Source organism: Leiobunum rupestre, chromosome 6, assembly GCF_980474605.1.
Source record: "Leiobunum rupestre chromosome 6, qqLeiRupe1.1.hap1, whole genome shotgun sequence".
Taxonomy (NCBI): Eukaryota; Metazoa; Arthropoda; class Arachnida; order Opiliones; family Sclerosomatidae; genus Leiobunum; species Leiobunum rupestre.
The window spans coordinates 35,466,503-35,524,833 of record NC_143389.1 but is presented as its reverse complement, the minus strand read 5'-3'; the positions used below and the strand labels follow the sequence as shown (position 1 = coordinate 35,524,833).

At 36.7% G+C, this 58,331-nt stretch overlaps 7 protein-coding genes and 1 long non-coding RNA gene across 14 annotated transcripts; 7 read left to right on the top strand and 1 right to left on the bottom strand.

The window, feature by feature from the left end:
- The first annotated feature begins 6,775 nt into the window (after positions 1–6,775).
- Gp93 (heat shock protein 90 Gp93) lies at positions 6,776–9,910 on the top strand. The gene is made up of 8 exons (XM_090176911.1): positions 6,776–6,978; positions 7,060–7,165; positions 7,234–7,375; positions 7,441–7,557; positions 7,630–7,797; positions 7,865–9,556; positions 9,624–9,683; positions 9,743–9,910. The coding sequence occupies exons 1-8, from the start codon at positions 6,936–6,938 to the stop codon at positions 9,764–9,766; spliced, it is 2,352 nt and encodes a 783-aa protein (XP_090033037.1). The 5' UTR covers positions 6,776–6,935; the 3' UTR covers positions 9,767–9,910.
- LOC149940760 (uncharacterized) lies at positions 9,902–11,474 on the bottom strand. The gene is made up of 5 exons (XM_090176920.1): positions 11,106–11,474; positions 10,934–11,042; positions 10,736–10,861; positions 10,488–10,671; positions 9,902–10,433 (listed from the first exon to the last, which is right to left on the bottom strand). The coding sequence occupies exons 1-5, from the start codon at positions 11,135–11,137 to the stop codon at positions 9,949–9,951; spliced, it is 936 nt and encodes a 311-aa protein (XP_090033046.1). The 5' UTR covers positions 11,138–11,474; the 3' UTR covers positions 9,902–9,948.
- Positions 11,149–12,208, top strand: mRpL53 (mitochondrial ribosomal protein L53). Its single transcript, XM_090176921.1, has 3 exons — positions 11,149–11,584; positions 11,728–11,840; positions 11,906–12,208. Exons 1-3 carry the CDS (start codon positions 11,463–11,465, stop codon positions 12,070–12,072), a joined length of 402 nt encoding a protein of 133 aa, XP_090033047.1. The 5' UTR covers positions 11,149–11,462; the 3' UTR covers positions 12,073–12,208.
- On the top strand, positions 12,114–12,780 carry LOC149940758 (uncharacterized). The gene has a single exon (XM_090176922.1). The coding sequence runs from the start codon at positions 12,114–12,116 to the stop codon at positions 12,306–12,308; it is 195 nt and encodes a 64-aa protein (XP_090033048.1). The 3' UTR covers positions 12,309–12,780.
- A 296-nt stretch (positions 12,781–13,076) lies between these two features.
- Doa (CDC like kinase darkener of apricot) lies at positions 13,077–25,107 on the top strand. 7 transcript variants are annotated; one of them, XM_090176914.1, is made up of 13 exons: positions 13,077–13,251; positions 14,289–14,464; positions 19,487–19,823; positions 21,892–21,985; positions 22,395–22,461; positions 23,298–23,411; positions 23,501–23,591; positions 23,661–23,736; positions 23,791–23,885; positions 23,960–24,086; positions 24,149–24,311; positions 24,374–24,461; positions 24,534–25,107. In XM_090176914.1, the coding sequence occupies exons 2-13, from the start codon at positions 14,298–14,300 to the stop codon at positions 24,756–24,758; spliced, it is 1,644 nt and encodes a 547-aa protein (XP_090033040.1). In that variant the 5' UTR covers positions 13,077–13,251; positions 14,289–14,297; the 3' UTR covers positions 24,759–25,107. The 7 variants fall into 7 exon arrangements, with proteins under 7 accessions (XP_090033040.1, XP_090033039.1, XP_090033038.1 ...); XM_090176913.1 differs by having other exon boundaries at positions 23,957–24,086; XM_090176912.1 differs by having other exon boundaries at positions 23,791–23,891; positions 23,957–24,086.
- Positions 25,108–25,482: 375 nt separating this feature from the next.
- LOC149940756 (sialin-like) lies at positions 25,483–30,421 on the top strand. Its single transcript, XM_090176919.1, has 10 exons — positions 25,483–25,693; positions 26,082–26,281; positions 26,445–26,678; positions 28,315–28,498; positions 28,575–28,622; positions 29,295–29,377; positions 29,444–29,726; positions 29,796–29,951; positions 30,021–30,106; positions 30,167–30,421. The coding sequence occupies exons 1-10, from the start codon at positions 25,687–25,689 to the stop codon at positions 30,338–30,340; spliced, it is 1,455 nt and encodes a 484-aa protein (XP_090033045.1). The 5' UTR covers positions 25,483–25,686; the 3' UTR covers positions 30,341–30,421.
- Positions 30,422–51,550: 21,129 nt separating this feature from the next.
- LOC149940755 (N6-Methyl-AMP deaminase-like) lies at positions 51,551–52,811 on the top strand. The gene has a single exon (XM_090178227.1). It carries the CDS (start codon positions 51,756–51,758, stop codon positions 52,809–52,811), a length of 1,056 nt encoding a protein of 351 aa, XP_090034353.1. The 5' UTR covers positions 51,551–51,755.
- Positions 52,812–54,340: 1,529 nt separating this feature from the next.
- LOC149940754 (uncharacterized) lies at positions 54,341–54,978 on the top strand. The gene is made up of 3 exons (XR_016481406.1): positions 54,341–54,590; positions 54,665–54,776; positions 54,845–54,978. It is a non-coding gene; the product is annotated as an uncharacterized LOC149940754 (long non-coding RNA).
- Positions 54,979–58,331: the final 3,353 nt, after the last annotated feature.

Here is a 58,331-nt window from a genome sequence, read left to right as displayed (position 1 = left end):
GTTTCCCCTTCCATAAAAACTTGTTGAGGTTAACGGTAATAGTGAGTGTAGGGAGCTGTTGGCTCGCGTGGCGTGAATGGCTTGCCACCATCCTCCTACGCATTGTAACCCGGCCACCTGAATTAAAGGCTTTAAAAGTCGCTTGATGACTTAGGCCTAAGGTTGTGCCTTGAGAAATTAGCCTAGCTGATTATTATTATTAAAAAATTTGGGAAAGCTTCGCCAGTTTGTTTTTCATTATTTTAATATATTTTAAAATGTTACACATTTCCTTTTCTCTCAACACTAATCTTGTCTAATGATGTTTCGCCAATTGCTCGATTTCAAAATGACGTTTTTGAGCGTGACAGTACTTTTACATTGTGAGGTATAGCAGGATTATTTACCCACTTTTATATCCTAACATGACGGCGTATTTTATCGCTCAAAATTAATTTTAAGATCCCCTAATAAATCACTAGGTTTCTAAATACTGAAATATCACACACCAATTCTATTCTTTGGCAGCACTGCCCGCCGACAGCGAAGGCTTATGGAAAATTAAAAATAACGTTTACTTTGGCCAAATCATGATAAATTATTGAAAACGTACATAAAATTGGCGATTAAAAACATTCCCTTCGTTTCTGAAGGTTGTTATTTTCGAATTTGAGATTTAAAACGCGTCTTTTCACTCGTATTTATCGGTATAAAACTAACCTCGCAGTAATTTTGCCGACGAAGATAATATAGGGTATGACCAGAAGTATATAAATGAAACAAGAAGTGTACTACTTAGAATTTTCGTGCGCCATGTAATTTCGTTTGCCTTCCCCCTTTCGCGCGGATGGAAATAGTTCGGTAACGCGGCTACAAAGATCACGTGACTTCTTCTGCCAATTTACTAGGTACATAAGAAAAGTAGTGGCGATGAGCCAAAAACAATTCCTCGGACGAAAGGCGATTGGTCGATGGATGTTTTTTTAGCAGACCCCGGAATTTAGAAAAGTCGTAGTAGGCCTTGGAGATATGTTAGAACTTGTAAAAAGGTATTTATTTGTCAAGATATTAAAATAATAGTAATATTTGTATGTATATTATTAGGGAAATATGGTTGACCAACCCAAATTAGACCCAACATTTCCTGTAGACTTACGTGAGTAAATTATGATGATGAATTTTTTCCAACTGATGTCGATGATCTTCATCGTGGTTTAATAAATAAGTTAGATTGGTTTTTTGGAAGTAACAGAAGTTGTGCTGGATTGTTTTTACGTGGCATTTTAAATCGTCGAGTCTTAATGGCAGAATTAATTATGACGCAATTTTCATGATAACTAACAACTAGTTTCAACCGGTTATAAACTACCACGGTACCACCAAGGCTTAGAGATTAGTTCTAATTAAATAGCAGGTTAAATTCAATTCAAAATAAAACACCGTGACAATAAAAACCTTTAAAATATAAATCGTGATTAAAATTAAGTAACACGACTTTTAAAATTATTACAATTTTTTTAAAAACCGGGTGACGCCATTATACGTGTTTACTGACCTCGGAACACTACTTTTTCTAACCTCTATTCTCATTGGTGACATCTATTTTTACCGTCGTCTGCCTAACGTCTGCTTCCAAAATTTCATGGAATGCACGGGGAAGGCTAATAATTAAGCTAAGTAGTACACTTCTTGTTTATATATACTTCTGGTATGACCAAAGGCGATATAAGACCCAAAAGTGTGTCAGCCTTACCTTTGCGCCTTTTGAAATATTTACTGACCGCTAGTCTCACCATCGACTACAAAGCCAACCAGATGGCTAGTATTGGAGGTGTTCTCTTTGGTCTATGGGCTAATTTGTCTTAGCTCGATTTTCTCTAAAACGCCACACTTGGTGGCGTGCGGACTGACAAAAATTTCAAATTTTGATCCGAAGTATTTAGTACCACACCTATGTCTATTGGGTTACTTATGTTTTTACTTATAAAAACCTAATTATTCGTAAATAAAGTAAGGAATGGACATTTATCCTAACGAACCCAAATTTTAAATTATCAGAGATTAATATTTAATAACAATTAAAAAAAGATAATTTGTCGAATTTTGCGTTCTTAGATCTAGGTTACGCGGAGGTTAAGTCAAAAGTAGGCGTACAGGGGTGTATTAACGAGACCAACACGCGAAAGTTTGGTTGAACCGTTGAACACTCGTAACTGGCCGGGCCCAAAGGGTCCCTAAAATGTGAAGGAGCTCGTACATTTTGACTTTGATCCAGGTAAGTTTCGTCAAAGGATCATTTCGCGTCCGCCTTTCATTAATATTGGTGGTTCGCTCTATAATGCTCTTCTACCTCTTCAGAAATTAGCTCATTATATCTACGCGAGCACCGCCCATGCCGCCCTACCCCAAACTTACTTTTCTTCTTTGTAGGCGATTTCGGGTGATTTGTTGGAGGTCATCTCTCTTCATCTATCATCAACTTGGGAATATAGACTCTATCTCGACCCGAGTTTGTCCAAAGCGCTGTTTCGCGTGTTCCCAGCTGCCCCTACTTCGTTGATTTCGTGTTCCAAACTATAATATCTTTGGCCCGTTACTTAGAGTCGATTTTATTTTATAATTTAAGATGCTTTGGAGTACCGTATTATCGGTGTCTCCGCTGCTTTTTTCTAGACATTGTACTTTTTTTTACAAAGGTTTATTACTTTAGATGAAGTAAAGTCATTTGTGAGTAATAGTTTTGTAGTAGGGTCGAGAATTCAGGGTACTCTTAGGACATTAGCGGATCTAGGAACGGGGCCGTAACCAGGGGGGGGCGGTCGGGCCGTGCCCACCCTGGACCGTATGGTTGTATGTACAATTTTTTATTTTTTTTTATTTGTTTCCATTGCGTGCCCACCCTGAAATCAAATCCTGGTTACGGTGCTGTCTAGGAAATAAGCCCTTCTAAAAAGTAGCATTGGCTTTCTTGTGTATGTTGTTGCTGCTGTGTCACGGGTGACGTATCGATGAAGTTTTACTACGAAAATCCCTGGACATAAGAGTAAATTCGACGAGGTACCCAGTTTGTAAACGTAAACTGAACTGAACTTCTACGTATTTCGTGACAAATACGCTACATCGGAAGCGATTGGAAACAAGGTGGAAGATGTTTTTCCTCTAAAGTAAATACAATATTAGTAATGCAACCCTTGGAATGTCTAAAGATCCATTGGCAACGTGCTGTGAAAGCGGCTCAAGAAACGGGCGGGGCTTAAACTACGTCGAATGTAAGACATCATGCTTTTTTCTAAATTCATTGGCTGGCTGCCGTCCGTATACAGAAAACAAAAAATGATAAATAACTGAAAAACTTTTTTTCTGAAAAATTTCTAATTTCTATGGAACATTCCTCGTGCAGGGGGACATTTACTAGTGTAAAATTGATTGACTTTGAACCATTTCTTCAAGGTCATTCAAAACCTATCTCGAGAACTGTTGGGTTCACGGATTTGGTTCCAATTAGAAAGTAAGTTGTTGCACGACATATTATTAGTTCAAATAACTTTGATTTGACCACATTTGGGCAATCAGAAGTCGAGAAATTGAAGGTTAATGAATTCAGTGTTTGATAATCAGATTAGTTTTAATGTGGCTAAATCAAATAAATACTGAATAGTTTACAATGGTTCAATTATGCCACCGTGGGCTACGATACATGCTTGAGCTCGTTTAACGACGAAGTTAATGGTGTTGTTTAACATTTCAATTGAAATGTCACGGAAGGCAATAATTATTCTTTATCGCAAAACATTTATTTATCGGTTTCTGATTTTTCAAATTTGGTCCAATCAGAGTTATTTGAACTAATAATATGGCGAGCAACAAATTTCTAATTGGAACCAAATCCGTAAACCCAACGGTTCTCGAGATAGGTTTTGAATGACCTTGAACACATGGTTCAAGGTCATTCAATTTTACACTTATAAATGTCCCCTTGTACGAGGAATGTTCCATAGAAATTTTAAATAAAAAAACCCGTTTTTCAGTTATTTATAATTTCTTGTTTTTTAGTGGACACCCTGTAAAGCCGGGTAGCGGAAAGAAAATGAACTCGGAAAATAGACTGAACAGAGAATGAAATTACGAAACCCCGATTAGTTCTCACACTGAATATCTCTAAAGAATTTGTTGTTCTTCGAGAAACTGCTCTAGTTCCGCGTAAAATAACGTATTTCGATGCTTGAAAAAGAGCAAAGGATGTAAATGAACTTCTATTCAAGACAAGGCTTAGTGTTGACTTGTATAAAAGCACACTAGCTTAGCAAATTGAGAGTGAAATCTCCCCTGTCAACCACGCCCGTTTCTATGAGAATCGTCCATAGACATTCCAAGTGTATAATACAATATATAGTTGCTTAGTAGGGGTAAGGAGCTGTTTACTCGCGTGGCATGAAGGACTTTCCACCAACCTAACACGGCTGACAACTCTCCGCGAACTGCTCCTCGTATTTGGAGGATGCCCGGAAAATCACCGACGGTCCACGTTTTCGACGGACTATTGAAAATGCTTTCAAAAGTGTAAATAACGCTTACTTTTGGAAAATAATTATGAATTATTGAAAAGGAAGATAAAAATTACAATTATTCGCCACCGAAAACTACGGATACGCCCTCTTTATGTGGCAGGCGAAAACAGTAACAGGTCGCGCATTAGCAGACGCTATTTACCATAGGAGGGACTTTTGAATTAAATTTGAAGAGGGTTACATTTTTGTGTCAACGTTATGGATAAATCCGAAGCTATTAAAGGTTAATACGCATTTTGATACATTTTTACACTTCTTTATTTTTTCATAATGCTATTATTTTAGTGAATTTGCCACTGGTAAGGTTATTGGATTATATTGGAGACAAGAGACACTGTTTAGATGAAGTGGAAAGACTATTTAAAGAACTCTCTAAAGGAGCGATAGAATTTTTTATTACTAAATATTCAGCTGACGAAACGATAGTAGAAGGTAGTTTATAACCCTTCAAAGGCAAGTAAACTCTGATTCTCAAGATGAAGATTGGAAAGTTAATGACACCTATTGCACTTGTAAAGCTGGGTAATTAATTTATGTACATTGCATATCATACATGTAGTATGCTTAAATATTTTACTTAATTTTAGCTGCATTTTAGATCATCTGGAACATGCAAGCACTCAGTAGCAGGATTATTATATAAACAAATTTGAATAGGTCAATATTGTAGAGACTGGTGTTTCATGCACATCCAAAACACGATCTTGGGGTAAATGCAATGAAAATGTTTTAAAGAATTATAAGCCAAAAAAGTTATGGACCTTGAGTTTGTGAAAACTGTTAAAAAAATTAAATTCAACACCGAAGTCTTAGATAATTCTACGACGAGGATTTTGTTAAGTTTGCCTTACAAACCGTTATGTGGAGATTTTTTCGATGTTACATCATCAGACACTGTTAAAACCACTTATCACCTCCAAGAAATTTTGTAGCGACACAAAACTCTTCTATGGAACCAGTTGCGGCTACGTCAATGGTTCCTAGTAAAATATCTAGTCATGCCCTAAATGAAGTTTCTACGCAAATAAATTTGAACGAAACTGAATTTTTTGTGGAATCGTTTTCCCAAACAACATCAAGCATAACAAATAAAAGTGCAGTTATTAAACAGTGCAATACTGAAAATGCTCGGGTCATTTCAGTAGAAAACGTTCTTGACTCTACATCTTTAGCTCCTAATCAGTCTAGTCATGCCATAACTGTAGACGATTTTAACTATTACAAAGAATAGAATAGACAAGCGGTGGCGAGATAAATTCGGCTCCGCAGCGCCACCTAGAGCCGTTTCGGTCGCGTATAAACACTGGCTTTCAGAAGTTAGTTTTTTTTTCGTATTTCAAACCTAAACGCGTGTACGCTCGAATTTCTCGCTATCAAACTTATAATAATAATAATCAGCTAGGCTAATACCCAGGTCACCACCTTAGGCCTAAGTCATCAAGCGACTTTTGAAGCCATTAATAGAGTGTTGTCGTCTGAAACCCTGCGACGTCACCATTGTAATTTGCCTATTGATAAAAAACGATAACTGTCATGGCGGCCACTATTAACACTACAGCTGTGACGTTACAAGTTTTCAAAATCGTATCAGACGACAACACTCTATTCAGGTGGCCGGGTTACAATGCGTAGGTGGGTGGTGGCAAGCCCTGCATGCCACGCGAGCCAACAGCTCCCTACACTAACTATTACCGTTAACCTCAACAAGTTTTTATGGAAGGGGAAACTGAAGAGCTCGGGGGAAAACCCCTTAAACCAGCGGGGAGAGAACTTGCAAACTCAACGCAGAAGGAGTTGTTCCGAGTTTTCACTAACCGACTATTTTGTCACCGGAAAGATTAGGAAGGGACGAGTTTCCTGTTCGGAAACTACCTATTTCGCAATCACCCCACGACAGAGTGACTATCATTAACCGAATTATTTCTGTTTCCATACTTATGTTTAATATGTTACTTATGGTATAACTTTTTAATATTTATTTTTTATTTATATTATAAATAAAACTCGACACCTTTTTTCCAAATTCAAATTTAGCGGTTTTTATTTAGACACATCTAGGGACAGAGGACGCCTTAGACGTATTTCAAAATCGACCAATCGTTTGAAGCCTCGTCCTTTGGCCAATATAATTTTTCATTGGATAAATAACGAATCGTGGCCTAGCGTGGTTGAAAGTGATTGGTACAAATATATTTATAAAGCTTGTGCTAGTATTAGAGAATTTTTTCAGATGCCATTCAACTCAAATAGCGTATCGGTAGATTTTCCTTTTTGACACTTCGGAAACGCCGGTTTCTTCTTGGATCAAATTATTTCCAATTTTTAATGTTATTTTAAGTTATACAAGTTGCTAAAAGGCAGCTAAATCTAGGCTTAATTTAATTCAAAATGAACAGATTATTTTTGTTACTAACTTTTCTTTTGTTAGCTGGTAAGTATCTAAATTATAAGCTAAGGCTAACGTTAAACGAGCAGAAGAGAAGAAAGGATATGATTTTTTAAACTTTGTCAGGTCTAACATGGGCTGCCGAAGATCCAACGCTAGAAGATTTTAAAGTTGAAAATGACATTTCAAGTAACAGGGATGGATCTAAAACTGATGACGAAGTTGTCAAACGGTAATATAGCCTTTGAGCATTGTTCCTGAACATGGTTATTTAAATATTTTTACAATTTATTAATTTAGGGAAGAAGAAGCTATAAAATTAGATGGCCTTAATGTAGCTCAAATTAAAGAAATGAGAGAAAAATCTGAGAAATTTCTCTTTCAAGCAGAGGTGAATCGAATGATGAAACTCATCATTAACTCCCTTTATCGCAACAAAGAGGTTATTATATTTAACCATTGTTCAATCAACTACCATATTGTTCTAAAATATTTAATTTTTGACAGATTTTCTTAAGGGAACTTATTTCAAATGCTTCCGATGCTTTAGACAAGATAAGAGTATTATCACTAACAGATAGCTCTATGTTAAAAGGCGTTGATGAATTATCCATAAGAATTAAAGTAAGAAATTACATTTATTATATAAGTGATAAATAAATTGATATACTGTAACAGAGTAAATTTTTCATTCAGGCTGACAAAGAAAATAGTATGCTACACATAACAGATACAGGTATTGGGATGACCAAGAAGGACCTAGTAAACAATCTAGGTACTATAGCCAAATCAGGAACATCAGAATTTTTACAGAAGATCACTCAATCTGACACTTCTGGTGAAATGTCCGACTTGATTGGACAGGTTAGTTAAGTTATTTCTAATCAATGACGTGGTGAAAAAAGTATTCTTATGATTATTTTTTTTCTAGTTTGGTGTTGGATTTTACTCTGCATTCTTAGTTGCTGATAAAGTAATTGTAACCAGTAAAAACAATGATGATGTTCAACATATTTGGGAGTCCGACTCTGCTTCTTTCTCGGTTGTTGAAGACCCAAGGGGTGACACGTTGCAAAGAGGAACAACCATTAGTTTGCAACTCAAAGAGGAGGCAAAGGATTTCTTGGAAGAAGATACACTGAGAAACCTGATCAAGAAATACAGTCAATTTATTAACTTTAACATTTATTTGTGGAGAAGCAAAACCGAAACTGTGGAAGAACCAATTGAAGAAGAGGAAGAGTCAAAATCTGAAGAAAAGAAAACTGAAGATGAAGCTGTGGATGATGAAGAAGTGAAGGTTGATGAAGAAAAAGAAGAGAAAAAGCCAAAAACCAAAAAAGTTGAGAAAACAACATGGGATTGGGAATTGATTAATGATTCAAAACCTATTTGGACCCGAAAACCAGCTGAGATAGATGATGCTGAATACAATGAATTCTATAAGTCAATAACCAAAGATAGTACTGATCCTATTGCTAAAACCCATTTTGTGGCTGAAGGAGAAGTCACTTTCAAATCCTTGCTTTTCGTCCCAAATGTCCAACCCACAGAATCCTTTAACCGATATGGAACCAAAGTGGATCATATCAAACTTTACGTCAGAAGAGTTTTCATTACAGATGACTTCCAGGACATGATGCCAAATTACTTAAGTTTCATCCGGGGTGTGGTTGATTCGGATGATTTGCCTTTGAATGTCTCGAGAGAAACTCTTCAACAACATAAACTTCTTAAAGTCATCAGGAAGAAATTAGTTCGCAAGACCCTGGATATGATCAAAAAGATTTCCAAAGATGATTATGAAAAGTTCTGGAAAGAATACAGTACCAACATGAAGCTGGGAATCATTGAAGATCCTGGAAACCGAACCCGTTTAGCCAAATTAGTCCGTTTCATTTCTTCACACGATCCGAAAGGAACTTCATCTTTGGCCGAGTATGTCGAAAGAATGAAGGAGAAGCAAGAACACATTTATTACGTTGCTGGTGCCAGTCTCGCGGAAGTTGAGAAATCTCCATTCGTTGAAAGACTGCTCAAGAAGGGCTATGAGATTCTGTATCTGACGGAACCAGTTGATGAATATTGCATTTCAGCCTTACCAGAGTTTGAGGGTAAAAAGTTCCAGAACATCGCTAAAGATGGATTAAAATTGGAAGAAGGAGACAAAGCTAAGGAGAGACAAGAATCGTTGAACAAGCATTTTGAGCCACTGAGCAAATGGTTGGAAAGTGATGTTTTGAAAGATAAAATTGGCAAAGTCACTGTTTCTCAGAGACTTCATTCTTCCCCCTGCGCTCTGGTTGCTAGCCAATTTGGTTGGACCGGTAATATGGAAAGGCTAGCCAAGAGCAACGCTCACAGCAAAACTTACGATACAACAAGGGATTATTATCTAAGTCAGAAGAAAACTTTAGAAATAAATCCACGTCATCCTTTAATAAAGGAGCTTTTGAAAAGAGTAGAAGCTGATAAAGGTGACGCAACTGCGACAGACATGGCCAATATTATGTTTGAAACAGCAACTTTGAGGTCAGGGTTTATGCTTTCCGAGACATCATCATTTGCTGAGAGAGTTGAAAATTTATTGAGGAAAACTCTAGGGGTTCCCGAAGATGCGCAGGTATTGTAACATGTCGCTTTGATTGGTCATATCCAAAGTGTTTCTTATTTACTCTTATGTGTTGCAGATTGAAGAAGAGGAAGAAATCGAAGATGAAGAGAAAGAGGAAAATATTCAGGCTGATGAGGTAATAATTGAAAATTTTGTGCCCTTTGCTACCAAAATAATTTAACATTTTTCATTTAGGATGGTGATCATGATGAACTTTGAATAAAAACTTGATTTACAACAAATTCATTATTTAAATAAACCGCCATGTCTACATAATCTTCCATTTTTTTGTCATTTACAAGAATGAAAATTTAGGAGTTTTTTTTTGTACATATCACAAATTATATAAAAAAATTCACAAAAGCTGTTTTTTTATTATAAGATTATATATTTTTACAAATTCAAAATTCTTGAGAATAGGTATACGATGAATTTTCCTTCTTGAGTTTGGACAACCTTCCTTTTTTAGGCATTTTATCTTCCATTATTAATTTTATTAACTCATCTCGAGAATGTTCTGTCTCATCCTCAAGCAACTTCTTAGATGAATCTTTAATTTTCTTCGTTTTTTTATCCGAAATTTTGGAACTCGAAAGATTACTTTCTTTACTATGGGATTTTGTTTTTTTGCTTTTTATCTTTGGTTCTTCGACTGTTTGTTTTTTCTCTTTTTTTAGTGATTTTAACTCCTCATGGGGAGGACTTATGGAAAGTTGTTCAACATACTGGGAAGTTAATTTCATTTTGTCTTCCAATTGTTTTTGTCTTTCGATAGCTCCTTTTCTTGAAGGTTTAATGCGGGAAATGACCCTTGACTTTGATTCTTTCTTTAATTTCTTTTTATATTTTAACACATGCTTTTCTCCGACTGTAACCACTGGGTCCTCTAAAAAGTTCTATAAATCAATTTCTATTGACTTGAATGTATTATTATAAGTACCTGATCCAAAGGACTGATATCTCTGTTTTAAGTCTGAAGGCATTTTGTGGCCTTTGTCATATTTATCAGGGAATGAAATGTTTGGTACATTTACTATTTTGTTGATTTCCATATGATGAGTAAAATTTTTGGATATAGGGACATATTTTTCCTTATCACCAACCAAGACACTCAAGTTCCCCAACTAAAATGTAAGTATACAATACATCAGTGACATTTTTGTTACTATCACCAGTGACATTGAGAACCTCTGAATTTGATTGTGCTTCTTTACAATTTAGAATAAATGTATTTTTGGCCTTTTCAGTTTCAATATGAAATTCCTCACTTCCATTAAGAGGAAATAACCGATCATTTAAAAGTGAAAAATCTATCTGTAACATTTTACAAATTGAAGATAATGAGATGTTACATAAAAATATTTTTAAAACATTTTCTTTACATACATCATAGGGTGCTCGAATCAATACAAGCTCCACATCATCGTCATCATATTGCAGAAAATCATCATTGCTTACGCACATTGATTCAAAGTCATCGGGGAACTTAAAAGTTCTATTATAAAAGGAATTTTCCGAATGTGAATTAATACATGAAAGTAGCATTACAAAATCTCACCCAGGTTTGACAGGAATTGGAGCTTCAGCCATATAAGTGTTTTTGATTGAAACAAAAATTATGTTCTTAACTTCCTGCAATGTATAAAGCCTTACGTAATAGATTACTTTAAAAAATAGGGCGAAATCTGACAACTTTTAAGAGTTTTGATGGGTTTCCATGATTCTGAAACTAAAACTAACTGGCGTAATCGCGGTAAAGATTGGGACACGTGCTGCGATTCCCGGAAAATTGCACTACAAGCTGCTGCTGCTGCAGTACTGCCGCAAGTGTAGCACCGTAAAAGGTTTGGTGTATGCCTCTTAAGTGGATTACGCACCGTCTGCCGTGCCGTGGAAATCAAAGTTGGCCGTAACCATGGCGTTTCGGCAACCATCAACGAAAGCTTTGTATACTTTACTTAAAAATTTACAGTTGCGACCGGTTAAGAAAATTACGTTTTCTTTCGATCCTTTTCATAGTAAAGTTAGTTCTTTACGGTAAGATTTTGGTATGAAAGTTTGAATCTGGTTATTTATGGAATTTAATAAGCAGCTTTAATTTTTTTAAATATTACTTTAAGCCTTGGTACGTTCTCTGTACAGGGAAATCAACATTGAAGGCGGTGTTTTTTTACTTCCAGAGAATTTCTTTTCCATGTAAATTCGCCCAGGATCCTTAAATCTAATCCAAAGTGCGTTATCAAATCATCCGTGGTTTGTAACCGTACTGAACCAGTAATAAATCTTGAATTGGGTAAATTGCGTTATCATTTAATCTAAAATAATCAGAAACTTGGTAAAGGATAAATATGTTTTCAGAAAATGGTTTGAAGTACTTATTTAAAACCGAAAACCTATCAGCCCTTGAAATTGTTGAAGAATTTGATAAAATTGTAACCCTTCATGACAAAATCCCTGAGCCTATAATTTTGGCAGTACAACAAAAGAAAGCTGTCAAATCAAGAGCAAAACCAGGAAAGAAATAGGATAGTATTTATTTAATTAGTTCTACAGAATAAAAATAACTATGAAGGATTCTTACAAACAATCTTTGCATACAAATATGCATTTGTATAACAAACTTTATGACCAAATACCAGCATTTTCTGATGTCTTTGATGAAGAAACATTTTTAATATTTGCTATATTTTTCATTGCTTTAACATGTTTTGTTACATTTACAATATCACGTTTTATAGTTCTAAAACCTGCAAATTTTTGAAATTTTAATAATGGTTCAAGATTTAAAGTTGACTTGTACTCTAATAACAATTCTGCAACAACTTTATTTGTTCCATACATTTATATAAAGCCCTGTGTATCAGTGTGGATACATGACTTAAGTTATGGCTCCACCTTGCACTATATTTGAATTAGTCTTAAATTTAATGTTGGGGCTTTATGCTAGCATTGTCCAGCTGGTGCGTATATTGTGTCAAAATGCACCTTTGGACATGTAGCATTGAGCCCTAAGTGAGTTTGTTAAATAAGCGCTAAATTACCAAATACACAACCATGGTTTGAAAAGATTCAGGTGCATTTAGGTCTGTTAAATTTAGAACGGAATGCAGTTTGTTTTTTTTATAATCATTCATTACAGCTTTTGAAAATGCTGGGGCTGTTATCTCGATGTATCAACTATGCCTTAAATACATAATGTGTAATAAAGTTCTTTATTGAATGTATAAAGTCTTGTTAAAATTCATCAGGAACATTTTATTCCCTTACATCTGCCTATATTTGAAAACTAGCAGCTTTTTTATATAAAAGTTTTGACTGTTTGTTCCTCTTTTGTCAAAGACAAAACTTTCCCCACGTTAAATTGAAGATTTGATCCTTGAAGGACCACCCAAAGACCTGAAATTCATAATGAACGCTAATCCTTAAATCCGTTTTCATCGCACCAATTCTTGCAGAAGGAGTTAATGGCAACACTGCATTTTATTTTCCAGTCGCCAACAGTAACTCGCCATTTTGAGTTTTCTCGATTTAGGAATCTTCTAGTTGCATTTACTTTGTTGATATATATATTTGTCTCTTAACCATCTTCGTGAAAGATTACTTGTATTTTTATAATTTGAGGAGGACAATTCTCTGAGGCTAAGAAATACATCTAAAAGACGGACATTATTTGGAGGTTCTTGGACGGAATTAGGCGTACGAACGTAAGTGCACAGAAGTAGGCTTAGTAAGTTCCGTGTTTCTTGGTTGCCGTGGCTGGCGGCCACTGAAGAACACGGATGCACTGTTATTGAACCTTATACCAAGGCCCAGGTTGACCAAAATCGCGTTTAAATTTTACCATTTCTGAAATTTTAAATCTTAAGAAAAATACTTAAATGATTAAATTATAAAATTTCACAAGCTACAATTAGATAAGCCTAAAAATGTTAAAAGTTAAGTAGCTTTAAGTTTATGTGTAACATAAAACATTTCTTTTTTTTTATTATACACTTCATTCACAACTAATGTTACAACATCCCTAACGAAGTGAAATTGTTTTGTACCTATTATTTTTTTGTTTATCAGTGGTTTAGACATATAATCTTAAAGTAAGCAAACTTTTCCTGTTTTAAATTTAATCTATTAACTACTAAACGAAACTCAAAGGGGGAGTTAGAAGTATATCACTTTTGTTATTGCTTTCGCAGATTCTGTTCTAATTTATTTTGAAGTCAATTTGTGAGTAAAAGCTATGATAATGTGATACAATAAAATATTCATCCCCATAAGAAAAACGTTGCTCCTAACTCCTTTAACCGTGAATTTATCTAAGAATTAAATTTTTAGTCATTTTTGGTAATTTTTTAATTTGTAAGAATTAGGTTGTTTTTTTTTAATGGCAAACAAATAGTAGGAGAAACATCACTCCTCCCCTATAAATGAAATATTTTAGGAATAAAAATTTCCAAGTACAATGTCACTTAGCTATGGGAAATTAAATTGAGGTAATTTCTCATCAGCATGTAAGGTTATTATAATTGCATAATTTAGTGACTACCTAGCACTCATTGTTAAAAAAAATATACAGAAGTTTATTTTCCTTTGCGTTCTCTTATTTTAAGGAAATATCAGGGAATTTGGTTTTCCATATGTTGTATTTTTCTTTCTTTTTTTCACTTCAGTAAAAGAACTGAGCTTAACATCGTGAAGAATATTACTTCTCCTGTTCAACTTGGACCACTTTATTTATTATTTTTAGATTACAAGTATGCCTCGTTCAAGAAGGAAACGTCAAACACGATCAAGATCATCCGAGTCCGTAACTTCAACTGACAGTCGTAGCAGTAGTTGCGATACACAAAAAAGAAAGAGAAGGAGAATCTCCGTGGATAGCCGTTCAGATTATCGACGATACGATTCCAGGCGTTCCAGAAGGTTAGCCATTCCTTATAATTTCATTAGTACACTAGTATTTGGGTAGTCTTTTTGCCACCATGACCTACAAAATTAGTACTTCTTTCCTAAACAATACAAAATACAGGGCATATTGCTTAAATTCCCTTGGTAAGTCAATTTCTTCAGTTGCTTTTAATAATTAGAAAATAAGGGCTTTAATTAGGGATGCTCTGATATGGGTGGGGTGGCTGAGTGGTTAGCACTTTAGCCTCGCAGCAAGAGGAGCCGGGTTCGATCCCAGCTAGTGGCACTGGGTGAAAATCCGGAACCACTCCTTCTGCGTAGAGTTTGTAAGTTCTCTCCCCACTGGTTAAAGGGGTTTTCCACCGAGATCTTCGGTTTCCCCTTCCCATAAAAACTTGGAGGTTAACGGTAATAGTTAGTGTAGGGAGCCAGCTCCCGTGGCATGAAGGGCTTGCCACCAACCTCCTACGCATTGTAACCCGGCCACCTGTTACTTGATCACGCACAAGCAACATTGCTTATGTGGTAGAAGGTGGTGCCTTGGGTATTAGCTCTATTTTAAAAAAAAAATATCGGTATCGGCCAATATCTGCTTAAGCGAAGCCGATATTGGCCGATACTGATATTAGAAAAATATACCGATATATCGGTGCAGCTCTAGCTATAATATTTTAACCCTAACTCCTAACTGACCCCCAACTTTTATAATTCACAACTATAACGTTGGTCCTTTACTTAAATACCTTTTTCGTGACAAAAATTTTAACTGCTATGAAATAGTTAAACCTAGGAGCAACAAACACAACACCCCACACAAGGAGAACGCAACCCGACAAAACTCGTGGATTTTCTTGCGTACTTTTTTCATTGGCTAGACGCTTTAGCGCCTGCTGCCGTCGGAAGGGGAAAATTCGGAAATTGTCTTCCCCTCCGCCGGTAAAACGTTCATCGTAAAGGCTCGTGACGCTCGTCCAATGAAATTCGTACACAACCCTTCGTTAGCGTATTTAAAGGCTAGCTGCGTTCTCCTTGTATTTGTTGCTCCTAGGTTAAACATTCCGGCTATTTTTAAGAATAGCACCTTTTGGTTTTTCTTTATTTTTTTTTGGTGTATTATTTGTCAAGGATTACAGTAATGCCAAAAGTTTTAACCGCAATTTATTATTTAGAAAGATATGATAAATATAAAATTGGTACTTACCACCAATATTTTCCTCGGAAAATATATATTATTTCGAGATTTTCTCGGGAAATACAACATATTTCGAGATATTTGTACGTGTTGGATGAGGTAGGACTGATGAAGAATTAGATTTAAATTCGCACCACAAAAGGCTATACTAGGTACTGTCCTCTAGGTCGCGTTATAGATGGCACAGCTTGATTAGCAAGAATGGGGCTCGAGCGAAGTGAGTGCGCGGCGCCTTAAGGCGCCAATACTTCGTTTACGAGTCCAGTTTTACTTTTAGTTTGGAACTTTTTTTCTTCATCAGCCCTACTTTACCCAAATGCAGTACCATTTAAAGGCCGATTTTTTCCCTTAATTTTTTCTTGTAAAAACATGTTTCCGCAACATAATTTTATTTATTTTTTAGATTCCTTGACCACTAATTATCCATTACAAAAATAATTAACAAAAAAGCAATGTGCTATTCTTAAAAATTCCCAAAATTCCTGTTACTGATTTAGCCTCATTGTTATGTTTTTATTTTACTCTTTCTAAGTTGGTAGATATATTGTAAAATAAGCGCGGTTAAATGTCTATAATCAAGTATCTTAGGCGTTGACTTTCGAAACTCTTTTCCGCCTTGGATAGGAACCAGCCCTTTTTACAGGACCAAACACGCGAGCCGACATTTACGCGTTGCACTTCGAGTAATGCCGAGGTATAGGCTAAATGCTGATCTATAAATCGCTCTTTTTGCTTCGGGAGAGTGCCTTACTGAATCCCGGTCGCGCTCTTAGGGCGTTTAAGAGTCTTGAAGGCGCGCCTTCTAAATTTATCGGAGAAAGAGGGCAGTGAGAACGTTTGGCCGGTTCAGGGGGGAGAGAGAGAGACACACACACCATGGAGTTGACTGGACTGCGGTCTTATTTTAAAAATCGCTCGTCGAAAGTGCACATATTTTACCGTCGTTTTTGCTTTAGCGCGTGTCGTAAGGGTCTATTCCAAAGTTTTTATTATTTTGCGAAAGTATAGATCGATTCTAAATAGATTTTTTCTGAGCTCTGTGAGCGATCTTTCCAAGTTTTAGGGAGTGGTTTTCTTCCAAACGTTTTTCTTTCGACCGTAGTTCGACACTCGATCCAACCCTCCGACCCCAGCCTCATTAATTTATCACGACGGTTTGATCCCTGCCATTATACCTCTAACTTGTTAGCAGTCGTGGATCGTGAAACAGTTAAAGGAAAAGGCAGGAAGTCGGTAAAAGCGCGCGATTCTCGATGATGATTACTCTATCCGCGAGTCAAAGTTTACGGGGCAAAAATTGCCACGGATGATCGTTGAATCGCTAAAGTTAAATGGATGACGGCTTCCGCCGCGGTCTAGGCTGTTGCTCGAGAAATAATTTGATCCACCCTAGTTGGTCGTTATTTGGGGGGAATCGCGTGAGGGGGCGCCGTATTCTATTCCCATCTTGGTTTGCGTTCGTGCACTCGTCCCGAGCATTTTGGGGGCCCCCTCTTTTAGGATGGAGGGCTCGCGTTGCCGGCGATAGGGGCAGCTGCTTCGACTGTTTAAGGTCCAAACGCCCCGCTATTAAAGTAAGGGGACTTGTCTGTCTATACTTATTGGTACGTTCTCTGAAAAAACCCGCCAGAAGAAAATGGTTTCTTCCAAAACAAACTCCGATCGCGGCCCAGCTGGCTTTTGCTCGGTCGCCGTTGGAACTTCGGAAGCCAATTTCATTTCGTTTGCGTGGCTCTTCGCGCCAAGTGTCGTTCACTTTGTCGCCAATGTCAAGTTTTTCAGATAACATTCGTAATCTCTATTTGATTTCGCGAAATTTTTAACTACTCTAGTAAAAAGGTCGGCGGTTAAAGTCTATCGTTATTTTTCGCTTAAAGAGCAAAATTCCGCGTTTTATTTTCTGAATTTTGTTTATACAGCGTCCGTGTCTAAGTTGTAACGTTACTCTTTTTTTTTGCTTAAGGAGTTTGCTTTCGAGCGCTACTGGTAAAAGAATACGGCGTATCGGAATAATAGTAATTCAAGGATTTTTGTCTCGAAACCCCTGCTTTTCCATTGTCAATTTTTTTTGTAGTTCAAGGACTAAAAATTGTCTTCTTTTTTTTTTTTGCTAACGGCTCCAATGATTTATATCAAAAGAAGATTGTATTTATTTTGGTCCTACCATGGTACCGCTACGGCGTCGAATTTTAGAGACATTTTATTAGGCGCCGTGAATTTAGATTCGGTAGAAGTCTTATAGGGCGATTCTTTTTTTCTCGGGGCCCTGTCTTCTTTCGAAGGATTTTCATGTATAAAGGCTAAAGGATGAGCGCCCGTTTGAAAACTTGGGTGTTGCCCTTTTAATTTCGTGGCCCGTTGTTTTAAGAATACTCCCATCTCATTGTCGTTAAAAATCTTTCGGAGAAGCGTCATGTTTGAACCTACGCTTAATATTTCGTTCGCCGTTTGTTCCGAGGGGAAGATATTTCCCAAAGACTGAACGTAATGAGACTTTGTTAAACCTTATTATCTTCGCGGTTTTCGTCAATAAAAATAGAGGAAGTCGGTAACGAACGGAATCTCAACATGTCGTTGTAAGTTGAGTAACGGAACTGTGTTGGGACAAAAACCGCGAGGTGGTATGGCGTTGTATGAAACAGGGGAATTCGGGACTCCGAACTGATACCGTTATCAAAAGTCGTCACTCTTATTTTTCTTCTGTTTTCCGTTTGAACGGCGGGATGTTGTTTAGTCGGGTACTTTTAAAAGCCCCCCGACCCCGAGCTATCCGGACTTTGTTTAGGCGCTAATTGTTGAAATTCGATTGCGATGTTATTGCACGCGTAAAGAGAGGTTTGGCTCCTAGTTAAGCGGTCAGGATGATCATGGGATTGGTTCTCTGCTGTTCTGGCGGCGAAAAATGGACCGGAAAAGGAAAACCTAGGTAAAGTTCACATTTTGCACTTTGGAAAAGCGGCTTTCCAGTTTGGTGGACAGTAGACCAAAATCAGCTAACGGACCTCGTGGAAACATTTCACTAGCTCGTAGACCGAAAATCTAAAGGGACTCTCTGTTCCAGATTTTTTGACCCGGTAGGCGTGACCTAAATCGGAAGGCTTGCTGCTGACCTGCTGTACTTTAATTCAACTTTAATTTATTTATTATTAAGAAAAATACAAGTTACGAAGCTAGAATAGCTTGTATATAACCCACAAGTGGAAAAGCAAGAAAAAAAAAGAAAAAAAATCGATTGTAGATACCCCTAGTTTGTTCAAAATGGACTAAAATCCACCCTCCATATTAATCCTTGAAATATTTAGCTATAGATGTTAGATAGGCCTTTCCATAAATTCGCTAAGGCTGCCCAACTTGTTCTTGCAGTCAAACCTATGGAAGAATTCATTAGCTATCTTTAGTGGGAGAGCTGGTGAACCATTGTAGAAGTTAGAAAAAAAACAGTAAACAAGAGGACCACGTTAATTTATCTTAAGGCCTATTGTTGGTCCATGCGTTGACGTGACTCAGAAACTGACTTCCAGGGGTCACTCGAAGCGTAGGTGGGAGCTCTGATAGGGAGATATTTAAACCCTCGGTCGCGGCCACTTTTTATTGCGTAGCACCAGTTGCTGTGATTTGTGTGCCTTTCGGTCCCCCTTTTCATCAATTTTTAATTTATCCCGTCAAATTTGACCGAGATATTTTTATTTTAAAACATGGCTAGGTTTTATCCTTATGGGTACTATCCGTCGTATTATCGTTATGGGTAAATATAATTTCTTCGACTGTAGGCGTTGAAGGTGTTCTTTGTATTTGTTCTTTAAGCTAGTTTGCATGTTATTAAGACATAATTACTTATTTTGCAGTGACTACTACAATAAAGATCCTGGCAGTGAAAAGAGCTACAGGGATTTCACTTTGGACAGAGATGAAAATCATTCTTCCAGCTCTCGTCATCATCATAGGCACCATCATTCCAGAGATTTGAGCAGACCTGGACGACAACGACATCGAGGAAGCGCCGTTCGTAGGAGGAAGATCTACGAAAGTCGTTCCACAGATCCCTCTGACAGTGCCGATTCCAGTTACCATTCACACAGCTCCAGCAGCTATCATCGTCGACACAGAGAGCCTCACCGTCATCATAGGCATCACAGGGAACACGGTAGAGGTCGCAAAAGGTCAAGAACCCCTAGCTCTCGGGTAAGTTATCAAAGTAAGGGGGTATTTTAAATGATAAGAAGCTTTCGAAACTATTCCAGTAGGTAGAATAGATGGTAAATATTTTTTTTTTTATGTTTTAAGAGTGGAATAAAAAAAGGCCTACTTAATTCATTAGCGCTCTTCGCAGTCTAGCCTATTACGGATAATCTGTAATAAGTTTGTAACGTATGGTTTTATGTTTAATGTCAATAGTTGATATGGATGAAAGGCACTTTTGAGTGTTTACACCGAAGAATAGGGCGCGTATGTGGGTTTGAGGGTGGCAGAATACCGCCAATTTTCTCTAGGCTGGTCTGAAAGGTATCCCATTTCTATTTTTAGAATATTCTCCTCCTTCACACACTCTTCCTCCTCTGTCTCTTAACATCTCCGAATCTTCGCAACTACTCTTCTCATTCCCCCTTAACTTTCTTTAGTTATCATTTTCATCCCCCAAAATGTTTTTTCTCGGATCTCTCTTAGTTTGTGGCATAGCTCCCAGAATCTTCCTAGAACGTGTGCCAATGAGCTTAAGGATTTGATTTTTGGCAGTTGCTCTATTAAGAACTTTTGGTGAGGCCAGTATTGCGGAATTAGGCTATTCCCTCCCCAAACTCAAATTTTTAAAGCCAGTGATATTATCGGTTGGTTAGCTTTCTCCGCTCTTTCGCTTTTCTAGTCTTTAAAGTTTATTCTCAATTTAACCTTGTTAAGTTATTGATCTTTTAAGAAATATATATCTATATTATATTATTTTAGTCTTAGTCGTAGAACTTTATTTTGAGGCAGTATGTTCTCTAAAATTTCAGTTAAATTTTAAATATTTCTGCCGGAAAATGAAGTATATCGTGTAAAATTCTCTTAACTGGTGTAAAAAATTAATTTTGATTCACTTAACTGGAAAGCGTTAGAGAATTGATCGCAGGCCTCAAGTTGGGTGATGCTGGAACGTAGTGAATCACCCGATGTTGCTGCTGATGACGTGATGTTACGTTCTTGTTCAAGTTTTTTACAACATTTTTCTAATCGCCTTAAAGTACAGGCTAGTGATGAAGTCCCCATTCACACTCGAACCAGCAGGCATAGTGTAAAGTTATTACTTTATTTTAATTAACAAACTTTGGATGAATCCCCCCAGAAAAGCTAGTCTCTAAATTAAAAATTCGGGCTTGTTTTCATTAACAGTTTGTATGCTGTTTGGGGCTCTTTTTAAACTCAACCTGTTTAAAAGTACGCCATTTTAAAAATTAGCACATTTCTAATTCAGTGTTATAATTAGTGTGATTTGAAGTTTAGTTTAGTGTGATTGTTTAGGTAATAGGGTTATTTTTGGGGTAAAAACCAACAATCCCTTACTTTATAACTAACAGAATTGGTAGAGGTCATATTATAGGATTTTAATAATCAAAGCTGTAGTAATATTTTGACTTATCTTCATGATTGACATCTATAGGTTTTGTTACATTTATTTCCAATTTATAGACCTTTACACTTGCTAATTTTTTTGACTAAATATTTTCTGTATCTTATCTTCAGACCTTCCCAGAGCCTTCAAATGATAAGCGAAAGTGCTTGTTCAAAGGTCTTTATTATGAAATGCTATAAAATAAATTGATTAGTTTTTAGGTTAGGCTAGGCTGCGAAGAATTAAGGCTTTGGTAATTTCTTTTCTGGTAATAAACATGTAGTTAATTTAATACATTGAGACGCTAATTGGTAACTAGCTTACCCCAGTATAAAAACCTTAATCTTTAGAGGGGAAATGTTTTTATTAGATCATAAGTAGTATTAAGTATTAGTTATATGTAAGTGGAAAACTTAATGTATGCTGACACGAGGTTGCCTGTTTCCCTATTTGTTGTCGTTTTTGCCATGTTACACGCTCTCCCTGAAAATGCTGGCATCCCTTGCCTATGAAAATACAATGGCTGTGGTGGTAATCCTCATTGAAAATCCCATTTGCGAAATCTCGCGAAAACAATCGTGCCCAACGTTGGATTCTGGATGATTCTTCATGACTGCTTCATTGCCGATGTTGGCTGAATTGGGTGATTCTTTGATCGAACAGTCTCCGCGCGACCATAGCTCAAGGCTGCCCAGCGTGGAGGATGACAGTGACGGGCACCTGGTCTATCGGCACGGGGACATCCTGCAGGATCGATGTACTCACCATTTTTCGTAACGTTAAAAACATGATTAGTACCCAAAAAAGGCGTTAAAAAATCGTAAACTATTTTTGCCCCAAAAACCATATTTCATAAGTAAATAGCTTTATGATAAGGTGATTTTTCAATAGTCACCTTACAAATTCTCTTTTTAAAAAAACTAATTAGCTCTTTATCTTCTTAAGCCTAATGTATTACTTCAAAAATTTAACACATTTAAATTCTATAGTTTTAAACTTCAATTTCTTAAAAAAAATTATCAACGCAGGCTTATTTATAGTCAGTAAATTTCGTGTATACGTGTGTATGTAGGTCGGTATTAGATTTTCATTCCTTTCTCAGCCAAAAGTTGAAGACAAAATTTCATTTTTTTACGCTCCTAATAGTAGATTTTGTTTTATTCCAGATAAAATCCTCACAACTCTCGGTGAAGGTACCTTTGGGAAGGTTGTCAAGGTGACTGATATGCAAACGTAAGTTGACAGAACTGTCTATTTAGTCTTATTGTAAGTTTTGTACCGGAATGGAAATTTTTTCTTTGAAATCTGTGTTTAAAAAAAATCTCCTGAAACTTAAATATAGTTGGGGAAACTTTGCATACATGTACCACTTTCGCTCTTCTCTCTTCTCTCTCATCTTTTTGAGAGTTATTTTTAGATTAGACATTTGGTGGCTGTCATTTAGAGCTGCAAAAAAATTGCTGAAGAGAAGCGAGCAAAATGCAATATATCAGCTTGCGTAAATAGACTTGTGTTTATAGAGAAAATGTCAACTACATAAAACTTGGAAAGCACATAATGTAACCCTTTCCTCCCCCTCCCGTGTAGCCCCATAATTATTTCCTGGTGATTGGCCAGTAGGAATTTTATTTTTAGATATGATGACTTCACTAAACGCAGATTTTTTTGTACATAAACCAAACTTGTTTACTCTTGGCCCATATGATCTTTTAGGAGCTATAACTAACGTTCAATCACTTCAGGGTCTTTTAGTTTTTTATGTAAAGACGACTTGAAAATGTGCAAAAATACCGCGTTGTAAGTGATAATATTAAATGTTTTTTTATTTTTCAATTGTCCAGTTAGCAAAAAATTCATTGATAAATAAAATATATAGCTAAGAATCAGCAAACATTTAATACAACCAAACTTGGTTTCAGAGCTAGTTTTAAAATAACGTATTCACACACACACAAATTCCTTGTGTTAAAAAGAAATCTTTTCACTGGCTAAAATTCATTAAATTTTGCTTTGGTTATTATGAGTGATAGGCTTAAATATTGAATATCTGTTGAAATATTTCAATATAGGGGTCAAGTAGCTGCCTTGAAAATCATAAAAAATGTAGAAAAATACAGAGAAGCAGCCAAGCTAGAAATTAATGTCTTGGAAAAGCTTGCCGAGAGTGACCCAGATGACAAAAAGTAAACATATTTTGTAACCAGATATCTCTTGAATTCCACGTTTGTTGTTGTTACTAATTAGGGTTTTTCTTTAAAATATATTTTATCAGTCTTTGCGTCAAAATGCTTGACTGGTTTGATTATCATGGTCATATGTGTATTGCCTTTGAAATGTTGGGACTCAGTGTCTTTGATTTCTTGGTAAGGAAAATTGTTAATCTTCAACGCTATAAACAAGCAAATTTACAAACTTCACTTTTGGTTTTGTAGAAAGATAATAATTATCATCCGTATTCATTGGATCAAGTTAGACACATTGGATACCAATTATGCTATTCTGTAAATTGTAAGTATAGTGAATTTTATGCCATCAACTCGGAGTAACCAAATTTGGTTTCAGTTTTACATGAACATCAACTTACGCATACTGATCTGAAACCAGAAAACATTCTCTTTGTAAATTCAGATTATGACGTTACCTACAACACGAAAAAAGTGAGCGTAAGATAACATAAATTGAATGAACTATAATTGTTGGAAAATGGTACATCTTTCTTTGTTTTCAGAAGAAAGACGTTAGAAGGATACGAAGTACAAATATCAAATTGATTGATTTTGGCTCTGCTACATTCGATCATGAACATCACAGTACCATTGTGTCTACCAGGCATTATAGATCTCCCGAAGTTATTCTTGGTATGTATTTAATAAGATATTTTTAGCTTTAATAATGTGAAATTGGTTGAAACTTATTTTAGAATTGGGATGGTCGCAATCTTGCGATGTTTGGAGTATTGGCTGTATTCTATTTGAATTGTATTTGGGCATTACCCTCTTTCAAACTCACGACAATAGGGAGCACCTAGCTATGATGGAACGTATTCTTGGACCATTACCTTACCGAATGTGCCGCAAGAGCAAGTACGGTCACTTGTTTTTAATTTTTTTTTATAGTCTCAAAAATTTTGGTCCATTCTCTATAGAACCAAATATTTCTACCATGGAAGACTAGATTGGGATGAAAAAAGTTCAGCTGGCAGATATGTCAAAGAAAACTGTAAACCACTCAGAGTAAGCTATTATAATATTTAGCCTACAAATTTTTAACTTAAAATATTTTAATTGGAATGGGTTTTTGTTTAGCGTTATATAATTTCCGAGGATGAAGAACATAGACAACTTTTTGACTTAATTTCGCGAATGTTAGAATACGAGCCAACTCAACGAATAACCCTCGTTGAGAGTGTGAATCACACGTTCTTTGCCAAGCTACCGCCGGAACTTTTGTTCCATAGACTGGACAATAAAAATTTGAAGCCGTCCGCCGAAAGTGACAACCGTGAGAGGTCCCACAGTCTCAGTAGATGAGGACTAATGAATTATTTTCCATCTCTCGTGTATTTATAACTTTTCGAGCATTTTATTGCTTAAATTCAATAAAAATAAAAATTGGCATAAGGAAAAAGAGACTCCCATGGATGACAAAAAATATTATACATATTAGACTAAATCTTTTTTTTTTCTACAAAGTTAGATTTTTATTTTGAATTGGAAATGTTGATATCAAGCACAAAGGAATTGAGGATTATTGTACAGATTTTAAAATGGCTTTAATTTTGTTTAATAATAGACTTAGATGTTTAATGTATCATATTATCAACTTTTTGTAAAGAATGTTTGCCTAGATTGATTACTACTAATAAAGAATTAAAATCTTGGTAGTGACATTTTTATCGGGATTTCGTAGACTCGAGATTGAAAAACCATTAACGGTTTTTGTTGGCCGCGAAACTTAAAGGCTAAACGTCATGAGATCTTTATGCGAAAAACAAAACAAACTAATTTATGTTCGTTTCAATTAATCATGTTTTTACAACATTCAGTTGCGAAACGACGGTACTGAAAAAAAACAGATCGAGAAAATAATTAATCAGACGTCGGTCGATCTGCGGCGTTAATATTTTTCATCCGTGAAATACGGAGCGTCGTTTTAACCTTCTGTGGCCTTTTATATGCCAATTCCAGGTAGCATTCAGATATGGAATTGTACACATCATTTTCATTTTTGAGTAGCAGCTGTTTTTCCTACTTTCACAAGGCGGTCGTGTAAAAATAAGACAGCTCGCCTTTCGTTAAACATAAATTAGAAGATTTATGAGCGACGAAATGGGAGACAGTCGCGACGGGAACCAGTTAGATTCGGCAAATGATAACAATAGAGGGATGGAAGTTTAGCAGCATGTTTGTAACGTGATTATCCTTATATTTACGTAAATTTTTGGATTACTCCTGAATAATGTGCCGTAAGTTCCTCTATGGTATTTTAAACATTCTATTGTAGTTGTGTAACGGCTAACAATTGCATAACCACGGCTGTAGCATATGTTTTATTGAACCTGTACGGAATTGGGTGTTGAGTTTGATCCACAAAGTGCCATTTTATCTGAGTCAACGTGTATACGTACCTACTCCTCACCAGCTGATAGGGAGTAGTTACGTGGTTTCATCTGGTTTATCCTCTTATTTTCTGTGATTCATAGCTTAATTAAATTTGAGTGAGAAATATAATATATATGCCTGGTTAAACCTTTTTTGGACGTTAGTAGTGTTTTATTAAAATAATCGTAACGTAATAATATGTACCATCGCCATTTCAACTCGCTGAACTTCTTCTCAAACAAATTATGCCAGTTCCGGTCCGGTATATTTTCGTGATTCTTGGATTCTGGGCTTGTTTTCTCAACCATGCGCAAAGAGCTAACTTGAGCGTTGCCATTGTGGCCATGGTCCAAGATCCGGTTCGGAGGGTCAATACTTCAAGCGCCGAGTGCTACCCTCCTAACGCTTTAAGGCAGCCTTATCCGACAAGCAGTTGGTTTTCTTTCTTATCGGTTAGTTTTGCGAAACTTTGATTTCTTCTGGGCCGTCTTTACAGCGTTGAACGTCCCTGGGCAAAGCAACGAGCCCACACACAATCCAAGGCCAGTTAAGACGGCCCTGAGATTATTCGTATAATTAAATACTTATTCGGTAAGTTATTGGTTGAATTTTCAGGGTGATCGTTTGAATTGGGATCATCAGACGCAAGCTTTTGTGCTGTCCTCCTATTACTACGGTTATGTCACAACGCAAGTCCTTGGTGGTCGATTGGCCGAAATGGTCGGAGCCAAGTGGATGTACTTTTCTGGAATGCTCTGTTCTTCGTTATTGTGTTTGCTTTCGCCTCTAGTGGCCATTTTACACCCTTTACTCTTTGCTGCTCTGAGAATACTTCAAGGCGTGGTGGCGGTAATAAATATCATTCATCTTTATTATCATAACATATGTAACATAATTACTCATAAGTATGCCTCTGTATAACATTTCCATTGAAAAAAATTCAATGAGACCTTGTTTCACGCGGAACATACATTAAGCGGACCCAAAAATGCCAAAATGCTTATAATCCTTGCGCTATAGAAAAGGTTACCATGGAAATTAAATCACGTGATCGCGAGGCAAGAGCTAAACTTGACATTAGCAAAGCCAGAAACGCGCGAGGAATTCCCACTAACTTCCGTTTCCCATCAGTAAAGTTGATGACGCGTATTTCGTCACGGAATTGTAAGTGACGTAATTTACGTCATATCCCGTGAACAAGGTTTCATTAGCGAAAATGCTTTTATGGCATACTTATCAGTGATTATGTTACATATGTCATAAGTTACAATATAGGTAATTGGCAGCATGACGTATATAATACGTCACCCATGCTTTTTCCAATTGGAAAAAAAGAGTACCAGCATGGCGGCCATAGCTAAAGGTACGGCGTGACGTCATGCTGCCATGTCCCTATTATCAATATGTCACTTTTGCTATTATCCTATAATTTATAGGCAGGCCATGGCCGCGCTAGAAAACTCGTAGGTATTTCTTGTACGGGTACGTTTGTGCGCAGCAATGCTACGACAACTATTCTATTTACCATTCTAGTGCGGCCTTATTGACCAAATATTATTTACTTGTGCTATTTTCTATGATTAGAAGTATATATAGGGTATACATCGATTAAACACTAATCCATGGGGTATAGAGAGAAGTATCTATCTTGCTATCAAGTACCTTCCCAATGCGTTTAAAAATATATTTCATAGTAAATTTCTTTCCACTAATATAATAAAAATAAATTATTTACGACAAATTCTCATGATTTAATTGCTTGTAAAAGGAGCAAAATACAATAAAACACGACGCGTTTCGAAGCGATGCTTCTTTGTCAGGGGTAGACACTATTATGAGTGTGGCAATTCATTATAGCACTAGGGCCAAAGTTCAAAAATTAATAATATACAAACAATTGGAAAAAAATAAAAAAATTATTAAACAATGTCCACCCACAAGTTATCGCTAAATCCTCCCGGTTCTAAATTTAGTTGGCCACATTTTTTAATAAATAAGCTTTCGGCATATTTACGGCAATAAAACTGCTATTCATTGGTTAAAATTTTCCCAATCCATATTGTGGCCAGTTTTATTACAATGTACAGAAATACCGTTATTTTCATTTTTATTAGTTCTACCACTAATAGTAATAAATCGTAGAAACATGGTTTATAATTAAGTAGAGAATTGAAAAGCAGCTTATGACAGAAACAAAATAATGAAACGTAAAAACATTATAAATTCACTATAAATCTGGTTCTTTAATTAAACCGTTACTTAAAAGTTGTATTATTAATTTTATCTTACAATTAAGAAAATGTACCTACGTTTGACTAAATTTTAATTGGTAGGCGGAGTAATACACGCGGAAAATTCGACAAGGTTCGTGTTTTCATTTGTATAGTCTAGATGGATGCTTCTCTCGTAAGATATACACTGTATATTGTATACTTGTGGTATTATGAATTGGTACATTGAAACTTTAATAGCATTTTTGGTACAGGGAGCCGTATTCCCATTGTTTCATATACTACTTTCAAAATGGATTCCATCCCCGGAGCGTAATTTTTCCGCTTCCGTGATATACGGAGGTCTTTCTGTTGGTAACGTCGGAGGATTACTTTTTTCGGGATTTTTTTGTCAGTCAGAAGCTCTAGGAGGGTGGCACTCGGCGTTCTACCTCTTTGGTAATTTTTTGGCTTATGTTATGATTTTATAAACGCTTTTCGAATGGTAAAAATTTTGAAAACCACGTTATTACAGGCGTCATGGGATTGATCTGGTGTGTTTTGTGGATGTACTTTGTATATGGTAAGTTTACAAAAGCAGTGGCGAATTAACTATTAGGCTGAGCAGGCTAAAGCCCTACATAATTAATGACGTAGGCACCGGATTAACCCTAGGGGTTAGGAATATTTTCCAAAAGGTAGAGGGTCCCGAGTTGATGATAGAGAAAGGTCCGAGTAGCCCAAGTAAATCTCAAGCCTTGGGGCCCGTTTAGTTTTTAATCCACCACTGACAAATGGCACCTACTAGCTAAAACCATAGTCGTATGCTAAAAATTAGAGTATAATATTCGGGATAACGGAGAATATTCAGGCAGTACCCTTTTCAACTCGTGATTTCTGGAAGAAAAATCACGTCCGGTAACGGTGGTAAGAGCAGTGGCGTAGCTGATGGTCCGCAGGGCCCGCGGTGCGGGGGGGGGGGGCCTCGAGCTTCGGGGGTGCCCCACTAACCATAAAAAAAATTAAATAGGGGGGCCTCATAATGATTTTTGCGGGGGGGGGGGGGCTCCGAGTTCTCAGCTACGCCACTGGGTAAGAGGAAAGATACTGAAGTGCGATGACAGGATCTCTCTCAATGTAGGCAGATAATATCTTAAGGGATCATGGAAAAGAGGACATAGTTGAAGCCACAAATTCTTAACACGAATACATTCAAGCTGAAACTCACTAAAAGAGCACATTTTTCACAATTTAGAATCGCCAAGTATGCACCCTAGAATCACCACGGAGGAATTGAAATACATAACAGCTTTTCAAACTGAAGAGGTCCCTAGTGAGGTGAGTAATCTACCCTAATTGGAATGCTTTCTAATATTAATAAGACGAACGACATCCTTTTTGGAGATGGTTAACGTTCCTTGGAAACACGTCTTTGCGTCTGGTCCAGTGTGGGCACTCATCTTCGCTCACATGGGGCACAGTTGGGGTACTGATACATTGCTACTGGAACTACCAACGTACATTCACGAAATTATGGGCGTCGATATTGGTCAGAGTGGCGTTATCTCAGCCATTCCGTTTACGATGCAAGCACTCAGTGCTTGGCTCTCGGCCTACATTGTGGATAAATTAATTTGTTCTAGAAAAATTACTCTAGAAAAAGCGCGAAAAGGATGCAATTCCGTAGGTATAATTTCAACTGAAGGCCAATTTTTATTTGTAAAAATAACGGACTTTTGCATTTTCGCGGTCTTAGCTTTCTTTGGAGCAGCTATTTTTTTGACAACGGTGACATTCTTGGGTTGCAACTATACTTGGACCATTGTTTTCCTAAGTGTCGCTATGTTCTTCGATGGCATATCGAAATCGGGATTTTTCGTCAACCATATGGATATTGCACCCGACTTTTCTGGTTAATATCATTAATTTCATTGCAATATAACACCGTGTAAATTAATAATAGCTTCTTCTTCATTATAAGGCACGTTGTTGGGTATCACCAACACAGCCGGGAGTGTAGACGGCCTCTTAGTACCATACCTAGTGGCCTTTCTAACGGAAGGACAGGTACTTGAACACTAGAACCTAATAGAATCCATCGTATTTTAATTGAGCTTTCTTTTCTAGGCTAATTTGCGAGGCTGGAGTCACGTTTTTGTGGTTTCTGGTATAGTGTACTTAGTATCTGGAATACTCTTTTTAGCTTTCGGGTCAACGAAACAGCTCGTGTGGGCGTCGCGAAATATAAATAGACCGTTAATTCTGGGCGAGAGTTTGGCGAAAAGCGAGGAAAAGGAATAACGTTTTAGTACCATACGATGTTTTGAAGTCTTTAAATAATGTAAAATTGTTTGATTATTTTTAGGTGTTTGAATAAATTAATTTCTTTCTATTTTGTTGTGCCGCGCACCACTTTTTTTTAAAGCACGCAAAATTATATTTCTGTAAAAACCATTTTGAATCGAAGCCAAAACCTTTATTATAGGATGCTTCGAAGGAACTAATTTACTTTGGAAAATAATGAGGCGCTGCCACAGGAAGTGAGTGAAAACCTGTGTTTATAATCAGCTTTTCTCTCTCTCTTCCTTGAGTTTACGTTTTTAAGTAAGTACCACTATAAATATAAAAAAAGCTCAAGGTTATATCTCTATTTTTACACACAATCCGTCAGGGATTTGTGTGTACTGGGCTCACGTACAGTGTAGCCGATGCCGCCGGATTCCACATAACTCCAAGAATTAGGCTTAAAACTGCCAGGGTTATCTTAATCGAAATGAAATATATATATATATATATATATACAGGGTGTTTTGAATTTCTCTGACTGGGCATTTTTTTCAGAAACTGCAAGAGGTAGAGTTGCGGAATTTTCAGGGTATTATTTCTAGTGTGGGATCGCTTTAAATCCTAAATTTCGGAAAAATCGGAAATAATTTCGGGTTTTTGTGTAAATTATTTTTTCACCGGTAGGTGCTAGAAAAAAGGTTTCAATGAGAAAGTTGTAGAGTGCTGTCGAAAATGTTCAAAGAAATTGGTTTCATTGGAAAAGAACACTTTTCCACGAAGATATGAGCTGATGAAAAAAAAACAAGCGGTCCATAGGGGCCAATTGCCTTCGCATTTTTGTACGTAAATGAAAGAATAAATGTCTGAAAGATTAATTTTATTCGAATAAACAAAAGAATTTTACATGTGAGGTTCTATGCTACCTCCGTTTGCCGCGGTTTGGGCACGATGAAGCATGTTTTGAAACGAGCGTCTGATCATATCAGGAGTGACAAGTTCGAAGGCTACAATTATTCGGTGACGCAAATCTTCGATGTTCTCAACGGGCGTCACGTAAACTTGTGCTTTGATGAACCCCCACAAGAAAAATTCCCTCGAAGTTATGACCGCAGACCTCGCAAGCCATCGAACGTGACCGTTCCTGCCAACCCAACGCTGAGGGAACTCGTTAAGATTCTCCACTACACATCTAGGTACGTAAGGGTGATGCGCCGTCATGTCGGTACCACATCTGTCTGCAAGCTTCCAGCGGAATATCTTTTAAAGCGTCTGCTATTTGGTTCTGCAAAAGCGCCAAGTAGCGTTGTCCATTAAGACGAGCTGGGAGGAAAAATGGGTCAATAACTCGATCCCCGAGCAAACCCGCCCACACACTCAGTCGGACATGTTGTTGGTGATAGTGGGAAAAACCCCAGTGAGGATTTTCGTCACACCACATGTGGGTGTTTTGATGGTTGAAAGGCCCATCTCTCCCAAAGGAACACTCGTCGGTCACCAGCATTTGATTGATGAAATTTGGGTTCTCATCAGACATGGTTATTAGCCAGTTGCAGAAATAAATCTACTTTCCATATCTCCTTCGTGCAGAGCTTGTTGGGGGGGTCGCTCGATACGGATGGAAGTTGTGATTGAGAAGAGTGGTCCACGCGTAGTTCGTCGATAATCCGAGATCGTCGCTTGCACCTCTGACGCTTGCTCGAGAATACGCAACAAAATAGGTTAGAACGGTGTTTTCCATGTTGATGTTTTGACGACCTGGTCCACGAAATTTGGGATTGACGTTTCCTTAAGTTTGAAAGTCACGAATAGCTCCAAGAACGGTGTTGTGGCTTGGTCTTCTATCTGGATATCGAACGGTGAAAATTTACTAACGCTATGCACGTTACGATTGGCTTCACCATAAAATAACTCGACCATAAAAGCACGCTGATCACGAGAATAATCATGTTGATTAGACTCAATAAACGTCAGTGAATGGCTGATAACAAAAAGCTTTCACATTAAATACTAATTGAAAACTTGACCTTTGTGCGTAGTTGACCTACTGATACGTTTTTAGGCCTACTGTAGGCCTAAATTGGCGTTTTGGTAAATTACATGTACTTATTTTAAGGAATTTAATCTGTTAACCAGATTTCTTTCATTTACGTACAAAAATGCGACAGCTTTTTTTTTCATCAGCTCATATCTCCTTGAAAAAGTATTATTTTCCAATGAAACCAATTTCTTTGAACATTTTCGACAGCACTCTACAACTTTCTCATTGAAACGTTTTTTCTATATAGCACCTACTGGTGAAAAAATATTTTTTACATAAACCCAAAATTATTTCCGATTTTTCTAAAATTTAGAATTTAAAGCGATTCCAGGCTAGAAATAAAACCCTGAAAATTTCGCAACTCTATCTCTTTCAGTTTCTGAAAAAAATGCCCAGTCAGAGCAATTCAAAACACCCTGTATATATAAGTAGCCCTTTATAATTTTTTGAAATTGGAGCCCAAAAAGTTAATCATTTCAATAAACGTGTTCACGTTTCGCCATTTTATTTCCAAAACCAGGTAACTCTAAAAATTATTTTTGCCTAAAAATTAGTTTAAATTAACGCGTTCGCGTTTCGCTACCTTATTTCCAAAACCAGGTCACTCGAAAAATTCGGTTTGTCTAAACATTCATTTCGATAAAAGTGTTCACTTTATTTCCAAAACCAGGTAACCCGAATAATAATTTTTCGATAAAATTCGTCTCGGGTTTATTAAGTTAATGTACAAGATGGCTGGAAATTTGTTCAAATTTAAATTTAATATTTGAAATATAGCTAATACATCGGGGGATTGTACGTACTTAAATGTCCGTGACATCTTGTTTGTTTCTCCATTCGCCTTACTAGTTCTCCACATTATCATATGAGCAACTGCTCATTTCTCCACCTGAGCATTACTCCAACGACACATACACTAAGGTTTTAAAGTTGGAGTTGTGGTCAACTGACAATTAAATTGAGCGTCACTGCGTCAGTGGACTAGGAATACTTGGAGAGAATGACTATCATGAGTCGATATTTATTATCCAGGATTTTAAAAATAAAAAGTTTATGCAGGATTGTTTAGTGGATTTTAAATTTTTCATACCCCTCAAATTGTCCTGTAAGTTAATTTATTTATAGAGGAGCTGATAAGTGGGTTACGGTATCTGTTAATTCAATTGTTTAGAATAACTATAAATTTAAAACTTTTAATAAAAGGTTTAAAAGATATCAACCAAGAATGTTGGCTCCCAATGACCCTCACGTTCGAATAGTGAGATCTTTTTCCTAAAACAATAAAATCAGCCTGGTATCTCATTCCTCGCGATTTAAGTGCTCCCCAATAACGTATTTACTTCCCCCCTTTCGTTTCGGGGTACATTAGACCATTCAACATAATCATTGTCCCCAAGTATAAAAAATACTTGATAAATAAATAATTATTGCAAGTTTTAAAGAAACACAATATACTGCATAATGAAAATTCAAAGATACATTTTAAATTCTTTGTAAAATGTAATGAAATATAATTTTCAAACAGGATATATTAATGGTATTTTGTTCAGAGGATTATGGAACATTCATTAAAATACTATCATTGTATTAAACAGAAAGACTATGGTTACAGTACGTGTAACTTTCCAATATATTACATGTTGATACCTTTTTCCTACTTGGTAAACAATATGAAGTGTCATACTCATGCGTATTAGGTTACTTATGATGCTACCCACGATATTTTTCCTGCGGGACCCAAAATAATTTGAGAATGTATCACAAGGAACATACCTAATGCGATAAAGTGTAGGTAATAACAACATTTTTTTTTATATAATTTATCATTCTATGCAATCACTATAAAAATGTAAATTGCGTTTTCTAAAAACAATTTTATCATAATTTTGAAAAACAAATTACCCTACTCGGGCAGTGCCTCCTCCTATTTCATAGTTGAGGGCCTCTCTGCCCCCACCCCAAATTATACGTAATCAAAGGCTTGTAGGTTTTCTTAGGACTGAAAGAAATCGATGGTTCTTTAATTTTCGGCGTTGTCTTAAATAATAACTAATTCATAAAGCAAAACACGAAAAAAGAACGGAGGGGAAACGGAATAATTAGACGATAAGTAAAACCATAAGTGTATAATATTGTGACATAAGGTTGGAGAAAAATAAAACGGACAGAAATCCTACATGGGATAGCGAAACGGAACAGAATCGGACGGAAAAGGTTGGAGAAAAATAAAACGGACGGAAACAGAAGTAAATCCTACATTGGGTAGCGAAACGGAATAGAAAAGGTTGGAGAAAAATAAAACGGACAGAAATCCTACATGGGATAGCGAAACGGAACAGAATCGGACGGAAAAGGTTGGAGAAAAATAAAACGGACGGAAACAAAAGTAAATCCTACATTGGGTAGCGAAACGGAATAGAAAAGGTAGTAGGGTCTTCGAGCGGGTCCCAAAACAGTACAGTGGAAGGCCGCCACCCGGGTGGTGAACGTACAAAGGCAGGGTGGTGCTGGGTGGTGAACTAGCAACGCTAGATCACCACTGGTGGTGAATTGTAGAAGGCAGCCATCTTTCTGTGTATTAATGGTTGACGGTCAGCTCTTTACCCACCTCCGGAAAAGAAGGGCTATGATCCTGATTGACAGTCCCCGCTTTCAAGAACTAGTATAGCTAAAACATCCCTGGTGGTGAACGTGTAACGCTATAGAGAGTGGTGCACAAGAAAACGTAAAGACTGTACCCCGGAAAGGTTTATAGAAGGTAGCAGCCTTTCTCTGTATTAATGAATTCCTACCGAAAAGAAGAGTTTTAATCCTGATTGACGTTCCCCGCTTTTTCACCGCCTGTATGAAGCGCGTACGTTTCTCCGATACTATTGTACACGTTCTACCGTACGAAGACCGTGTAAACTACGAATTGAGAAATAAACAACATTTTATTATGCAACTTAGATTTAAATTTGAACCACTGATTTCCCCGGTATTATTAAAGAGGCGAATGAGTGGTGGTGAATGTTATAGCGGTGGAGCGAAATCCATGGGTTATCCGCTGTGGTGATGTAAATACCATGACGCAATAATTGAGTATATAAACTCGAGCGATCAGTGGATATGCTTTCAAACACGAAAATCCAAGTCAAGAAGAATAACCCGACAAGAACTATGTAAGTATAATTTTATATTTTAGTCCTCTTTCTCGGAGGGTAATGTATTTACTTTTGAATTATAGGCATAAGAAATCAATAGTCATTGATTTTGAATTCTTTGACGGGCGGACCGAAGATGAGAAGCCGGAGAAAATAGTGAAAGAAGCGTCAGCGTGCTCGGCCGAAACTACACCCCGGGTCGCATCGTGGGTTTTCCTGCCGCCGTACCCCCGAGCTGACCTCCCTTCCCGCACTCAACGACAGAACACGTGGGTTGAGAAGAACATACACGGCCTTGGTTGGGACTATGGTTTCACCCCGTACAACAAATTGGAAGAATGCATGCGAATGGCTACTCACGGCTATGACCGCGTATTTTGTAAAGGCGAGGAGAAATGCGTATTTTTATTAGAACTAATACACCGCGAAGTGATAGACTTAAATGGTGTAGGGTGTCCGAAGGTTACTGAATTAGACGAAGACGGACCCATGTTTGCGTGTCTTACTCGTCACAAAACGAACTTTTTAAGTAGGAAATATTCATTCGCTCTTGAAAAGAGTACATTATTTTCCGAGTGGCTATATAAAAATATCAATCTTGTAACTGAACAATTATCAGATGAATAAAAAGCAATTTTATTTAGCTCAAAAGTTTTATTTTTATCTTAAAAATATTTTAAAAAAGAATAAAAAAGTACATTTTAAAGAATTAAAAAACATTTTAAAGAATTAAACAACATTTTAAAGAATTGAAAAATATTTTAAAGAATTAAAAAAAAAATATTTTAAAGAATTTAAAAAAACATTTTCAAATTCTAATTGAGTTTGGAAAGTTTTCCAAGGTGGCCCTTGTAATGAATGCACCTAGATGTTGCAATACGGATGCATCTAGAGTGACCAGCATGTTCATCCGCCCTTCCGTCATAAGATGGCGTACATCCCGCCTCCGGATGAGGAACGCCGTTATAGATGTTTGGACGCTAGTTAAGGGAAGTTAAGTTAAGTTAAATATATATATAAACATTATTAGAATAAATACATACGCAAATCCATGGGCGTTTAGCTCTAAATACCCCTCTGGAGGAGGGATATAAAGGCCATCCGCGTTTCGGGAAGGGCTAATATATGAAAGTAATATATATTAAAGAAAATGTATAAATATATGTATATATTAATTATACGTACACAGGGATCATGTTAACGGCGATAATTTCCTCAACTAAATCAAGGATCGCTCTAACATAACATTCGGTTCCTTGGAGACTTGGGGTTAATAGGGATCTGATTAGCAGCATGATTCTAATTAGATATAATTATTGATAATTAAAAAAATGTATATATATATATATTTTTTTTTTCCCATAAATTTTAAATAATTTATATATTTACCCAAAACCATCAATATTTAGAATATTCGCGGGGAATTCCTCAATTAACGAACTGTGTTGATATGGTTCAGGTTCAGGTTCATTTAATAATACCCTAATTATTTAAAATTACGAATATGTTATTTACAAGTAACTTCCATGTCATAATAGTACAAATAAATAAATTACTTACATGTCGTCCTCCTGTAAAATCGTCTTCAATTTCATCCTCCGACTCATCAATACCTTCCTCCAAGTATTCGCTCGTTAATGGAATCCTTCCAACAACCATTTTTATATTGGGTTTGGAACGGAAAGTGAACTTTTGAGCATCCTGGAGCCCCTTTTAAAGAAACCAATTGGATATGCCGGGTTTTGCCTATAGTTGTAAAAATAACGTTCGCAAAGGTTAAGTAGTAAGAAATACCCTAATGACACTATGTATTTTTCGTGTTTTACGATCCATAGATACTAAATATAGGGATAAACTTAAATACCCTAGAGTAAAACTACTGTTGCGGAAAAACCATCAGATATTCGCTAGTTTTCAATGGACAATGAAAGGTTATCTTAATATATTTGCGGTAATCCGTAGTAGTAACCACTCTCCTCGCACTTCCCCAACCTTTTCTCCTTTATGTCAATCATTGACGCGCGTGAAAATTGGAGAAAATTACAAAATGTCCTGAAGAAACCCAGTAACCCAACTAGGCCTCTTAACTTTGGATACGTTACTTTCAACGCATAGTTAAAGAGAGAGAGAGAGAGACATACATCGCAAAATTGCACAATATTGTGTTTGGACGACAAAGTTTATTTTAATATAATTTATTCATAAATATTTTTTGAAGTACAAACAAGAATAGTAACCTAAGCCTACACACAAGAAACATCTTTACTCTACTTTAAATCCAATCAAATCTATTTCCGATATGTAAATAGATGGAAACATATTGCAAAAAAAATCTCTTTTTCTACTTTTAATTGGTAAAATACAATTCCAATATGTAAATATAAGTATAAAAATACGACAAAAACAACTTGCCTATATTTAAAATATGGTAAAATACAATTCTTATACACAAATATAGTCAGAAAGATACTATAAAAACAAAAAAAAATGAAAATAAAATAAAATAAAATTAGTGTGGATAAGATTTGCAAATATCATTTTGAAACTAATAATTTTCACGCTTTATTTAAGTCAAGCAATTACATTAATAAAAATGAAAGACGTTAAACAAAATAATAATTTGTAAATATTGTAAATATTTTAAGACAATAAAGAAATTAAGATATGTTTTAATTAAAACCTCTTTTATTTTCTACAATAGTTACTTTTTATTACTATAAATATTCCAATATTAAATGGGAACCGCTGCCCTAGAAAAAGTGCATTCAGAAAAATTTTATAGACAGAATATTTCACCCGGTGGGGAATTGTACACTAACTCACATACAAACTAAGACGTTAAACAAAATAATATTTTAAGCCAATAAAGAAATTAAGAAATGTTTTAAATAAGATCTCTTTTTTCTACAATAGTCACCTTTTATTTCTATAAATTTTTCAATATTGATATATTATTATTATTATTATGTTAATATTAAATCGCACAATTATCCGGAGTTAAGCCACTCAATGGTAAACAACATTACAAAAAGTTCTAATGGTACTGATTCACGATGTCAATTATTCTAGATTTCGTTTCGAACTGAGAGACTGTTTAAACTAGTTCGCGTGTTTCACTTTTTCTTTTTAGTTTTCTGCTCTCTTCCAACTATCTTGCATTGTTTTTATATCTTTAACTTCATTTCTCAGTACCATTTCTCTTTGACTAGCTTAAATCTCCACTCTTCAATATGCTTTTCCATTTCTGCCAAATGCTTTCTTATTTCTAGCTCATCTAGAAACGTCACATTATACTCTTCCACTATTTTACTCGCTTCTTCAAATGTATTGAAATCCATATGGTTATAACTAACAAAACATAATTAATATAAAAAGTTCAGAAATGCTAAATTTAGGTCGTCTGAAAGACCCTTCTCTCTACTACGTCACAAATGTTTTGTTAAAAATAATGAAATTAATTATGAACTCCATTTAATATCATTAAGTGTCTATATACCAAAGTGGCTCTTTAACCAACATCACAAGCATTTTGATAAAATAAATATATCAAGTTTTAGTATGAGAAACTTATATTTCTCAAGTATTGTAATTGTACATGTGATTCCGTATGAGGACCTGGTAAATTTATATATACGTAACGCTACTCATTTCAAATGGGTATACGAATACGTTAAATTACATTCCGATATACAAATATATATATACTTGACGTTCAATACGTTTAAATAGACTTCCAAAATACAAATATAGATAGTAAAATACTAAAAAAAAAACCCTCTTTCTCTACGTTAAAATAGATTTCATTACGCAAATATAGGTAGAAAAATACTACAAAATCCCCTTAACTTGCCGTTCAATATGTTAAAATACTTTTCCGATACGTAAATATAGGTAAAACATATAAACTCTACTTTTAATACAACAAAATACAATTCTGATATTCAAATATTTAAAAATACTTAATGTACTGAGTTACGTTTAAAAGAACCTTTTGTAATCACGAATTCATCCAATTGTTAATCATAAATTCCATATTAGATGGTGTATGTATGATTGGTAAGACTCTTGTCAGTAAAATACATTTCCAATGTGAAAATATAGATAGAAAAATACTAAAATCCCATTTTAAATTTGATAAAATACATTTCAGATATGTAAATAGGTAGAATAATACTATAAAATTCCTTTTTTCTACTTTTAATACGGCAAAACACAACTCCGATACGCAAATATATACAGAAAATACTAAAAAACCTCTATACTCTACGTTCAGTACGTTAAAATAGATTTCATTACGCAAATATAGTTAGAAAAATACTACAAAATCCCCTTAACTTGGCGTTCAATATGTTAAAATACTTTTCCGATACGTAAATATAGGTGGAAAGATACTATTAAAACATCTAAACTCTACTTTTAATACAACAAAATACAATTCTGATATTCAAATATTTAAAAATACTTATTGTACTGAGTTACGTTTAAAAGAACCTTTTGTAATCACGAATTCATCCAATTGTTAATCATAAATTCCATATAAAGAATAAGACGTGTCATACTTATGTAACAATATTATTAACTAATGGTATTATTAGCTATTTTTACTACATTTATTTACAATGTTTATTAATTCTGTGTTACTATTTACTAAGTTGCGACTAATCGGGCCGATTAGATATTATTGAACCTTGGAATCTATAGCCGACATATTCAGACATTAGAATAATATTAGTTAATTCAAAAGCATTGAATTGGCGGCTTGGCCCGATTCATAAAATCCTATTTGGCTCTGCAAACCTTTTTTCCTTACTTTGGGCTTTTTTTTCGAACACTGCCCATTCCAGACAGCAAGGGCGCCACTTACTCGTTACTGCACCTGACAAAAATATTAAAATAGGGGGACAGTCGATGGAGGGTTTTTTCTATTTAGCATCGAACCCATTTTCTACATTCTCGCAGTTTTCAATTTCAACAATAGCGTGTACTTCTTAACGTCATATGACGGGGGGTCAACGCCAGAATTCCGAACTGACGCCAATGAGTCGCCCCTCCCTTGGGTCTTAGCCGTTTAAGATAGCCAATGCTAGGGCAATTTCGAAGTTTCCTATAATTATACCTCGCTTCGTAATCCTTTCTACAATAATAGTATAAATAGTAGGTTCCTTTCTCATTTCCTTACAGTTTCTTGTCGACTTTTCTCAAGTCTGCGTTTTTCGATTCGTATTTCGGTCCTTCCTTAGTTTAATTTTTTCGTGTTTTTTGCTTTAGCTGTTCATAATTTTTCTCGCCTTCGAAGCAGCTTCGAAGTTTAATTTTTTCGAGTCCATAGTTTTGGAGTTATAGTACTTCGACTATGGCTTGAGTTTTTTTATTCAGTTTCAGGCTTTAAGTTCGCTTCCGTATTTTACAAGATGAACACTTTCTAATGACATACGAAGTTCCACGGTGGATCCTTTTTTTTTTCAAAATGTTCCATTGTGGGGCATTAGCGGTGTTCATTGCCTCCTCGTTTGGCGTATGGCGGTAACTAATTTTGGTTTCGTTTCATTGTTGTCAAACCAAATTAGGCGAAAATGACACGCTCCACACAATTGTTTTTGAGAATCTTTGTAGGTATCAAGCAAGAGCGAAGATTTAAATAATTATTGAAATATTTCCAATATTGTATATAAAATGTAACATCGTAAGCAATAAAAACAGAAAAATGTAAAGAAAATATTTGTGTGTAAGTTATTACAAGTTCAAAAATAAAATAACGCCCTTTTGAAGTTCGGAAGAATGATGTAATTTTTATCGTTATCGTCAGTCGTTACATTTGGATCGCTTTCGCGCGACACAGATGTTTACAGCATAGTGATTATAGCCTACTGTCTATAGTAACTTTAAATAGGTTACCTTGGTAATTCCACCCCCTCCCTCCTTGTTCATACTCCCCGGCAGCCAGCGGGTCCCCACTTCCCACATGCTGAGCTTGACGGTGATGGTTGACAGCTTCTTCACTGTTGATTTTTGTTACCTGCACAAACTAGACATTAGAATTATTCAAACATTTTTATTATTACTAAAATTCGGTGTGAAATAAAAACGAAAAGAACGCTATTAGTTTCAAAACCAGGTATCTAAAAAATATTACTTAAATTTGATAAAAATTTATAACGTAATGCTTTTTAAAAATGGAAAATAATCGATAACTTTGTAACTATACATTGGCCGCTATTTGTAATATTTATATTTTTAGTGTAAAGGAAGTTTGAAAAACGGCAAAAAAGAAAATTCGCGTAAATCGAGTTACCTCAATTTGGAACTAAAACAGTTTTAATATTGGCACAGGCTGGCCATTATATTAATTCCAACTCCTCCCTTTTTTTCTGAAAAAAATTATTATTTAAAAACCGTGAATCTTCGCAATTAGCTTGATCATTTGATGATATGGTTATTTTTGTCGATGTCATAAACAATGGACAAAATCGAAGACGGTTATATGCAAAGATATTGTATTATATTTTACATATACATTAAAAATAATCTTATTATTAACTTGTTCATACCGTCAAATGTGAAGTTTAATTTTTGAAATGTTTGCTCTTCGCGATTTACCGTAAACGAACTCTGTCGTCGTTCACTGTGAATAAAATCCCGGTGTAGGTAGTCAGGAGCGGCGTTAGGGGTAGGCAACACGAGCTATAGCCTACTTTTGTGTTCAAATAGGGGCCCACAAATCGATCTGACGGGGCCACATCAAGTCGATTTTTAAATTCAAATAAAATATGTGATGATAGTTAATACTGTAAAATTTTAAAAACCGCACTATTATCAAATAATAAATAAATTACCTGAATTTGCAAAATTGAATTTTAAGTCAATATATAGAGGGGCCCAATATTGAGGAACAGGGGGCCCACAAATGATAAACATTATCTGACGGGGCCACATCAAGTCGATTTTTAAATTCAAATAAAATATGTGATGATAGTTAATACTGTAAAATTTTAAAAACCGCACTAATATCAAATAATAAATAAATTACCTGAATTTGCAAAATTGAATTTTAAGTCAATATATAGAGGGGCCCACAAATGATAAACATTATTAGCCTACACCTAAGAATCTTCTGGCACCGCCCCTGTAGGTAGTTGCTAAAACTGTCTATTAAATTCTGGAGATTTACAAATGAGTTGGATTAGGGGTTAGTAAATGTCCACTTGTTTTTATGGTACCGATCATTAATTAATATTTTCCTTTAAAGTAGCGCGAGCCACAATCCCCTAAAAATGAAGAAACGCGTACCGCGTAGCCCATTTCACCTGCCAAGTTTGTCAAGACCAAAAGAATGTATACTAGCGCCTATTGTTATAATTTGTGGCTTTTAATATTTAATAAAGCTCTTTTAACACTAAACGGAATATTTGCAGTCTAGTTTATCGTTGGATAAATTCGGAAGAACCTTTGAATTTTATTCAATCGGAGATATCATTAACTCCCGACGTTTAGAGTACCCTTCATTTTATTAATAAAAAAAGTAAATAATAAACCCATAGCCGAGTAATAGTTTAATGTTTGATTTTTGAAATTTTTGCTCGCCGCGCTGTGAGCGATTTGCGTAAACGAACTTTACCGTCGCTCACCGTGATCAAAATCCGCGCGGAGCTAGCGATCAATTCTGAGCGAACTATTCCTTCTCTCGGTAATTTTCCCTCAACTCTGCGTCAGCGCTTTCTACTGAGGGTACTAACGCGTCGCTTAAAAGTGAGGGAACTTACCCGGCGAGGGGGGAATCTCCCTCAGCGGGCCGTCAGCCATCAACGCCAGAGCGAACTATTCGGCGCTCGCCCAGAGGCTTCTCAATTAGAGATATAGAAAATAAACTCGTTTGCCTTGAGTACTCGCTCACTTGAGCAAGCCGTGTTTAAAACTCTATATGCTCTTTTTTCCGAACGCTCGCAATTTTTTGCCCACCTCTGCCAATTACGCCAAAGACAAACAATCAAAGTGCAATCCGACTGTCCGAGCAGCGTACCATCATACTCGCCCCGTTCGTAGCGAATGAAACCCATTTTCTTTTTCCCTTTTACATTCAATGGTTTTTAGTTTCACATCGAATATATATTCGAAGTGACACTATTGCTATGGACGGAATGTCGTTAAGTGTTTTTTTTTTTCAAAAATAATAAACTTTATTTTGGTGCACATGACAACTAGGTCTTCGCACCATACACACCCTGATACAGATACTCAAAAACAAAAGAAAAAAATATATATACAGAAAGATAAAAGTTGGCAGTCCTTTCTACTGTTTTCTTTTTTCCTTTTTTTCCGTTGTGTTTTTAACAAAAAAAAAACAAAAAAAAATGACTATTTATGTCTGCTTTGTATTCTACTTGCGCTTTAAAAAATACTGGCCGCGCGGAAAATAGCACAGATATCAGAAATGATTGCCATGTCTCCGTTTTGGACCGCGGTTTTCACCCCTTGTAGATTTGTATCATATCTGCCTGTGTTTAGGGCATGAAAAAGTCGTTAAGTGTTTGGCGTAGAAAGCGACGACACGGAAGATGGAGCTACAAGCTGCACGCCGAGCTTTGGTAGGAAGTTTGAAATAACGCTTCGCGAATCGTTATATAGTCTTTCTGGGGGGAAGTTTGAAATTAAAAAAAATAATTAAAAGAAAAATAATTAAAAATGTAATAGGATTAGTTTGGTGGGAAGTTTGAATTAGACAATTTCTTTCGATATGCTAGAATAGGATTATAATATTCAGGTGGCGGGAAGTTTTAATTAGATAATTTCTTTCGATATGCTAGAATAGGATCAAAAGGGACGGTAGTCCCTATGCAAGGTCCGGGTATAGAGTAGAGCACCTACCCGAGCACTTGCTATATTATCTCGAGTCAGAATGAAGCCGATTTTACCCCCTCGTATCTCAAAAACTATAGGTCGTATCAAAACAAGTGATGCATCGTTTGAAAGGTTACAGGCACGCGACAAACATATACGAATTCCATAGAACAGGGTTGAGGCGACGTTTCGTAGTAATGGGGCAAAGTAAGGCTTCATTTTTCTTCTTCTTCTTCTTCCATCTTCTCCTCGCAGACCGCTCTACAGCAAAAACTACTGAACCGAATTAAATGCAAGTTGGTATACAGTTTCAAATTAAGCTCCCATTGTGTCCTTCCAAAGTAGAAGTTCATATCTTGTATAGTTCTTGAGCTACGGCGACAAATGTAGAGTTTAGCGAGTCGGTAACGAAACCATAGAGTAATAAACACACAAGAAGTACTAAACCAGAGCGACCAGCGATTTAAAATAATTAATGCAAATGGTTTGAGGGTTGATTCTAGGTGAAAACGTGGCGCTGTGTTCGAAAAAATAGTCTTAAAGGTTAAAATGCCCGCTATAACGGATATACTTGAAAATTATGTATGCAACATATTTATAGGTGGATTGTAGGAAAAAAGGGGCGCTGAGTTCGACAACAATAGTCTTGCGAGTGTCCGGGTGGTGGTTGTCCGCCATAGGGCTTGTCGATAAATAAGTCCAGTTTATGACGTTTATGGGAATATAATTACAGAAATAGATTAAACATTCGAATGCTACTGATTTATAGGTGGTTTATAAGTGAAAGAGGTGCAGTGAGTTAGAAGTGTCTCGCCAGTGTCACACAATGTTGGCGAAAGAGCTAGGCAGTTCTCAATATTCCAAATAGGTAAAAGTTCACTTTCCAATTTTGTTTATAAACATTATTTCCGCTTTGTTCCGATTAAAGGTATTATAATAATTTCACTTCTATTGTTATAAACAAAAAGGCGTACAATCCACCCAAAAATCATTCGGTTAAAAATTACAAGGTCCTTTAAACAAAAACGTCACGTCCTATATTACTCTAGGCCATAAAAGATCTGTAATTATATTCCCATAAACGTCATAAACTGGACTTATTTATCGACAAGTGATGTGCTCTGAAGTAATATGCTAGACCTTGCGCGTCCTAAGTGTTTTACTGAGTTAAAATCCTTTGTACAACCATAAAACATTTCAAAAAGAATGGCTAATATTAGAATCGCAGTGTATCAAATATATTGTTTAGATCGAAATATATTATCTTATTTGTTTAAATTTACTCTTTTACCTTAAAACCATAATTAAATAAAGCAGACAAATTGTTGACTGCAGTAATTACGTCACTGCAGTCAACAACTTGTCTGCTTTCAGTAATTTGCCAGTTTCAGTAGTCGCACCGCCACCTATCGATAATGTACAGAAATGTTCGAGTACCACTATAGTACGGACAGTTTCAGTAATTTTATCGAGTGTTTTTATTTTGCTAGAATGAAAGAAAACTTTAAAGTCGGGAGGTTGAAATGGTCCCGTGATTAGGTAATGCTGCCATCTACATCGTTTTTAGGAACTAATTTTTGATATTTATGCTTGCCTTTCGTCAGCTATGTTGTAAATTTTATGATTTGTTCACTCTTTATACATTCTTAAGAAAACGTTTTACCTTATATTGACCTTTTTCTTTAATTAACTTGGTAAATTCTCTAACTGATATTGTATCATTAGAATCGTTACAGCTAAGCTAAGAAATGGTTGTACAAAGGATTTTAACTCAGTAAAACACTTAGGACGCGCAAGGTCTAGCATATTACTTCAGAGCACATCACTTGTCGATAAATAAGTCCAGTTTATAACGTTTATGGGAATATAATTACAGATCTTGCCCGTTATTTGATTTCACTACTTTTATGGCCTAGAGTAATATAGGACGTGACGTTTTTGTTTAAAGGACCTTGCAATTTTTAACCGAATGGTTTTTGGGTGGATTATAATTTTCGGGTGGCGGAAAGTTTGAATTAGACAATTTCTTTCGATATGCTAGAATAGGATTATAATTGGCGGGATGTTTGAATTAGATAATTTCTTTCGATGTGTTATAATAGGAATATTTTTCGACGTTGCAAATTAATTATATTGGATTATTATTGCACGTCGTAAGATATCGAAGATAGCTTAACTATTTAACCTTTGATATTTTGCGTAGATGTGAAACTTATATTCCGGCTGGGCTGACTTGTTTTATTAACTTAAAGGGTATCGCCTATAATTTTTAGGACTTTACTGGCTGAGACTTTTTACTATTTTTTTTAATGGGACCTGCTGAACACTTTAGTTGTCTGGCCTAAACGAAATATGCAGTGGCGTACCGAGGGTATATATATAGAGTTATTAAAATTCTATTGAACGAAGATTTAGAATTATCACTGGTTGAAGGAACAGGCCCTCAAGGGGTCGGAGTGTGCAATAACTGGTGGCTTTACCGGGGAGTCGGGGTCCGGCTCTTGTAACCCGTAAGGGCGGTGGCGCACTGGGAGATGTTAGCTCCGTCCAAAGGGTCCTATCTCCGACCTCCGACTTCGGTCAGGTGTGGGCTGGATACTGGGCTTCGGCCCAGGCTAATGGAGAGGGGCCGGGCAAACTGGCCGCCTCGGCGGATTGAGTAGCCTGCTGTGGGGCTGCGGGCCTCCGTATGAGGGCACGGCGGACCCATCTCCCGGCCTTTTGGGCTCCCACCGGGATCTCCGGTGCCAGCTGTGCCGGGTTATGCGGGCTGCTGTGTGCCCGCCGTTCCCCTTTAGGAGCTCTCTCCAAAGGGCTTGGCTCCCTGCCTTTATAGGTGGGGTGTCGGCCGGAGTTGCTAGAGCATCCGTTCTCTATCCCACTGCTGTGTGCGAAGTGGCGGGCTGGTCGTCCCATTGTTGCTCCTTCTGCTGGGTTGAGCGGCTTGCGTCGAGGGTGCGACCATCAGTAGTGGGGTTCTGCTACTCATGCTGGTTTTGTCACCTGTCCGGGCTTGTGGACGCTGGCGTAGGGCATTCTGATGATAGGCCTCCGGTGGTGTGGTTCTCTTTCCGGTACACCGGGCTATAAATTCTGACAACATGGTTGAAGGAACAATTGGACATTAAAGATGGAAGTGTTTCGGCGCCCCCTACATGATAGCCAGCTTGGGGCCCGTTTAAATATTAATACCCTTAACCCGGGTCGGTACGCCTTTGGAAGTATTCACGGTTTCGAAAATATCGCGCATGAATCGGACACCTAAACGTGGCATTTTCAAGAGTAACACAGGCCACTAAACTCTAAGTAAACATTTTGCAATCGGACGCTCAGAGTAGCACCGCTATTAAAGCGGTAGAAAAAAAGTGTTTACAAAAAATATCTTGAATAGGGAAGTTCTATAACCAATCTCCATATATTAATATATTGTTCGTTTCGTATAATTTTAAAAAAATGATTTAGATTTAATGATATCATCACGAATGTATAGCGGTAAGCACTGGATCTGTTCTTCATATCATTTATTAAAGGGAATATAACCTCAAAATCGATCTTTATGGAGGACTCGCTCAAGTTATGTTATTATCATTGCAGGAAAGCAGTAAGCAGCGCCTAAAATTTAATTAAACTGTAAAACGTTGTATGGAACTCTTGGAGGGAGACAGAAATACTAAATGTTACATTCCTTTTAAGAGTACACATTTTGTTTTTAAGTTTTTGTTATACAACTTTTGCGATCAAATCAACTTTACGAAGAGCAGGATCGCTGTTTTGCACGCTCACCTGACACTTAAGAATCGCATAAAATTGAAAAGGGAGATTCAGAGTAACTTTATAGTTTTTATATCAAATTGTTTTTTTTTAAGAAAACGACTTTAAATTAGAGTGGTCGGCATCAAGCATTTCAGCTCAAGGTAAGGAATTGCGAGAAATTGTTGGCTTCAAATAAATGTTTAAATATGTTTCGTCAGTACTAGAAAATATTGCAGAGCTCTTGATGACCTGTCTTCCTATTTTAATGATTTTTTACAACCACTCAAAATTAACCAAAATTATAGTCAAGACCAATTTTACCACTACCCAAAATGACTTCCAAACTGAATTTTTAAAACAACTCAAAATTAGAGTACGATCGGTGATTATGTCACGTGGCCAATATTTTGTTAAAAACCCATTTTACCACATTCTCCATAATCATCTCCAATCTGAAATTTTGTCGTTGGAATGGTACGCCTTCTCCATCGATTTTTCTCAACTTATACAGCTAACGTGTTATTAGTTTCACGCGTTGTTTAATAATTTTTTAATTATTACTTTTCATCCGAGCCTTTCATAAGCCACCGAGCCCCCCCCCCCTTTAATTAATTTATGGGTGCGCCACTGGTTCAGTACCGCACTCCTGGACACGTCGACGTAAATGTGTTTGTTTGTGGGCCCCTTCCCATTTATTCGCTCCGTCATTCCCCCTCTTCTTAATGACGAACCCAAATATATCTTCTCGAAATTGAGTGTTATCGTAAAACTGGCAGAAATTGAGGGAAAACCTCGTCGAAAAACAAAGTTTTCGTCTTTCAAAGTTTCGTTAGTAGTGGTAATGTACCCATAGCGAAATTTCCTTGGTAACAATGTACCTATAGTGACATCCTCATTAGTGTTATCGTAGTTCTAGTGCCATTTATGATGAATAAACCTGTCGAATTTCGCGATGATGGAATTTTGAAAATAAAAAGAGGGCCGGATGACGACAACGGCGCACGCGAGGGTGGTGACAGCACGCGCGTTTGTTCGCGACAGGTGAGTAAACAGCCGATTGAGTTCGTTTGTAAAATAGCATAGTTTTTCGCAGTCGTCTTTGGGAAGAGAAAAACCACTTGTAGTTCGATTGCGTCATCTATACTTTTTATTATTTACGGTCGGACCATTTTGGCGACTGGTGTTTACACTTTCGTTTTAGAAAAAAGTTCTCGATTATAAACTATGTATTGTTTTATCCGGCTCTAGAATAGAATAACAACATAATATCATATTTATCACGCAATGATTAAACTTGGACTTTACCAGTCTTTGGGTCGGTGAGAGACTAATTAAAATCTGGTCATTTAACGTTCCTTCAATTTGGATATATTGTTCTAAAATCCAAATAAAGGTTTTTCGTATTTTTAGACTCAACCTTTTATGCTAAGACGCTAACGCTAATAGTCAGTTCGCATGTTGAAAAAATCGTGCGTTTTGTGATAAAAGCATGAAAATTTTTATACATAAATTTTTTTATATGCTCAATCGATTTAAGACGGGAGGGCATCCGTATCTATTATGTAATGGCCGTAAAGTGCAATCGTCCTACTCTAACGACCCCCGAAAAAGCTCCTGTCCACGTGACTCGTTCGTATGAGAAGGAGAGGGTTTGTTTAAGGGGGCATCCGTAAAAGAAATTTCTTACATTTTCTCCACTTTAGTATAAAACACGTAAAGTTAAACGTAAATTTATAATACTTTTTTTTAAATGGGAAATCAATAGAACAAAATTGCAAAGAAGAATATATATTCTTAAATTGTCGAACCTTTATACATTATTTATCGAGGTTAGAAATTTCTCAAATATAACGGTTATTACTTAATTTACGTTACATATATGAATTCCAAACGTTCATTTCCTTCTCTCCATTCCCGGGCCCTTTTCGATCTTTGCGGCGCGGCGCACAGTGGGCAAATTGAGCCCAAACCTGGCCAAAAGTCAAAAAAATAAATCGCGCGTATGAATTTTATTTTAATTTATAATACTTGTTTATAAACCACCGCACAATTTACCGGTGTTTGATTTTTGACTGAAAAATTTTATTCTCCACCAGGCTCCTTAGAAGTAGATTTTTTTAGAAATTTTAAGTAGGAGTTTTTGCATAGTTGCTTCCCCCGTAAGCTCGTTTCCTTTTAGTAAGGATTATCGAAAATAAGAATTAAAAAACGAAAACGTGAAAACCAACCAGAAAACGTTTAATATTTTGAAAAATGAAACTCCGAGATAGATGAACTTGGGTGTTTTACACGCGCGGCCAATACGAGAACTACAAAATTTTTGTTGGATTTGTGTCTAAGCGGATGATTTGCAGACGAAAATCCAGCAGTTTATGAAATTCTTGAGGCTAATTCACTATAAGTAATTAACTAATATCCTAAGTAACATAATAACAATAAGTATGACAATTAACGAGATTTACAACCAAACTGATTTTCATAGTTATTGCGCAATCAAGATGTTTGCTGAGAAAACATTTTGATTACGCAATAACTATGAAAATCAATTTGGTTGTAAATCTCGTTAATTGTCATACTTATTGTTATTATGTTACTTATGCAATTAACTAATATCGAAATCCACGTGGCAACGTCGATACATATCTCTACAACATTTTTATATTTTTAATTAAGAACGTACATAAAAAACCTTAGAAAAAATATTACTTAATTAACTCGATAAACCTATCGGCATATCGATATCAAATTAGCCAAATGACGAATCTTTTGATGTCTTTCAACGGCCATGGGGAATATTATTCTCCTTCCTAATAATGAGGTAGACACGGGCGAAGAACCGATCGTAATGTATGGCAAGGCCATCATTAAAAAGGACACATTAAAGAGGGTGGATTGTAATAATAATAATACTTGGAAGGAGCCCCGGGTATTATGTTTTATATAAAACAGCTTAAAATTTGAATATTGCGCAATTTTAAAAATTTCATAATTTTTTAAGTTGAGGATTGAACAACTAAAACTATCGAAGATTAAAATTTTACCATCAGGCTATTGCGCAGTTTCGTAAATCGAGGACGGAGAAGTAAAACCAATACGAATGAAAAATTAATATCGCTATTGTGGCGATGGATGGTAAAAAATTTTAAAACCTTAACCATTATTGAAAATTATTATGGGCTAAATGAATGATGAAACTCTTTAGATTCCTCTTCGTAAAGGGTGTTTGAAAATTTGAGTAAAAATCAAGTAGCTTCTCCCCTTCCGCTCTTCGTGATAACAGATTCAACCGATCATAGTTTCTGATTTCCCTAGCGCTATTTGACTATTGCCCGAGCTCGCGCAGGAAACTAATAAAATTCAAACACTGCGGGGGCCTTTAATTGCCATCATTGAAAATGACGTAAGTCACGCATCGCCATCGCAATTCAGTCGAGAGATTCGCCGGGGGGGGGGGGGTTAAAATAAAATCAGAATCCAGAAAGCATCGCTCCTGGCGCCAGTACGCGGCGAGCTGAAACGCCGGGAAACTTTCTGTAAAAAAGCACGCTCCGGCCTTTATTCGTATCAGAGACACGCGGTTGAAAGCGGAGAGAGAGTCGACAAGCGAAACGGAGATAAAAAGTAGACGAGCTCTTTGGCTTCGCATCGTCTGCTCTTCAATATGTCGGATCATATTGAGGAAGAAGTGTTTTGCAGAAATCTCCCAAAGGTTGAACTACACGCCCACTTGAATGGCTCTTTAAGCGCGTCGACCATTGAAGAATTAAAATCACTTGCCAAGAAATCACGGGTGACATCGAACTCTCGCGCTTTACAACCTAATGAAAGCTCAATATCCGCTTGTTTCGATGTCTTCAGTCAAATTCACGATTTGGTTTGCAGTAAAGAGGCCGTAGCTCTAGCTACGAAACGCGTTATTGAAGAATATTCCGCTGACAAAGTGAAATATTTGGAGTTGAGGAGCACGCCCAAAGAGATCGATAATGGGGATACGCGCGTGTCAAAAAAGGAATATATCGAGTCCATTCTACACTCCATTGAAGAAGCTCGAATTGATGATTTTTCTTGTAAGGGAACCGTTGTGAAACTTCTAATATCAGTCGATAGAGGTAGAGGCGTCAAAGAAGCTCTGGAAAATGTACAGTTGGCTTGTCAGTTTGCGAAGCAAAGCGACACGGTCGTTGGCGTGGACTTTAGTGGAAATCCAGATGTGGCTGATGGAAGAGACTTCATTCCAGCCTTGCAGTACGCCAAAAGGGAGGGTTTGAAAATTTCGGCGCATTTAGCGGAAATCCCAGATAAAGACGAAGAAACGTTAGCCATTTTAGAGAGTGTTATTCCTGACAGAATAGGACACGGAACTTTTATTCATACTTCCAAAGGAGGAAAAAAAGTCATCGAGGAATTCGTGATAGAGAAGAAAATTCCGCTAGAAGTTTGCCTAACGTCCAATGTCATGACTGGCACAGTCAAAGATTACGATGATCATCCGTCTAAAATATGGTACGAATTGAACCACCCGTTTGTTTTATGTACGGATGACAAAGGATTGTTTAATACGTCACTTTCTAACGAGTATTATCGGTTTAAAAAATATGCCTCGATCGGAGAGGATAAATTGTTCCTATTATCTCGTCGAAGCCTTGAATACATTTTCGATAAAGGTTTTAAGGAAAATTTGGAAAACTATTGGGATAAATTTAATAAAAATGATTAAAACCACATAAAGTTTTGTAACCCTTTATGATACAATAAGTTAGTTTTAGAATATCCACTAAAAAAACAAAAAATGATAAAAAACTGATAAACGTTTTTTTTTTAAATTAAAATTTACATTTACTAGTGTAAAATTTGATGACCTTGAACCATGTTTTCAAGGTCATTTAAAAACTCGAGAACCCTACTTGGGTTAACGGATTTGGTTCCAATTAGAAAGTTGTTGCTCGCCCTATTATTAGTTCAAGTAGCTTTGATTTGACCAATCTGAAGCCGATAAATTGATTGTTAATGAATTCAGTGTTTGATAATAAAATAATCTGATTAGTTTTAATGTTACTAAATCAAATAAATAGTTTACAACGGTTCAATTATGCCACCGTCAGCTACGATACATGTTTGAGCTCTTTTAACGACGGAGTTCATAGTCATTGAAATATCAGGGTGGAAGGCATTAATTATTCGTTCTCGACAAAATTCAATTTCTCGGCTTCTGATTGGTCAAATCAAAGTTAATTGAACTAATAATATGGCGAGCAACAACTTTCAATTTAGAACCAAATCGGCAAACCCAACGGTGCTCGAGATAGTTTTTCAAGTTCATTCAATTTTACACAGGAATGTTCCCCTACCATAGGGCGAACCACGGACTGTAAATTTTAGAGGACCGGTATTCCCGAGGTATTTTACGCCCCGTTCACCGATCAGGCTGACGGGAGTCACTCAAGGTCATAAAAAAAAACTAAAGCGCGTGTCTTTCGGTCGGCCAGATTTCCAGATAACATGCGGGGAGGGGGGTCTATCTCTATGCGTGGTACAAATGACCTTGACGGACTCTCTCTCTCTAGTTCGAAGTGATTGATGCTCGGGGAAACCAAAATTCTACAGGGGAAGGCTACGCTTTACTCGTCCTCTAAAATTTACAGTCCATGGGCGAACGGAGCGGCTGCTTCAGGCGCCAAGTCAGAGTCAGGGGGCGCCTCAGTAGTAAAGGCAAAAAATATTTTTATATTAGGAGCAAGCCAGTGGCGGATACAGAGAAAACTCAAGGGGGCTGCGCTAAAAGACATCTTGAGCTATGGGTGTAATAACAAATCATCAAGTCACATGCGTTATATTGTTTTAAAACAATAATGGATCATGCCTCTAGCTCTAAAATGTTTCTAAACGAAAGAAAGCTGAAGGTGAGTAATACAAGTAGAATACAAAGCAGACATAAATAGTCATTTTTTTTTTGTTGTTTTTGTTAAAAACACAGAAGAGAGAACAGTCGAAAGGACTGCCAACTTTTATCTTTCTATATATATTTTTTCTTTTTCTTTTGTTTTTGAGTATCTGTATCAGGGTGTGTATAGTGCGAAGGCCTAGTTGTCATGTGCACCAAAATAAAGTTTATTATTTTTGAAAAAAAAAATCATTACGTGACACGTCACACATGTTCGTGTTTGTATTTTTTTAGGTACTCTGACGTGATTCGCGAATATTTTGGCTGTGAGAATTTAAAATAAAGTAAATTTTTATTATAATTTTTAAATAAGTCAATTAATTCTTTCAAAACCCAAATAAAAAGCAGCAGATGATCTTATAATTAAAAACAAAAAATTCTATTTGCGAAATGATATTTTGTCAAAGGCTTAAGTAACTCCTGTACTACTATCTGGCTTGTTGTGGTTATGGCTTGTTATGGGAATATTCTGAGATTCTAAATTGTAAACAAAAGTAAATGGAATTTTGATGAAAAGGATGATTCTACCTTGGATTAATAATGATTCTACTAAAGGTATGTAGCTATTGTCCTTGAAAAAAAATTAGCTTTGACAATTTAAGTCTGATGGCTTGACCCTTCATTTCTAGATTTTTGTCCTTCGCTAATTTGTGGAGTCTGAGCTTGCAATATAAATTAATAACTTTCTTAATGATGATGTTCGATTCCAACTTCAGGATCAAACATGTTCGTGGTGATCTGGTAAGATGTCCATGCCAACAATATTTTGTAATACAGCAAGTTCTAGCAAGACTACATTTCTTTTATAGAGAGAGGAATATCTCTTCATAACAACTAAACAAAATTGGCTAAAAACCAAGGAGATCTTACTAAAATTATAATAACATAATTAAACCTACACGAAATGATCCTTGGTCAAAATTTAAAGGTAAGAAGTTAGCATCACCGATTTTTTCTATTTCACTTTCAATTGGATGTAATTTCTTTAAATTAAATAAAAAAATAATTTAGACTATTTTTACTTCTTTTAATTCTATGGAAACCAAACCAGAGTTGGAATGGCTTTTGGTGTGACCCACCTTTTGCCATTTACAATTTGTATATCCCGTTCTAAAAAGTGATCATTACAAATTAAATCATGATTTGAATGTGTCGCGATTTACAGCAATTGTCTAAATTGTAAACAAAAGGTTTACAATTTAGAATCTCAGAATATTCCCACAACAAACCAGATAGTTACTTAAGCCTTTGACAAAATATCATTTCGCAAATAGAATTTTTTGTTTTTAATTATAAGATCATCTGCTGCTTTTTATTTGGGTTTTGAAAGAATTAACTGACTTATTTAAAAATTATAATAAAAATTTACCTTATTTTAAATTCTCACAGCCAAAATATTCGCGAATCACGTCAGAGTACATAAAAGATTACAAACACGAACAAAAAATTTGGTGCACATGACAACTAGGTCTTCGCACCAGCGTTGCCAACCTGATTGAATAGAATTATCGTACCAACACCTAAAAATTATCGTATTTCAGTTCTATTTATCGTACGCTTCAAAAATATCTAGAGGTCTGACTAGCGAGTAGAAAAGGGGGGCGAAATTAAAAAAGGAGTGGTTCTTCTCTCTCTTTAGACAGAGGAAAAGAGAATCACCTGCAGCGTTCAGTAGCGGCGCTAAGGGTGGGCTGAAGTGGGCCTTAGCCCCCCTGCATTTCTGAGTGGGGCCACATATTTATAATTAAGAGGCCACATATTTCAATTTATGAATTTTCTTTATATCTAGAAATTTGTTTTATTGCCAAAAAACGTTTTTCTGGAATTTTTTTTTGAAAATCAATTCGTTTATTCAAGAAGATAGTAGACCATAAACAGATAGATTCGGGAGGAAGGGAGCAGAAATTGAGAGATAGTTGAATGGACAATAGAAAGAAAAGAAAGGGGGTTTAGGGAAATACCCCGGGAATGCACGTGTCCCCTCTAGGTCGGATACAAGGTCAGTGTGTCAGAATTTATAGCCCGGTGTACCTAATAACAGAGACCATACCACCGGAGGCCTATCATCATAGTGCCCTACGCCAGCGTCCACCTAGCCCGGACAGGTGACAAATCCAGCATGGGTAGCAGTACCCTACTACTGATGGTCGCACCTTTGACGCAAGCCACTCAACCCAGCAGAAGGAGCAGCAATGGGTGGACCAATCCCCACTTCGCTCACAGCAGTGGGAGTAAGAGTGGATGCTGTAGCAACTCCAGCCGACACCCTACCTAAGTAGGTAAAGAGTCAAACCCTTTGGAGAGAGCTCTTAAAGGGGAACGACGAGCACACAGCAGACCAAGTAACCCGGCACAGCTGGCACCGAAGATCCCAGTTTTACTCCAAAAGGCCGGGAAACAGGACCACCGTGCCCGCATATGGAGGCCAGCCGCCCCACAGCAGGCTACCCAATCCGCCGAGGCGGCCAGTTTGCACGGACCCTCTCCGTTAGCATGAGCCGAAGCTCAGTATCCAGCCCAAACCTGACCAAAGTCGGAGGTGAAGATAGGACCATTTGATCAGAGCTAACATCTCCCAATGCACCACCGCCCTTATGGGTTACAAGAGCCGGACCCCGACTCCCGGTAAAGCCACCAGTTCTTGCACACTCTGACCCATTTAGGGCCCGGATACAAGGTCAGTAGGGGGTCCAGTAAACGCGACGAGAGCCGCAACAATAAAACGACCTTACTCTTCTGGCTTCCTAGAAAATTTATAAGGGGTCACTAAAGTTGTAAGTGACACAAAATACTTAGCCCACGGAGCCCACCTGTGGAAAACCCTAAGAGCCGCTACTGGCAGCGTTGCCATATACGTACTATGATTATGGTACAAATACCATTTGCATAATATTATAAATGGTACTATTTTTTTGAGAGCGTACTGTAATTTAGCGTCAAAACTGGTATTTTTCAACAACGTACATAACAAAAACTCATTCCTACCGAATTATTCTCACAATTGTCAATATCGTACGTTGTAATATTGTACATCCTACTGAATTATCGTACAATTGCCAATATCGTACGTTGTAATATCGCACATCCTACTGAATTATCGTACAATTGCCGATATCGTACGTTGTGATATCGTACATCGTACGGAAGGTGAAATTATCGTACAAAACGATAATTATCGTACAGGTTGGCAACGCTGCTTCGCACCATACACACCCTGATACAGACACTCAAAGACTTTGTATTTTCTCGCCTAATCGACAGGCGTCGCTTAAACGTGGTACCACAGGAATACGGAACAAATACCGGTTGTCTGCTAGTTATCGCTCCCGTATATTTTTGGCAAATCAAACTCCGCGTAAGGTGTCTATTTCTTTATTATGTCTATGGTGGAAACTAAAGTTGATAGGGAATCTTGCTGTCCGTAGCCGGAAATATTGCTGTCCGACGCAAGGTTCTGGGGGGGGGGGGTTAGAAAAGAACGGGAGGCACGATAAGCGGCTGGAGAAAAATCTGTTGCTGTCCGACGTCGGGTGCTGGGTGGGTAGGTAAGGAGAGGGGGAGCCTCGATAAGCGGCTGGAGAAAAATCGTCGTCGATCGGTGGGGGGAAGAGAGGGTTAAGCATAAGCACTAAGCGCCAAAAAACTGAACTTGAAAGACTTAAGCTCCTTTGGAGCACTACCACATAGGGCAAGCTGTGTGGCAAACTGGCAAACGCCGTATTGTTTTTTTCCATTTCCAATAAAACGCAGTTTTCTTTTCCACCGCTTTTTCTTTTCTGCTGGGGTGAGGGTATCATTAACTTAAGCCTAATTAACCAGTGAGTTTCCAACTCGCTCCGCTTAGGTTTTTGTTGAAAGAGCCGTTTTCGGTTTTTGGGATGCCCTAGTATTATCTTTGCTCCATCCTAAAACTTGTCTCGGGCCGGCACTGTATGTTCCATAAAAATTTGAAATTTAAAAAAAAAAGTTTTTCAGTTATTTATCCATAGATATAAGAAATGTATATAAAGGTCTAGATAAATTTCGGGGCGTCTAAGCCTAACATTTTAGTACTAAGTGCTTGACCTTTCCGCAGGCCGCAGTCTTTAGACACCATCTGTTGGTGACTTTTAGTATCAGTTTTAAGCAGGAGACAATGGCTCTCGCGACAATAGCACGAGCTTTCTTACCGATAGATAGCGCCTTTTAGGGATAGCCTGCAGAAATTACGCGTTTCTGCTAGCTGTCACCTCCGTATTAACTCCCTTTGAAATATTTTATCTAGAGCTTTATATACGTTTCCTATATCTATGTATT

What these genes read in the sequence shown, in the direction of transcription:
- Doa (XM_090176912.1), top strand. Translation starts at nt 14,298, where the DNA reads ATGCCTCGTTCAAGAAGGAAACGTCAAACACGATCAAGATCATCCGAG. An exon ending in AAGGTGACTGATATGCAAAC is followed by an intron (nt 22,462 to 23,297) that starts GTAAGTTGACAG and finishes ATTTCAATATAG; the next exon opens with GGGTCAAGTAGCTGCCTTGA. An exon ending in CGAATGTGCCGCAAGAGCAA is followed by an intron (nt 24,312 to 24,373) that starts GTACGGTCACTT and finishes CATTCTCTATAG; the next exon opens with AACCAAATATTTCTACCATG.
- LOC149940760 (XM_090176920.1), bottom strand. Translation starts at nt 11,137, where the DNA reads ATGGCTGAAGCTCCAATTCCTGTCAAACCTGG. An exon ending in CCAATTCCTGTCAAACCTGG is followed by an intron (nt 11,043 to 11,105) that starts GTGAGATTTTGT and finishes CTTTTATAATAG; the next exon opens with AACTTTTAAGTTCCCCGATG. An exon ending in AAGCACAATCAAATTCAGAG is followed by an intron (nt 10,672 to 10,735) that starts GTTCTCAATGTC and finishes CTTACATTTTAG; the next exon opens with TTGGGGAACTTGAGTGTCTT.
- LOC149940758 (XM_090176922.1), top strand. Translation starts at nt 12,114, where the DNA reads ATGAAGGATTCTTACAAACAATCTTTGCATACAAATATGCATTTGTAT.
- mRpL53 (XM_090176921.1), top strand. Translation starts at nt 11,463, where the DNA reads ATGGCGTTTCGGCAACCATCAACGAAAGCTTTGTATACTTTACTTAAA. An exon ending in AGTAAAGTTAGTTCTTTACG is followed by an intron (nt 11,585 to 11,727) that starts GTAAGATTTTGG and finishes TTTTACTTCCAG; the next exon opens with AGAATTTCTTTTCCATGTAA. An exon ending in AGTAATAAATCTTGAATTGG is followed by an intron (nt 11,841 to 11,905) that starts GTAAATTGCGTT and finishes ATATGTTTTCAG; the next exon opens with AAAATGGTTTGAAGTACTTA.
- Gp93 (XM_090176911.1), top strand. Translation starts at nt 6,936, where the DNA reads ATGAACAGATTATTTTTGTTACTAACTTTTCTTTTGTTAGCTG. An exon ending in AATTATCCATAAGAATTAAA is followed by an intron (nt 7,558 to 7,629) that starts GTAAGAAATTAC and finishes TTTTTCATTCAG; the next exon opens with GCTGACAAAGAAAATAGTAT. An exon ending in AAAATATTCAGGCTGATGAG is followed by an intron (nt 9,684 to 9,742) that starts GTAATAATTGAA and finishes TTTTTCATTTAG; the next exon opens with GATGGTGATCATGATGAACT.
- LOC149940755 (XM_090178227.1), top strand. Translation starts at nt 51,756, where the DNA reads ATGTCGGATCATATTGAGGAAGAAGTGTTTTGCAGAAATCTCCCAAAG.
- LOC149940756 (XM_090176919.1), top strand. An exon ending in GTTGGTTTTCTTTCTTATCG is followed by an intron (nt 26,282 to 26,444) that starts GTTAGTTTTGCG and finishes TTGAATTTTCAG; the next exon opens with GGTGATCGTTTGAATTGGGA. An exon ending in TACTTCAAGGCGTGGTGGCG is followed by an intron (nt 26,679 to 28,314) that starts GTAATAAATATC and finishes TTTTTGGTACAG; the next exon opens with GGAGCCGTATTCCCATTGTT.